This window comes from Arachis hypogaea, chromosome 14 (assembly GCF_003086295.3).
Source record: "Arachis hypogaea cultivar Tifrunner chromosome 14, arahy.Tifrunner.gnm2.J5K5, whole genome shotgun sequence".
In the NCBI taxonomy this organism is placed as follows: Eukaryota; Viridiplantae; Streptophyta; class Magnoliopsida; order Fabales; family Fabaceae; genus Arachis; species Arachis hypogaea.
Genome location: NC_092049.1, coordinates 12,639,596 through 12,711,684, shown reverse-complemented (window position 1 = coordinate 12,711,684; position 72,089 = coordinate 12,639,596). Strand labels below are relative to the sequence as shown.

General features: G+C 34.4%; 2 protein-coding genes and 1 long non-coding RNA gene across 3 annotated transcripts; 1 reads left to right on the top strand and 2 right to left on the bottom strand.

The window, feature by feature from the left end:
- The first annotated feature begins 16,919 nt into the window (after window positions 1-16,919).
- Window positions 16,920-18,443, top strand: LOC112741563 (uncharacterized). Its single transcript, XR_011871749.1, has 3 exons — window positions 16,920-17,481; window positions 17,596-17,662; window positions 18,203-18,443. It is a non-coding gene; the product is annotated as an uncharacterized lncRNA (long non-coding RNA).
- A 25,449-nt stretch (window positions 18,444-43,892) lies between these two features.
- LOC112741556 (stilbene synthase 3-like) lies at window positions 43,893-45,926 on the bottom strand. Its single transcript, XM_025790576.2, has 2 exons — window positions 45,648-45,926; window positions 43,893-45,084 (listed from the first exon to the last, which is right to left on the bottom strand). The coding sequence occupies exons 1-2, from the start codon at window positions 45,823-45,825 to the stop codon at window positions 44,093-44,095; spliced, it is 1,170 nt and encodes a 389-aa protein (XP_025646361.1). The 5' UTR covers window positions 45,826-45,926; the 3' UTR covers window positions 43,893-44,092.
- Window positions 45,927-49,990: 4,064 nt separating this feature from the next.
- LOC112741558 (stilbene synthase 3-like) lies at window positions 49,991-51,725 on the bottom strand. The gene is made up of 2 exons (XM_025790577.2): window positions 51,472-51,725; window positions 49,991-51,110 (listed from the first exon to the last, which is right to left on the bottom strand). The coding sequence occupies exons 1-2, from the start codon at window positions 51,647-51,649 to the stop codon at window positions 50,119-50,121; spliced, it is 1,170 nt and encodes a 389-aa protein (XP_025646362.1). The 5' UTR covers window positions 51,650-51,725; the 3' UTR covers window positions 49,991-50,118.
- Window positions 51,726-72,089: the final 20,364 nt, after the last annotated feature.

Sequence of the window (72,089 nt, the reverse complement as noted above, 5' to 3'; positions counted from 1 at the left end):
ATAAGCTCAAAATCTCATAGGTTATGTGTTCTTAGCTATAATTCATGTTCCAATTTACAACTTCAAACAAGTTTAACACAAAAGTTTTGATTTAAATTAGTGAAATTTTTTTTCAAAAATAATAGTGTCTTAAAAAGTAACTTGTTACTTTAACCAAGCAGTGGTAAATATATGCACAAAATCAAGAAAACATGCAATCAAATATGCAGATGCAACAATGAACAAACAAAGAAAATAAAATATTGGTGTTGAGAAGAAAATAACTAACCCATGGAGATCGGTATCGACCTCCCCACACTTAAAGATTGCACCGTCCTCGGTGCATGCTAAGATGTACAAGTGGACGGGTGGCTCCGCAGCTAGTGCTCTTTTTGTTCCTTTCCTTGCCGGTGATTTGGGAGTAGCTTTCTCTTTTCCCTTCTTGGTGGCCATCCTGAAAAGGGAAGAGGTAAGTACATGTACAGCTAAGGGTTCGAGCAAGGGAGAGGATAGTACAAGTGATAATCAATGCACGGTAAAGAAGGATGTCGTTAACACATGGTCATGACTACATGTGAAAAGTTCATCAATGGAAATATAACAAGTGCATGTGATGACAATTAAATGCAAGATGTTTATTGGCATGCTGGCAAAGGCATGAGTAGCATAGATCAAGCATTAAATGCCTATTTAGATTATCATCTCTTTCAAACTAACAATCTGTTTGTATTGACAATTATATTTAATCAATAAAATATAAAAGGGATTTTGTGAAAAACAGGCATTAAAGTCGTAGAATAGAATATTTTTTTTTAAATAATGCACAATTTCATACAGGCTTTTTCACAAACACATAGCATGCATGGTAAATATGTTGTGGAAAATATAAGATAGAACATGCAAGCAACCCTTTAAGGAAGTAATATTAATTGTCAAACAATATAAAAATCCACAAGTAGAATATAGAAATAAATAATGACCCAAATAAATTTCCAACACCAATTAAAGGAATAAAAAGAAGGAAAGAGAAAATATGCATAATGAAAGTAATAAGAAAACATGAATAAAAGAAAAGGAATAATAATGAAGAAGTAGAGAGGGGAGAAGAAAAGAACCTTGAAAATGGATGTAAAAAGAAAAGAAAAAGGGAAAAGTAAAAAGTAAAAAGTGAGAAAGAATAGAGAAGGAAAAAGAGAGAAGAAAGGAATAATAATAAGGGAAAACAAAAATAAGGATTTGGGGGAAGAAAAGATAAGATATTTTGGCTAATTTGGATATGCTGTGCGCCGCAAGTGACGCGGACGCGTGAGTGACGCGGTCGCGTGGTACGCGATAAGGTTAGGTGATGCGGACGCGTGGGTCACGCGATCGCGTGGCCTGATTTGTGCGATTGGCGCGAGTGCAGACTCGCGTGCGCGCAACTCTCTGTTGTAAATGCATCTTGTCAAAAATATGGGTGACGCGTTCGCGTGGGTGACGCGATCGCGTGAAATGGCCATTTTTGAAAAACGACGCGAACGCATCGAGCACACGTTCGCGTGAGAGGGCTTGGGCTTCCATCACGAGTCCAACCCCATTCCAGCCTAACATACTGCCATACACCCCTTTACGTCGATTTTACAGAGCCACGCGTTCGCGTGGGTGACGCGGACGCGTGGGGAAGCTATTTTTCAAATGACGCGGCCGCGTCAGCGACGCGGTCGCGTGGGCATATTTGTGCCTAAGGCACGCCTCCAACCACGCTCTCGCATGACTCTCTGTTCATTTTTCTTTTCTTCCTAATGCACTTGTGACGCAGACGCGTCAGCGACGCTTCCGCGTCGCGTGCGTGCTTCTTTCTTTTTTTTTATATATGCAAAATGCAGAATGTAGTATGCAGATGTTGATGCAGATGTTATGAATAATTCCAAGTTCAATAAGATGGAATAAAATAAAACTTAAAAACAAAACGAAATAAAATTAAAACTGAAAAAAGTAATGATTATACCATGGTGGATTGTCTCCCACCTAGCACTTTTAGTTAAAGTCCTTAAGTTGGACATGTGCTGAGCTCCTTGTCATGGCGGCTTGTGCTTGAACTCGTCTTGAAATTTCCACCAATGCTTGGACTTCCAATAAGCTCTATCAATACTAAGTAAATTCCTCAAGCTTTGATGGGGTTCTTCACAAGCTTTGAGCTCCCAAAGTTGATCCTCATATATTCCTGGATCCCAAATCTTGTTTCTACACCCGTCTTCAAGTTGATTATCATGATTCCATCCGGGTGGTTCAGCTTTAGAATTCTCACTGAAGTGTCCAAACAACTTCCTAGACCCATTTAATTGAGCTCTACACCAACCTTTGCGTTTAAACTTAAAGCTTCCAACCATAATGAACCTTGCAGGACAATTCTTACCACTGACCATCTTCCTCTTACTCTTAATGCCATAAAGAGCTCTAAGTTGACCATCCGTCTCTAGTAGCACATATTCAAGTGGGAAAGTAAAGGTCAAGGATAAGAATTTTACCCACTTGAACATTGTGTTGGACGGTAATGGCCTTGGGAGAGGTATTTCTAACGAATTTGCAAGCTCCACTCCCTTGTGCTCTTCTCTGACAACTTCCACCTCTTTGCAAGTTTCTTCAATATCAACCTCTTCCTCTTGGTAGCTTTCTTCCAATTCAATCTCTTCTTCATTGCTCACCAAGGGCATGAGAGGCTGTGCTTCTTCTTCTTCTTTAATCTCTATCTCTTGACCAACCTCTTCCAAGTCTTCAACTATGATATGCCTTGGAGGTTGTACACCCTCCTCAGCATCAATTTCAATCGCCTTGGAAGGAGGCTCTATAACCTGACTTTCCCATGGAGGATCTGCATCTCCTAAGTCTGCAACTACTTCTTCCTCTTTAACGATCACGGCTTCCTCCAATTGTTTCAATACAAAGTCGTGCTGTTCACTGTCCACCGGAGTTTCTAGTGTCTCCTTCATGCTACGTTCTTCAGTAGATTCTCCACATGAAACCATGGGGGTTCCTTGAGTGTTCAGATGTTGGGAAGCTAATTGATTTACTACCTCGGTTAAGGCAGTCACTAATTCCAGTACATTGTTTTTCATCTTCGCTTGCCCTTGAAGAAGACCACGAAGGATGTCATCCATTGGAGATTGGGGGTGGATATGAGGGTTCATTATTTTGGAGAAAGGGTTCATAATAGGAAGGTGGTTCTTCTTGATAAGGATATGGAGATGGTGAATATTGAGGTGGTGGTTCTGGGTGTGGTTCATATGGTGGTTGGTGTGGTGGATATATGTTAGGGTCATATGGTGGTGTTTGGTGGTAAGGGGCTTGTAAGTATGGTGGTTCAAAATTACGTGGGGGAGGAGGTTCATAGGTATTTTGTGGTGGGTGTTGATTGCCACGAAGAGGTCCACCATAACCATTGTCTTGGTACGCATCAAAGAATGGTTGTTGATAGTGCCTTGGAGGTGGTTGTCGCCAAGAGGGTTGATCAAATCCTTATGACTCCTCCCATCTTTGATTGTCCCATCCATGACCCAGGTATTCATTGTAATCTCCTCTTCCTATAACATGATTGTAACCAAATTCATAGCCAAAGGGGTGAGAATTCATAGTAGCTAATAAAAAATTAAAAACAAAAATAAAAACAAATTTAAATTAAAAGGTTATTGAAATTTAAATTTTTGAATTTGAAAATAAAATTTTGAATTTTGAATTTTAAATTTTAAAATTTGAAATTTAAAATTTAAATTTTAAATTTTGAATTTTGATTTTTGAATTTTAAATTTTGAATTTTGAATTTTGAAAAAGTCAACAATATAAGATAAAGATTTGAAAAAGATTTAAATTTTGAAAAGGTTTGATTTTTAAAATTTTAAATTTAAATTTTGAATTTTGAATTTTGAATTTTGAATTTTGAATTTTTGGAATTTAAATATTGAAATTTGAAATTTGATTTTTTTGAAATAAGATAAAATAAGATTTTGAAAAAGGTATGATTTTTGAAAAAGATTTGAATTTTGAAATTTAAAACTAAGATAAGATAAGAAAAAAAATTTTAAAATAAAAATCTGAATTTTATTTTATTATATATATATATTTTTAAAATAAAAATAAATAAACAAGCAAAAAGCGAATATTTACAATAACCAATAATAAGGCACACGTTTGCAATTCCCCGGCAACGGCGCCATTTTTGGAAGAGCAAAACTCTCGCGCGATCTAGAACTTTCACAAATAAGTTTCCGTTGTATGTATAGCTTCTAGACCGACAAGAATTCCTTCCTTACAAAAGTTTTGGTTGTCACAAGTAACAAACCCAATAAAATTTATAAACCGAAGTATTCAAACCTCGGGTCGTCTTCTCAAGGAATTGCAGGGAAGTATGATTTATTATTGGTTATGAAAAACAGTATTTTTGGGTTTTTGAAAAAGGGTTTGAATGAGAAAAATAGGTTGCATGGACTAATAAATCAATAGCTAATAAAACTCTAGGCAAGGTATGAGAATTTGGAAGTCCTATCCTAGTTATCCTTATCGATAGTAATGAGAATTGAGTTTTATACCCACTTAGTTAACCTTTACTAAAGCAAAAGAAAGTCAAGTGGACTAATTAGTTTGATCTTCAGGTCCTAGCCAATTCCTAAGAAAGGACTAGAGTTATTGGAATTCAATTCAATTAGCAAAAATAACAATTATCAATCACGGTGAGTTTGATAACTCAAGAGTATCCAATCAATCAACGAAAGCCAAGATTATAAAGAGCTAAATAAAAATCATAATCTGAAATACCTCAATTGCATTAATAAAAGAAAATCAATTTGAACATAAAGAGTTCATAAGCCAAGTTGGCAACGTAAGTCGGATACGAATAAAAGCATTAGAATAAATAAAAATATAAAAGAAATATTGAAACTAATAAAGAGTTGAAATCATAAATCCTTTAAGAGGAATCCTAATCCTAAAACCTAAGAGAGAAAAGAGAACCTCTCTCTCTAAAAACTACATCTAAATTATAAAAAAGTGAATAATGGAAGACATTTTTAATGAATGGATGCATTCCCCCACTTTATAGCCTCTAATCTGTGTTTTCTGGGCCGAAAACTGGGTCAAAAAATAGCCCAGAAATTGCCCCCAGCGTATTCTGGTAAGTACAGGTCGCGGGAAAGTGACGCGGAAGCGTCGTCCACGCGTTTGCGTGGATTGCGTTTCTGCTAGGTCACACGTCCACGTGATCCACGCGTTTGCGTCATCTGGCTTCGAAGCAGCTATAACAAATTATAGATCATTACGAAGCCCCGGACGTTAGCTTTCCAACGCAACTGAAACCATCTCATTTGGATCTCTGTAACTCAAGTTATGACCGTTTGAGTGCGAAGAGGTCAGGCTGGACAACTTAGCAATTTCTTGTATTCCTTCCACTTTTGCATGCTTTCTTTCCATCCTCTGAGCCATTCCTGCCCTGTAATCTTGAAATCACTTAACACACATATCAAGGCATCAAATGGTAATAAGAGAGGATTAATATTAGCAAATTTAAAGGCTAAAGAAGCATGTTTTCAATCATAGCACCAAATCCGGAAGGAAAACGTAAAACATGCGAATAGTATGAATAAGTGGGTAAAGAGTTGATAAAAACTACTCAATTGAGCATAAGATAAACCATGAAATAGTGGTTTATCAGTCGTATTTAAAAATTGTGATTTAAAAGTGTCTACTATGGTTTTCAAGTTTCAATTTTTTATCTTACGATTTAGTTTTGGATTTGTGTTCCTTGAAAGTGGAAGTCTAGAAAGTACTTACTACTTTGATAATTCGGTTTTTTGAATACCAAAGAAAATGACAAGAGTTAAAGTTGTTCATGCATGATTCTCGTTAGTAAATAGCTGTAATTAGCATTAGCTATAGTGTGTTGACATAGGGCTATAGTGGAGGATAATATTTCTGTTATCGCAAATGTTAACCAATCACCGATGATTCATAAACAAAGTCACAAAATGTAATTGATTCTATGACTTGTTTACACTTATATATAGAGAGTTTAAACTGATGTTGTAGCAGTTATTAGTTACAAGTGTATCAATATCTTGGTTTGTGTGATACAGGGAAACTCAAGTATACTGTGTTCCCAGTCTGAAAATGATTTTATCAATTGAATTTCTCTATTCCCCAAGAAAGCAATGCAAGAACTTCTTCAGTCGCCAGCCAAAGGATCGGACGATGATATAATTAAAGAATCCTACTTTAGATACATTATTCTGGGTTATATGTTAGTTGCAATTACTTAATTAATATTTTGGTATCATTAGGATTTTTTGTTAGAGGTTTTTCCTATAAACATTGTGATAATATATATAATATAACTAGAAGAGCTTATTTCTTTTCTATTAGACGATATTTCTGTATTATTTTAGTATTAATGTTCCCTCGCCTTTAACTTTACAAGTTTTGTAAGAGGGATAGGATTTTGATATGAGATGCTTGTAAACTAATATATATATATATATATATATATATATATATATATATATATATATATATATATATATATATATATATATATATGTATATGTATATGTATGTACGTATTTCCTGTGAGTATGGTACTTTATATTATGAGTATGAATGTATGTTAATTAAAAATTCGGTCTAAGTTTTAAACAGGCTCATACTTTAGTATTAAATATTATAAGAGTCGTCGTAATACCTGAACTATCGGAGTGGCGCAGCCGGAAGCGTGACATTTTTATAGTTAGGGTGTTACAAGACCCTTATTGAATTATTAGATAACTTTTTATTCACAAAAATTTAGTAGATCTTTGTGGGGCGGATACCTATATCCCATCCCGGTAGATATTTCGAGAGTTCTCAATTAGTTTCTTGTCACAAATAATATCTATAGATACTGATTTTAGTAGATTTTTTTTGCCATCCTAACAGAGAAATTATTGCTTAAAGAAATATTGACAGTTCCTTCTCGTATCGATGTAAATGGTATTTTCTTTCTATTCATTTATAAAATTGTTGGTACTAAAAATAGATTTTTTTTACCAGAAGACATTTTGACTACCAATTGTTTCGACTACAGAAGCAGAGACGAGCAAGCTGAAGTCGAAGAAAGATAGTGCAAAGAATGTCAAAGTCGAAAAGCAGTTACTTGAAGACCAAGGTAAGAGAATACGTGGAATGTCAAAATTTGGGAGTCAAGATTCTTTATAGTCAAGGCAGGGTCGTGGCCTGAGAAAAAGGAGGAAGCGAGATCGTGGGCAAAATTATTCATGGTCAAGTCTATTCTCATAGTCTATAAATAGGAGAAGTTCACAAGAGTTCAGGGACTTCAATAAAAAATACTTCACCATCACACCAAACTCTGCAAAAATTTTCAATCCCAGTGACGCAACGGAAGATCATGGAGTGCAAGTGCATGTGAGTGCCAGAAGTTCATTTTTATTTTATTTTCCTTTGTTTTCTTTCTTTTTCATTTTAATTTATTTCTTTTTATTTCTTTGCTTTCAATATTTTATTGTTATTTTACTTTCTTTCAATTTTAATTTTACTCTTTCATTTATTTAAAGCTTACATTTTTTTGTACTTCCTTTTATTTGCTACAATTTGCTACCAGTATTTCGACGTAGTTTGTTTTGAGACAAACGCTTAATAATTCCTGCGTCGAGCCCACTTTTTTTTAGAAGAGTCGTATTTATTTCTCGAATTGAAATCTTGATACAAGCTTGATTTGACACCCTGTCGAAGTTACCAAAAATCAAGTGAAACAAAAATATACTTTATTCCTTTCTTATAAGATTAAAATAATATAAATTTTAATCTACTTATCTATCAATAATTATTATAATTTTATATATGAATGGAGACAGATATAACAATTTTGCACTAATATTCCCAATGCAATTGACGGACCAATACATGGATCCCCTGACTTAATTTATTTTTGGCAAATCAGAACCCAAAACAGAACTTATAATCCTAAAAATAAGAAACAATATAGATTCAGAAGAAAAAATTCCCAATTAAAAATCCTAAAATCAAAACCCAAAACCCGCCAAATTTCACAGAACCAACTGAAAATTGATACATACTTTCTCTGTCTTCACTAGACATTGTTGTTCACCATCATCATCATTAGGCGCTTACCTCGCTCATTAGGGATTGATGCTTCGCCTCATCGAAAACCTTGACTCTTCAATAGATTCATCGGAGCAGCGGATCAACCTTCAAAAGGTGGTTTACATGCTTACTCGTTAAAATAGGAGGGGTCGCAAGAGAGCAGAGTGTGCACACACTTTTTTCGACACTGAACAGGGAGGGGGAGTTAGAGAATGAGCGAGAAGAGAGAATGGAGAATGAGATAGAGAATGCTTACCTGGTGAGCGCGGTGATGATCAGTGACGGTGAAGAAGAGATGATGAGACGAAGGTGAAAACGAAAGAAAACGGCAAAAGAACACTCTCTTAGCTTTCTGCGAAGGAGAAGGGCTTGGGTGTGAAAAGAAAATAAAATTCATTGTTATTATAGCGCGCTTATATTATGAAATGTTTATGAAGCGTACCCAAAACATAACAATTACACTACTCTTGAAAAGCGTCTTTTTTGGTAAAAAAAAAAAGTATATTCATAGACATTAAATTAAGGCTACGATTTATAAGTGATCTTTTTAATATTTAAGGAGACACTTTTTAAGTGATGTGATAACTGTTTTTTCTATTCTTCTAAAAAAAGACCACAGAGAATAAATCGTAGCCTATCTACTCTTAATATATAAAAGTAGATACAGAAGTTTACCCACATTACTTTTAAGACATGTTTCTCCTCCTACTAATGCCATGTCAGCAACATCGCTTACTTGGCAAAATTTTAGAATCAACAACTCAATTTTTGCCAAATCACTTATTATTTCCAAATCAGCAAAAAAAATAAACTATACAAAAAAAATAACTCATTAAATGTAACAAACTATACAATAACTTTATCGGAGCCACTCAGATAAAGACGCTTAAAACGTCTTTTTTTAAAGATGTTTTTCAGTAATTAAAATTTAACATATATAATCAATTGAATTATATTATTTTTGTCAAAATTAGGCTAAACAAATTGATTTAGCCAGAAAAATGGTGAATCAAATCTTGAACTGATCTAAATTAATATTATCTTTTTATAAAAAACGACTACAATATCCTTATTATAGAGAATGATTAAAATACTCTTATTTTATATATATATATATATTAATTTTTAAAATTCTAAATCCTAACCTACGATAGAAAAATAAAGGACTAATATTTAGGATTCTCAAAATTAATATGTATAATAGAAGTATTTTAGTCATTTTTTATAATAGGGTATTGTAGTCATTTTCTATAAAAAATAATATTAATTTAGACCAGTTCAAGATTTGATTCACTATTTTTCGGTCAGATCAATTTGTCTAGCCTAATTTTGACAAAAATAACACGATTTAATCGATTATATATGTTAAATTTTAATTATTAAAAAACATCTTTATAAAAAGACGTTTTTAGCGTCTTTATCTGAGTGGCTCCCTAAGTTTATAACCCCCGATAATTAATTTCTATAAATAACTCATTAAATATAATAAACATCTATATTATAAATGTCATAATAATATTATTAATCATAATAAATTTTACGTTACAAATATTCAAATTTCATACTATTTGACCTATTTATATAAGTCTCTTATCAGTTATCACTATCACTACAAAAAAAAGAGTTTAAAATGGCATTGACATTATGGCGGTTTTAAAGAACCGCCGTAATACCCGGTTATTATGGCATTTTTGGTTGCTGCCATAATTAACTTTGTGTTTGCTGGCGGTTCTGGGTGATTATGGCGGTTTTGAACCGCCGTTTTCACACATATATAAAACAAAAGAATTGCAACCCTAGCCTTAAACGAAACACAGTATAACGGTGCTCTCGATCTTTCTTCTCTCTCCATTCGCTCTCGATCTCTGACAACGCCGTTCTTCCCTCTCGGCTTCTCCTCTCTCCACCGGTTACGATTTCTCTAGGTACTTCTCCCTCTCCGCCAGTTACTAATTTGTTTCTCTGCAGCTCCCTCTCAAGTTCTCTAGGTACCTCTCCCTCTCCGCCAGTTACTGATTTCTTCGTTTTTGGGAGTTTTTGTTTCTCTGCAGCTCCGCGATCGGAGCTTGTGTTGAAGTATTCCATTGACGTTGGTGTGGGGGTGATTGACGCCGATTGGGTCTTGTGTTCAACTAGTCGACGATATCAGATCTTGGATTGACGGTAACTTCACTTTCTCTTTCCATATGTATTTACTTCGATGCATGTGTCAATGGTTCAATTGCTGCCACTCTTATTATTGTTTTGGATTTTGCTAGTTAATTCATCCTTCTATTTCTTAATATAGTGAATTGATGAATGAGTTCAGACTGAATAAGCTTAGTGAAGTAGGGCTCTGTTCTGTGATTCTGTTCATAATATCTATCACTTTAGTTAATTATTTCCTGAGATTATCCTGAATAAGCTTAGTGAAGTAGGGCTCTGCGTTCTTATTGCTTGAGATTATCCTGAAAAAATAGATCATTAACTCTTCTTCTTGAATGATGTTGGGGCTGGAGTTTTTCTTTATTTGGTTTTTGGTTTCCTCTGCTCCTATACTTTGTTCCTGGCATTCTGCTTGGGGAATTTATGAGCAACTTATTGGTCAGGGTTATGATATTTGGTAAATATGCTTCTTAAGTTTTTTTCCTTATTTTCCTGATGATGGATAGTTTATGTGCTAAGTTTATTCCTGGTTGATTTAAGTGGTTCTTACTTCGTGTGCCTGGTTATTGCCATGTTCTTTTGTTTCATTGTGATTTCTCTTGGGATATTGTGGAGTATTGTGCAGATTTCTCATTGTTGTGTTGGTTTTAAACTTCAACTCCTTTATGATTTGGGTCAATTTGCTGGGTTAGATTCTTTGGATTAATCATGTGTTACCATTGTGATTTTTAATTGGGTTATGGCCAAAATTGATGAAATTGTAATTTCTGATGGTCATTTCCTGCTCCTTGATTGTGCCTGTCATATTGTTTCTGGACTTTCCTTGCCTCTAAATGTTAGTAGAGCTGTTTAAATATATGCTGGAACATCAATGTCATCCTAATTTGTTGCTGCATATACTGATGGATTGCTGTGTTGCTGGAACTTATTTGTTTATTTGTGTCAATGTCCAAATTAGATTTTTCATGTACCTGCCAGTAGTATAATTGCAGCTTCAATTTTATGTTTTAAGCTGTGTAGCCCACCTAGGTCCCATCATGCTGTGGATTACTAATTTTTAGTATTATAGTTCAACCAGTTCTTGATTTGGATTTGTTTATGTAACATTTAACTTTTTTGAACCGGCTGATTTGTTACAAGTTGGATTCTTTTTATCCTCTTAGTTCTATTGAAAATGTGAATTTTTTCTATCTGCTCCACACTGCTGTGTCTTCAATTTCAATCAGGTATGGTTTGTGTTGCAGAAGGTTATGGTTGAAGAGCCTCCAAGACATGATCATTCATTAGTTGAGACTTGAGTGCTAAAACAAGAAAGAAACAATTAGGCTTTGATTTTTTCATTTTTTCCCCTCTTTCAGTGTCATCTTCTCTCACTGAACTCTTGTAGCTTACTCTGAGTCAAATTATTTTCGGATTGCTCAGATTAATCAGAAGAGTATGTCTGAATTCAAATTCCAGACAATATATTCATTTTCAGTAGTCAATGTGCAAAATATAAAGTAGTGAAACTGAGTATCATGCTACAACTGACTAAACTGTTAAGTACTTCAATTTTTTGTCTCTTGAAATTTTTTTGGTAGAGAAATTCAGTTTTGAAATTTGGGAATTATACTTTTTTTACAAAAGTTTCTCTATTAAATTGTATAGGAGCTCATTGATTTAAAGATTGTATAATGGAGCTTGTTAACTGGTAATTTCAACTATAAGATGAAAGATCACCTTATTACCAAGTTATAATTTTTGGTGTATGGATTTTACCCACAAAAGAGCCTCTTTCCCTCATCTCTTCAGGCTTTGCTTTTGCTTTTAGGTTTGAAGTTTCCTTATATGATCCTTCTCTACTTTGCAGTTTGCTGAACTGATACAGCCTATTGAGGAAAGGATACACAATGTTAAAACTTTCATAAAGGTACAAAGGCAATGTTTTCCTTATGTTCTTACACATAATTTATCAAAAATAATCTCCTCTTTTTCATGTACTTTTCTTACACAAATAAACAAATAAGTTACTAGGTACATGAAAAATCTAATCTGTGTTGCAGTTTTTAAGCTTATTAACTAGTCAAAATTTGACATTGATTATAGTTGTTGCTGTTGCACTCAATTGCAAACTGATTTTAATAACTCACTACAACTTGAATGCTTTCAAATGACATATTGTAAAAAGAAAAAAAGAAAAATGAAATAACTAACTTATTTTAATAACTAGTCAATTTTAAAGTGCATTCTATTTATTTTGCCCTCTGTTTTATGACTTTTTTTCTACCTTTAGTTATTAGCTTATTACTCTCTATCTCTATTTTGTTTAAGAATTTCTAGCTTTATCTTTTCTTTACCCTCTTCTTTTTAAAGAAAAAAAAATCTTTTCTTTTGTTCTTTATTCGCCGCTTGTTAGTAGTGGTGAGCGAATCTTCAATCTTCAATCTATTTCTTTTGTCTTTTCATTTATATATGGTGTATTATTTTGATATTTTTTAATATAAATTGGAATTTATGTAGCATACGTTCATGCTATATTTTATTCAATAATAAAAAAGGTATTTTATTCATTTGAATTCTTAATTTAAATTGGAAGCAGGTTGTGAGTTAGAGTTTTAGAGACAAATGAAGTGCTTGAAGAGTTCCCCTCCTTCTTGGCTCTTATATCATTGCAGCTGAAAACCATAATCCAGGAAAAGGCAAGAGAGTTAATGATATTTTGTAATGTTTCAAGTACTACTAGTGTTGTAATAATTTCTTCTTCGTTGTTTCTGCTATGATGTTCTAAATATGTACTAGTCTGGTACTGAAATGATTGTTTTTTATTTTTATGTTCTCTTTTTCTTCCCCACTTTTAAATCAACACAATCATGTTATATATATATATATGGAGTTGTTGGGGGATATTAATTATTAATTATCAGATGGAACAGTGATCACATGCGAATTTTTTGTTACAGAGGTTTTTCTCTCTCTAACCATATAGTCATTGGAAATAGATATTTAATAAGCCATTTTATATATTAGAGATAATCACAACATTTTGCCTAGCAGATTAACTAAACAAAAGGAGAATTATAAATTGTTTTATATATTTACATTAACTTAATTATTTGATCAATTGTTTAATTTTTCAGTTTATTTGCATTAACTGAATAGAATAAATGGATTGCATTGCATGAAGAAAAGTTAGTCACATAAAGTATGGGCCATGTAATTATGATAAGATAAAGACCAAATCTAGCGGCAATGACAATATTCATATTTAAAATGCTTGAAACGGCTTTAATTTGCTTTAAATTATTTCACCAACTTAGCTACAGGGTCTATTCTTTTAATCTTGATGCACATTTTAGATTATATTTATTAATTATTGATTTAATATATTATGCAGATATGCCAAAGCAAAAGAGGTACAAGAATTTACTTAAAGCAGCAGCAGCTGCAAATTCTTCACAAGACAAGTCGGCAGCTTCAAATGCATCACAAGTCAAGTCCGCAGCAGCTGCAAATTCCTCTCGAGACACATTGGCAGCTACAAATTTCTCCCGAGACAAGTCGGCAGCAGCTGCAAACTCCTCTCGAGACAAGTCGGCAGCAGCTGCAAATTCCTCCCGAGATAAGTCGGCAGCTTCAAATTCCTCCCGGGACAAGTCGGCAGCTTCAAATTCTTCCCGGAATAAGTCGGCAGCAGCTGCAAGTTCCTCCCGAGACAAGTCCGCAGCAGCTGTAAGTTCCTCCCGAGACAAGTCGGCAGCTTCAAATTCTTCTGAGCCATCATCAGTTGCTCCAACTATATCTGAGCATCCATCCGAACCTAAACGTAAATGTGGACGTGAATCTAAACATTATTGGATTGTTGATGCCATAGGTATGTATAGATGTTCTATTAGTATTTTTAGATGTATGGATGTTATATATGAATTAGTTTGAAAGGATTGAAAATAGAAATTGAATTCTGTGATACCCTTAGCTAGTTATTGGCAGGCTGGTTCCTTGAAATTATTAGAAGCAGTTTATATTATATATGATGAAGAAAAGAAGGTTGCTGTCCACTTTATATATGTTGCCTTATCTACTTATGTTGCTGTCCAACATACAACGTGAATTTTATTTATTTTATTCTTTAGTCGCTCATTTACTCATTTATATATACTCATTTGTCTATTTTAGATGAATACGAAGATAGTACACGCCTTCATTTATTAGCGAAGGATGTGCATAATTTGCGAGAAGGTTTGCGCATAGTTGTCAATTTTGATAAACATCATGCAGCAAAAGGAAGAAAAATGTTATTGAAAAATGTTACTTTGATACTTTGTTTTTGGATTATGACATTTCAATTATGACTTGGATTATGATTTTTGGATTATGTATGAATTAAAAATCATCTTATGATGTTTGATTTATGATTATGCCTTCTGGTTATTACGAGATTTTTAAGTAAGTTTCGAAAATATCACAAAAGATGATATTATAACCTGGTAAAAACAGAAACTGCCATTTTAAACACAAAAGATGATATTATAACCTGGTAAAAATGGCAGATAGAAACTGCCATTTTAAACACAAAAGATGCCATTATAACCTGGTAAAAACGGCGGCTAGAAACTGCCATTTTAACACAAAAGATGCCATTATAACCTGGTAAAAATGGCGGTTATAATGGTAAAAACGGCGGTTTCCAACCGCCATTTTAAACAGAAGTGATGTCACAACATCCTGGTAAAAACGGCGGTTACAGCCGCCATTTTAAACAGTATAAAAAACCGCCATTTTATCCGAAAATAATGGCGGTTACAAACCGCCATTTTAACCCTCTAAAAACCGCCGTATTATCCACAGGTTATTACGGCGGTTTTCTGAAAACCGCCGTAATAACCAGAATGGCACCCAGAATAATGGCGTTTCTTGGAGGCGCCAGTTTTGGCCATAATGGCGGTTCTAACCGCCATAATTCCCCAAAATAACCGCCGTTTTAACCCTGTTTTTTTGTAGTGTATTCCTTCAAATAACATCAAATTTAGCACAACAAATTTATTTCCAAACTACATAACATCTCAAACTTACTTAATAAAGTATTGTTCCTTGGACAATATTACCAAACAAACAGACAATTGGTTTATCAAAATTTGCGTGATTCGTCTGTAAAAAACATTAACAACCACAAACGAAGAGGAACCTCTTTGCTTAGAAATGATTATATTAGATGAAAATGAGACAACTACATTTATGGCACATGTAATCAAACACCACAATATCCAATAATAAGGTAACCTTGTATACTTTTCATAATCTCATCTATCAAATTATTAGTTACCAACCCAATACTTATTTCATATCAAAGTGCTACAACAATTTTTGTACTATTTGATGGCGAAGAAAAAAAAGTGTTGGGCACAACTGCTTCAAATCTAATGACACTCCAGAAAAATAATGACATTGAAACAACATCCCAATTGAAAAACTTGTGCAACCTTACACTTATATTTGAAGTCAAAGTAAATGATTTTAATCTCAAAAAAGATTTTCAACAATACACTGAACCTCAACACCCATTACAACAAATAAAACAGGTAATACTCCAGAAAAAATTCACTTATTCAAGACATCATTTTTATTTCTAATTTAAATTATTCATTGATTATAGGAACCAACTTCGCCAACACTAATATCATCAGACGAAGATCACATACCCATCAAGAGATTAAGGAGAAAGAAAATCATAGAAATTCAAGACACATCTTTGGAAGAAGAACATAAATGCAAAGATGGAACAAATAACACAATAGAAAGTGCATACAATTCAACAATTCATAAAGAATATGCCTTCACAAGAATCTACGACAGAAAGAAGAAAGCAACAACTCTAACAACAACCAATAAAAAAAAAGAGGACGAGCACTACATAAGAAGACTAAGTCCATCAACAAAAGCAAATGCAAAAATCAAACCACCAAATAAAAATATTAATTTGTACAATTCTAACATCCAAATCTTTTGTACTACAAATTATTTTAAATAAAACACCTTTCAAATTTAACTTTAGTTTACACATATTTAATTTAATTCTATAAAACATAGCAATTTCTAATATTTATTATATACTATCATTAATTTACTGTCCCGCGCAACGCGTGGGTCTTATTCTAGTTCTATGAATAGGCTACTCTTTTTAAATGTAGCTTAAAAGAGTGTTGTTGAATGAGTGATTTTCTTGTAATGAAATAATAATACTAATAGTATAAAATATATATTTATTATTACTTTGCAGAAGAGCAGTGGACCTGAACAACCATTAGAGGATGAAGGTGAAAGCAAGGGTTGCTACCACTACAAGAAAAACACCCATTCAGCTACACTTTTTTTAAGCTACATTTGAAAAGCGTAGCCTATTCGCATGGTGCCCTTTTATAAGAGAAAAGGAAACACTATTGAGGCATCACTTCAAAAGCGTCTCCTTAGATATTTTAAATATCACTTATAAAGTGTAGCCAAATCTAAAAAGCTACGGGTACACTTTTTAAACCAAAGGGAGTGCTTTTAAAATGTAACTCATTTATTAAGTTTTGGGTGCGCTTCAGAAGTGTCTCCCAATATTAAAATACCAAATAAACACTTAGTGAAATTTTGTTTGCCCTCAATCGATCACCCTCAGTCCCTTATCCCCACTCAACACACACCATCATCCTCACTCAACAGACACACGAAAGAGTGAAGAAATCAGAAAGCTAAGGGGGAGAACGGGAAGAAGAAGAGATGAGAGGGAAGGAAGGAGAGAACGACGGCGGCTAACTGGCTAGGGCTCTGCCGTCGTCGTCGTCGAATGCCAGTGAGAGAGAGAGAGCTCGAGGAAGAGAGAAAACGCAATGGAGGAAAGAAGAAAAGGGTGCTCTATCGCCGCTGAAGCTCAACCGCCGCTGCTAGTGCTTGTTGTCGTCGCCGTTCTGCCACCGCCAGGCTGATGTACCGCTGTCGAGGATCTTGAAGGGATGTCTCGCCGCCGTTGTGCTCTGTCGCCGCGCTATCGTCGACTGGAGCTCGCTGCTGAGCTGCTGCACCATCTCCAAGCCGTTGCGTCACCGCTCATCTCTTCTTCACCGTCGCCGCTCATCACCGTTGTTGATGAACATGCATGGTTCAACTTGAATACCCCTTTTTTTTCCTAATTCTCGCTAAACCCCGTTACCCAGTTTTCGTATGCACCTGCTACCCTCTACGGTGTTGGAGTTCCTTCAAGCTGAGCTCGAGCTTCAGGTAGCGGCTTTGCTTTCCATTCTTAGTGGAATTTGCTTTTTATTTGTTTATTTGTTTATTTTTTCGAATTGTTACTGATTCTACTTTGCGTGGTGATGTTATTTTGGAATAAAGAGGGAAGAGAAGAATTGTTTGTAGTGTTACCGAGCCACATTCAGATCCTGAGGGTGACAATGAGGAGGTACTTTCAGTTTTCTTTGGTACTATATCTGTTGAAGAATTTGTGAGTTGGTTAATTTGTTGTAATTGTCAGGTTAGTTAGAAATCAGAAGTTAGTTTGTTTGTTTCAATTTTTGACAATTTGCTGCACTATATCTATTAGACTAGCATCTGTTATAACAGTTATTTTAGTTTCAAAAGTTAGTGTCGATTAGTTTCAAAATCTTATCATTATAGAACTTGACAGGAAGGAATTTGATTCAAGAGCTGTAATCTTGCATGTTTCTAAATTCTAAGTGGTCGGTTCAGTCCCCTATTGCAGCTCAATTGTGTTTCCTGAATTTTGATATCAATTAAAAAGCAAAATAGAAGATTTGCTAATGACTTTCAATATGATGCTACAATTTACATTTTACAAAACACCATATATGAATGAGTTGCTGATCCTTTTCTATGTTCTCAGAAGTTATATTATTTTAAACACCAACTACCAATGCACATTCAGCTGATTTACTCGGATCAGTGTCACATTGGAACTAACCTTCTTTCTTTGTTTTTTCAGTCTAACTCAACTGTGTCATCATTTGGATTATGAAACAGATCTTGTGGATGTGAAGTGTTGGAGTTGGCACAATGAGGTTGTTGGAGTTTGGGTGCCTGGTTGCAGTTCTATGTGGTCTTCTTGTGTCTGTGAAAACTGAGATTTACATCGTAACTATTGAAGGTGAACCTGTTACTAGTTATGGAGGTGGAATTGATGGTTTTAAAGCTACTGTTGTTGAATCTGATGAGAAGATTAATACCAATAGGTAGGTAATTGCAATTACATTTTCCTATGAATTTTCCATTTTTTTTTTCCAATGACATGTAAATATGATTTGAGGAGGCTAGTTAATATGATGAATTCTCTTTTGATGAAATTAACCTTCCAAATCTAGTTAATATGATGAATTCCTTGAACATAGTGGTTGCTTTCAATTTCTAGCTTCAAGCTATATTCCTCTCTGATGCTTTTTTTGGTTATGTTTTCTTTGCTTTGGGTGTTTTACATGGAAATTTGATTACCAATTTAAATTCTCCTTAATCACATAAACCCGGAATTCATCTGAAAACTAAAGAATTAAGCTGTGTTTTTCTGTAGGCAAACAAGATTTAATCTGTTATTTATCTGATTAATTATTATTTTTATTTTTATGTTGGTTATGGTGTACAAATATAAAATCAGGACATGGATTTGTTGTTGGAGATGAAGGGTACAGGCAGGACTGTGACATTCAGAAAGTTAAGCTTTCAAGGGAGGCATTGACACAGCTCTCCAAGTTAGTTGAGTCCAGAGTTAGTACAGGGTGAGTATCTTTTTTTGTGTGCAGCTTATGAGAATTTCTTTCATCTTAATTGATGTTGGAACCTGGAAGTGCTCATTCAGTTGTGTAGGTGATGATGATATTTGGATTGATAACATCAGATAAATGTGTGAAGCTCTAAACAATTGAGTGAATTTATAACTAATACCTTATGAACTATGTTCTGTTTCCTCTGGTTGAGATTATTTACTGAATTTTGATTCTATCATTTTAGCAGATCCAGAACTTGAAACATCAGTTCTTTCAGTTTGGTAAGTTTTATAACATAGCATAACTTTTCTTGTTAGAAATCTAAGTCAGATTTTTCTTGTGCAGTCTCGATACGATCTTAACACTATTCTATTCCTTTTGGAATTGGGGCTGCTGCCAGGTTAGATTAAACACTATCTACCATAAATCTTCTGTTTGCATATCTAGAGGCTGTGGATGGCAGCACTTTGGGCCTTTCATAAATCTAGGAGCATTCTACCGATGTGGGATTTCACTTGCTGCAACATTGGAATTTTGGGTCAAATTAAGAGGTAGAGAACTTTGGATTGGTATGACCATCTTTTCTAAGTTCAAACAGCATCCTCCCCCTCTCCCTGTAACTCATATTTGTCAATTTGCACCAGGTTCCATTTTTTCTGATCTTGTAGCTGATGAAGTCTCTAGGTTAATTTTAATTTTGTTGTTTGGATTTTGTTTGAATTTAATTAGACTTGAATTTTTAGGTTTAACTTAGTTTGAATTAGGATTTCAAATTAGAATTAGCTTTAGTTAGTGAACTTTGAACATGTTATTCTAGTTCTTGAGTGTTGTATTATTGATGGTTTGGATAATAATTCTTGACTTATTTTATGTGAAAGATGATTAGATTCTTTATTCCATTGGGTGATGTATGTAAAAGCAATGTCGGCATTTTGAATTTCGAAGAAGCAAATTTAGAGAAAAAGAAAACATGTGGATATGTATCTTTACTTTTGGGGCTGTGAACTGATTTTCATGCATTAATTAAAAAGATGGTTTGATGCTTTATCTTTTTGTTAATAAGATTCATATTCATTTTGCAGCTTCTATTTACACCAATCCTGAATGGAAAAGCACTTTTGTATTCAGTGGTATCAACTCTTGAGGTGAGAATAGGAATCGCCTTTGGAAGCGGTGGAAGCCAGTCACTTCCCGCCACTGAATGGCCCAGTGTTTCTTCTTGTCTGGTGTGTTTCTACTACGCTTGATTTAATATAATTGTTCCAAGAAAAATAATAAAATTCGAGTTGTGCTGTTTTTCGTAAAAGACTTCTATTTGCGGTACTGTTGCAGAAAGAATATGAGCTTCGATTTTGATGCAACTCTTAGAAATTGTAATGCATTATGGATTATGAAGCTGATTCTATGTAAATGGATATCATCTTGAAGCCTTTCATGTAATCATGCTTATTTTGAATTTAAATTTTTGTAGGAAAAGCTTTTTACTGACACTTTGGTTAAGACCATGGTGGAAGAAGCTTTTTACTTTGCTTGCTAGTTATTTGATGAAGAAGGTTGTTGGTGGCAGTATATATATTAGAGTGATTTTGGCTAGTAAACTTTCAAGGAGTTGCTTCAAGGGGGTGGGGGGATCTAGGAGGCCTCAAAATGGTACAACCAATTTCTCGGTGGACAATTTTGATGACAAGGACCTACAAACATTTGTCGAGGTAGAAGTTGGGGACTTAATCAGGAGAACAGATGTCAGACTTGGATCAACCCCTCGATGGAATGCACCATTTAATATGGTTTTACATGTTGGAAACCTTCGTTTCAATCTTTATGAGTCTCATCCCAACAATATCAAGTGTGACTACCTAGCAAGTTATGAAAACAAGGTACCAAAATAATTACCATGTCAGGTCAAATAGTAGTTACGTTCTTTAGTCTTTATTATGTTTTGGAAACTACTTCAACTTTTATACAGCAACCGAAACTTGATGCAAAAAATTCATTGATTGATTCATTGTTTCTTGTGTATTATGCTTCATTCCTTCATTGTGCAAACCAAGCTTGAAGCAGCTAAGTTGAAATGAACTGCACTGCTGTTGCATTTGTTAAGCATACACAGATATCTCATCTCTATTCATGGACTACGAGAGGATTCACAAACCTCATGTCATTTAGTTCCATTTCAATTTACCTTTTGCATTGTCTTCTTCATTATGGAGTTCAAATTAGTCAGCCACCGTTGATGCCTTCCTTCTAATTTGTTAATTAAGTTGTTTGTTATGCAGACTGGAATAATTTCCCCAAGTAAACTGAGGATGAAGCTTATAGGTCACAGAAAGAAGGATGGATCCAACAGTAACTCATCCAGAACTTTTCCTTCCAGAATTGATAATGCTGAATTTGTCAACAGTTTACTACCCTCTAACAATGGCAACCCTGACGATGAAAGTCTGCATTTCATTTCTTTCTATTTCTTGTGTGTATATGATGGATGGCAATGACTTCATTAATTCCTTAATTCCAGTTACATCTCCCAGCTTAGAAGTTCCCTCGTTAAAGACTCAGTATGAACCAAAGGGAAACGGTGACACCGGCCTTACCAAGATACAACATCTTCAAAAGGCTGATGGTGGAAGTTCAAGCACTATTCACCCGGTGAGAACAATAGAAAAGGAGAATCTTGATTATGATAGTAATGCTAGCTCATCCAGCTTGATTTTTAATAGTCCCTCCTAGAAAAATGCTCTTTAGGCCAAATTTTGAGATGGATAATTGATTTAGAATATGTTTAATTTAGTGGGTATGTTTAATTTAGTGTGAGATGTATAAATATTGAAAATTATGTTCATTCTAATACTTTTGGTTCGTTATAAATATATTTTTTGTTGAAAGATCATTTTTATTCTTTAAAGAAATTATTTATTATTATGTATTTATTTTTATTTATAATATTTAACTCATTTAATTAAGAATGTAAAATGATACATGTAATCATATTACTAAATATTATGTTGTACAAAAAATTATTAGAATATTATATATATATATATATATATATATATATATATATATATATATATATACAGAATATTAAAAAAAAAGAGGGACCTAAGGCTACACTTATAAATGGTAGCCATGGTATACAATGTGGCTACGCTTTACAGATGATGCAGTAGTGTTGAAAAGCGTAGCTTATTCTGGCAAAAATGGAAGCTGAAAAGCGTAGCCTTTGGTCCTAGACAGCATCACTTGAAAAGCGCACCCTATTTCCAAACGCCAAAAGCGTAGCCCTTGGTGCAGAAAAGTGTAGCCTTTGAGAATAGGCAACGGCCGAATAGGAATCAATCCAAAAAGCGTAGTCGTAGGCCAGAAAGTGTAGCCGAAGCCTAAGGCATCATTTTTTTCACTTTTGGCTACACTTTTCAAGTGTACCTGAATGGGTGTTTTTCTTGTAGTGTACTGTGAGTAAGCAATAATCGTGGGAGAGAGATGCGACAGCGAGGAGAAGATCTCCGAGGAGACCTTCACGATGGTAATTAAGGAGAAGAGCTCCGAGCGCAACGGCGAGAAGAGGACCGATCTATAGAGACCACTTCTGGTTGCGATGGCACAATGACAGAGACACAACTTCAGAGCGGCCACCGCCGAAGAAGGCAAAGACGACGACGCCAACAGCAGCCTCGAGCAGACCTGGCAACGCGAGGAGACCCTTGAAGAGGAGACGGCGGGGTTAGCGGCATTGTAACTCAGCTTGAGGTTTTTTTTAATTAAAATTATAAAAAGCGTTAAAAAACTGATCAATTCACCGGTTTATTGCCGGTTTGACCATTTTTTCACTAGTTTTTTGTCTAGTGGTTTTTTGTGTCAATCGGATAGACTAGAGAATCGGTTCCTGATTAATCTGATCAAACCGGTCAGTCTGGTTTGATTTTTAGAACACTAGTCTATAGTCATAATTTTTTATTTATAGTAACAATTTTGAATAGTGCTTTTGTAACACCCTAATACTTTTAAACTGAGTTAAGCTTTATTTGGATTATATTTAGTAGCTGATATTCAAAACCTTGCGAAATTTTTCTTTTAAAACAAATGTGAAATATTTATATAAAATAATTTATAGATAAAAAAGTTGGGATGTTACATTCTCATCCCCTTAAAAAAGAATTTTGTCCTCAAAATTCGCGTCTTCTAAGAACATACTAATCAACCTCATCTTATCCTAGTAAGTTTTATCTACCTTTTATCTACCCTTTTTTTTTCTTTTTACAGGAATATATGATAGTTCCTAACATACATAAGTTCAATCAATCCATATATTTAATCAAATCAAGTAAAGTTACAAAATAGTTCTATTCTCTATTCTCATCATGAACTAACTAAGTGCACTAAATGTGAATTAAACGTTTAAGTTTAATATGATTATATAAAATATATTCACATAATAGATAATTTCATTCTTTTTTTTATTCAAATACCAAAGAGGAAGAAAAGAAAAAAATAATCAAGGAAGCTAATGTCAAATCAAGCTAAGCAAAAACATGATAAATAGGGTTCAAAAAAGTAAAGATAATTTGTCTCATGCAAGTCAATTGCTTCACATTCTCTTCTTTCCTCTGATCAAAAAGGTAATAATAGTAACATAAAGAGCATACACATAAAAAAAATTGTGTAGGGTCACATGTATAAGAGAATTTTATAATAATAGGACATACTAAATAATCACATAGAGTTCATAAAAATGCATGTACTCTTAGCTTAAATGGCTTGCGAGATAGTAGTGATAATTATCAAAATAGAATTTATAAAAAAAACATAAGGATATGCATGTACTCTCGATTACAAAGACTTAAAGATGATAGATTTTACACATAGAAGAATTTGAATGATTAAAATGTATGAGTATAAAATAAGAAAAGAAAGAATAAAGTATAAAACAATAATCATGATAACAAAGGCATCATACAACAACATGAAAATGAGAGGATAAATAAAACACATGCTAAGCATATAAAGTGACAAAAACATAATTTCCTAACCCTTTTTTTTAACGTCTCATGTGTATTTGGATATATCTTTAACTATGAGCGGGGTGTTCCTAGATGATCTATGTTTTGACATTAACACATACACATTTTGATCATAAAATTACGGCAATAAGTCTCAAACAAAACATTCAAGAGCACAATAACTTTTACTATTAGATGATCAAATATTTCTAATCTAAATTCATCACATAGAAAAGATTTCACGATATAATACTATTTATAACTAAATGATAACAAATTAATCTTGCAAGTGTCCTATGGGATCAAATTGCTCTGATACCAAAATTGTAACACCCTAATACTTTTAAACTGAGTTAAGCTTTATTTGGATTATATTTAGTAGCTGATATTCAAAACCTTGCGAAAATTTTCTTTTAAAACAAATGTGAAATATTTATATAAAATAATTTATAGATAAAAATATTAAATAATTAGTTTTTATTAGAATAGTTACTAGTTAAAAAATATAAGTGGATTTGAAAATACTAACATGAAAAACCGGTGTGCTAAACTATGAAGGCACAACAATGACAAGCTTTACTCATACCAAATAAAAAAGAAAACATAATATTTACAATTGTAATCAGTCAAAAAGGATAAAACAAGACACATAGGAAATCCTAATTCTCTTAATTTGTTTAACTATGGCTAAAATAATCGCATATTCTTCCTTCTTAAGGTAAATGTTTAATGTTTTGTATCTACGTCCTCGATAGCTTGCTCCCACTAGTGCACCTGTCTTTTCACCTCAACTGTATTGCTTCGTACTGCATCGTTCCTGAAGATGGTACGGAGAGAGGGGTGAGAAATAAAAGTTTCTCAGTAGTTTATCTATATGGTGTCATCGTATCCATCCCCAGCCACTCCGAGTTTTAAAATAAAAACAGTGATAATGCAATGTTATTCAATTATTATTTTCAAAAGTCTTGATTAGTCGGAGTAGTGTGACTTTTAGATGCTTCTCATTTACTTATGTTATGACATGTGTAATGCATACAAAATGCCTATAGCGTTAAAACATATAAAGGTAACTCATAAACCTTGGTATGATGTTCTCATAGGCCATAAAGCAAGACAAAATAAATAATAAATAAGAGAAGAATAGTAACATTGCCATAGATAAGTCAAACAGAATAAATCTGAATAAAATAAAGATCTTAAACAATATCATACATCATACAAAAAGGAACTTTGGAAAAAAGAAGGATCTTTGAATGCAATAATAAACATAATCACAAATAAAAAAAAAAAGATAAAAGAAGAACAATCATGATCACTCTTTTCATTGCACTTTTCATTACTTTTTCTCGTAGCTTTTTTGGAAGGTATTGGGCTCAAACCGGTATAAAAGGTGGGAGTCCCATTCCCTTACCGAAGGTTCTTATCCCAAACGTTTTGGCAATCACCTTCCCTTATCGAAGGATCATATCGATATCTTGTCTTTAGGGGTCACCTTCCCTTACCGAAGGATCATTCCCTCAGTTCAATTTACAATCAAGGTTATTTAGACATACACAAGAAGAGAGTCATATCAACAAAGATATATTATTATATAAAATTGATGGGATAGTCCCCTTCCCTTACCGAAGGTTCTTATCCCAAAGGTTTGCCGATCACCTTCCCTTACCGAAGGATCATCTCGATTATCTTGTCTTTGGGGGTCACCTTCCCTTACCGAAGGATCATTCCCTCAGTTCTTTAATGCATATAAGATTGTTATTATAATACATAATGCATATGAAGGAAAGAGACATTATATCATGATGTGCAATGCTAACATATATGTTCAAAAACATTTAAGATATGACATATAAAAATTAGCACAAAACCCCTACCTCGAGTGAAGTTCCGCTAGGTATTCTGATGTAAATAGATACGGTTTGTTAGTGAAGAGAGACTTGTTTCATGGCTAGACTTTGTGTATACTATAATGTTTTGTATAGAAAAAGGGAATAGAATGAGAAAGGAAGGATCAAATAGCTCTCAGGTATGTGCAGATTATGTTATGAGGCATTTAGGTGAAATCTTCAATCTGGATCGTCACTTTTTGAGCCCTATAACTTTTTCTACGTTTGGAATTTGGAATTAGCTATTAGAGACAAATTTATAGATAATTGAATTAGCTTTAAAAAGAATCTTAAACAAAGTAAATCGGATAACCACAGCTTGAGATATTCTCGAAATATTGTTAGTATATTAGGCTGGCTGATAAGTGCGCGATTTTCTACTCTAAACTCGTAACCGATTTATCTACATAATTTAATTTGAATTTGATTTTATACTGAACTTAAGGGATAGAGCTAGTATTCTTATCTTTTTATATAACTAAATATCATTCAAATCTAATAAATGTAGAATTAATTATGACTATATTTTAAAAGGTTATTTATTGTCGGTTAGAGATTTACTACTACTAGTACTCTCATATGTTTAAATTTGAAATTCAAATCTTAAATCATTACTATTTTAATTAATTAATTAGTTATTAAATAATAATTTGATTCAAAAAGTTGGGATGTTACAGCTTTTAGAAAATAGATTTTTGTCACATAATTTAAAAAAAACGTAACAATAGATGTCAAAGATCAAGGTTTTGAATGTTCACCTTTTCTAATAGAATTATTTCAGACTTTAGATCAATTTTTGTTATGTCGTATTTAAAAATTGTGATTTAAAAATGTCTACTAAGGTTTTCAAGTTTCAATTTTTTATCTTACGATTTAGTTTTGGATTTGTGTTCCTTGAAAGTGGAAGTCTGGAAAGTACTTACTACTTTGATAATTCGGTTTTTTGAATACCAAAGAAAATGACAAGAGTTAAAGTTGTCCATGCATGATTCTCGTTAGTAAATAGCTGTAATTAGCATTAGCTATAGTGTGTTGACATAGGGCTATAGTGGAAGATAATATTTCTGCTATCATAAGTGTTAACCAATCACCGATGATTCATAAAAAAGTCACAAAATGTAATTGATTCTATGACTTGTTTACACTTATATATATAGAGTTTAAACTGATGTTGTAGCAGTTATTAGTTACAAGTGTATCAATATCTTAGTTTGTGTGATACAGGGAAACTCAAGTATACTGTGTTCCCAGTCTGAAAATGATTTTATCAATTGAATTTCTCTATTCCCCAAGAAAGCAATGCAAGAACTTCTTCAGTCGCCAGCCAAAGGATCGAACGATGATATAATTAAAGAATCCTACTTTAGATACATTATTCTGGGTTATATGTTAGTTGCAATTACTTAATTAATATTTTGGTATCATTAGGATTTTTTGTTAGAGGTTTTTCCTATAAACATTGTGATAATATATATATATAATATAACTAAAAGAGCTTATTTCTTTTCTGTTAAACGATATTTCTGTATTGTTTTAGTATTTATGTTCCCTCGTCTTTAACTTTACAAGTTTTGTAAGAGGGATAGGATTTTGATATGATATATATATATATATATATATATATATATATATATATATATATATATTTCCTGTGAGTATGGTACTTTATATTGTGAGTATGAATGTATGTTAATTAAAAATTCGGTCTAAGTTTTAAACAGGCTCATACTTTTGTATTAAATATTATAAGAGTCGTCATAATACCTGAACTATCAGAGTGGCGCAGCCGGAAGCGTGACATTTTGATAGTTAGGGTGTTACAAGACCCTTATTGAATTATTAGATAACTTTCTATTCACAAAAATTGAGTAGATCTTTGTGGGGTGGATACCTATATCCCATAACGGTAGATATTTCGAGAGTTCGCAATTAGTTTCTTGTCACAAATAATATCTACAGATACTGATTTTAGTAGATTTTTTTGCCATCCTAACAGAGAAATTATTGCTTAAAGAAATATTGATAGTTCCTTCTCGTATCGATGTAAATGGTATTTTCTTTCTATTCATTTATAAAATTGTTGGTACTAAAAATAGATTTTTTTTACCAGAAGACATTTTGACTACCAATTGTTTCGACTACAGAAGCAGAGACGAGCAAGCTGAAGTCGAAGAAAGATAGTGCAAAGAATGTCAAAGTCGAAAAGCAGTTACTTGAAGACCAAGGTAAGAGAATACGTGGAATGTCAAAATTTGGGAGTCAAGATTCTTTATAGTCAAGGCAGGGTCGTGGCCTGAGAAAAAGGAGGAAGCGAGATCGTGGGCAAAATTATTCATGGTCAAGTCTATTCTCATAGTCTATAAATAGGAGAAGTTCACAAGAGTTCAGGGACTTCAATAAAAAATACTTCACCATCACACCTGTAAGACCCGGTTAATTAACAGCTAATTAACCCATAAATGAGAATTTATTCTAGAAAGCCAAAAATGTTATTTTTATGGCTAAATGTGATAGAGGAGATTGAGACGAGAATTTCGGTACCAATTTTATAGAAATCGGACCAAGATTGGACCGAACAGGCCAAACCAGTCCAACCGGACCCAAAGTGGGCCCTTGGCCCAACTAAACTAAACCAAAACCCTAGTTTTCAGCACTCTCTCTTCTCACAACACACTCAAACATGCTGAAATTGGTATGGAGGGGGGAAGAACACTCTCTCAAGTTCTCTCCCTTGGTTGATCTTCAAACCACCATAACTTTTGATCTAGAGCTCCGATTGCCGCTCCGTTTGCGGCCACGCGTTCACCGCGGAGAGCTCTACAAAACCCATACAATTAATCTTGAGCTAAGCCACGTTTTACTGTTCGAAATTCCAGCCCTTGATTTCGAGTTTCATGAGCAAAAATGTTGAGATTTTGGGTTCTTTGATGTTATAGGACCCAACTCTCTTGAAGAAGAAGGTTAATCTTGTCTCTTTGGACCTTGGGTGTGGTAAGATTCTCAACCTTAGTGTAATTTGTTGTTCTATGAGATTTGGGCATTGAGATGTTGTGTATGGGTATGATGATTGTGGCTTAGGTTGTGTATATGTGAATATTGGAGCTTGATTGGTGATTTTGGAAAGCTTAGAAGAGGGTTTTGTGTGACAAAATCTGTTCTTGGAGGTGTTGAGACCTTGAGACCTTGAGAAAAAGTGGTTTGGAAGTGCTCCGGTTGAGCTTGGGAAATCGGCTAAGGTATGGTTTCGGTTTCCCGTATCTAATATGTAATGTGGTAGGAAATACTTAGGCTAGAGGCCCTAAGATAGGCATTGAATTGTTGGTGTTGTTGAATGGTTGAGATATATGATGTTTTCATATATGTGATTATGAATATTGATGCCTTGATTGTGTGATATATAAGAAATGCATGTTGTGATATATGCTTGATGGATGATTAAGGTTGATTTGGTGGGTGGTACCATGTTGATGGTGAGTATGATGTTGATTATGTATAGTGATTGCTGATTGGAAATGGTATTTTTGGAAATTGGGATGAGAAAGGATGTATGACATGATATTGTGTTTGTCCTTTAGCCATTTGATAGAGAAGTGTTAAAATGGTTGGATGTGGTTTTGGAAATTTTGGTAAAATGTCAATGTGTGAGTTGAGGATGGCTTGTTGTTGATTTTGGTATATTTTGAATGATTTCAAAGAGAATGGTTGAAATTGGCATGTTTTGATTGATTTTGAAAAGAGTTGAAAGTGGCTTGTTTTGAAAATGGCACTTTGTGGTTTTGAATGAAAACATGGTTTTTGGGCATACTTTGACGGGACATAACTTGGACTACGGATCTCTGATTTGTGCCAAATCTGTTTAAAAATGAAATTGGATCCGGGATGTCCATGCCGTTCGAAGAACGGGTGAAAAATGATTTAAAATGAGAGAGTTATGACCGTCGGAAGATTGGAGGTTGAGTCTGTGAATTCTGCAGTTTTTAACTTAGAAAATTTTTAGCAGAATGACCCCCTGCGCGTAGGCGCACTTGGCGCGTACGTGCCGTTCTTCCAGGAAGCGCCATCCACGCATGCGCGTGATATGCGCGGGCGCGCCGAATGTGCTGCACCCAATGCCCAGCCATTTTCCCGAGAGTTGTGCCAAAGTTGTGCCAGTTTTGTGCCTGGGGCGCAAGAGTACCCACGCGTACGTGTGGCTGACGCGTACGCGCCGTTTGGCTAATTTTCAACCCACGCGTTCGCGCGTATGACGCTTGCGCGTCGATGAGTTTTAAGGCCATCCACGCGTGCGCGTGGAGTGCGCGTACGCGTGGAGTGCGCGTACGCGTGGCCCTGTTTTCATCCCAAAGTTGATTTTTGAGTTTTAAAAGCCAAATTTCATACTTCTAAGCCTCCGATCTCACCACTTATATCTTAAATCATTGTGATATGCCTAGCATGAGGAAAAAGGGCTAGTGAATGTGGTAACTTGCGAGTGAAGCAAGGGGAAAAATGAATGATCATTGAGGATCAAAGATGAAAATGTGAGATGCGGAGAATGGCGGTGGAAGTGCTTGTTATGCCATGGGCCGAAAGGCCATAATTGTTAATGAATTGGCTGGTTATGGATTTAACCGTGAGCCGGATGGCTAGATTATTGCCGTGTTACGGCGGAGCCATGTTTATGGCCAAGTATAAATGCATATATGCTGTTGATTGAATTGTGAATGTTTGCACTTCCACCATTGGAGATGACGGTTTCCCTGGGTAGTAGCAATGACTAGCCACCATGTGCTCCAGGTTGAGACTCGAAGCTCTGTTAACCCAATGTCGTAAGTGTGGCCGGGCACTGTGAAAGGCCCGGATGAGCTCGCCCCCATAAATATTCACCAGTGATGGTGATGGATAAATATTCACCAGTGATGGTGATGGATAAATATTCACCAGTGAGAGTGATGGATATGGATCATGATTATGATCAAGTTTATGATGAGTATAACTCGAGTTGGGGATGCACGACAGAGGGACAGTCCAATGGTTAGCTACCAGGACTTGTCGGGTTGGCTCTATAACCGACAGATGATATCATCAGCCACTAGGGACAGGCATGCATCATAAGCATACTACATGAATTGTTTGAGATTGCCTATTGACTGCATATTACTTGCTAATTGCCTAAATGCCTTATTTGTTCCTATTTGTAAATCTCTTGTCTGATATAATTGTGTTTGCTATATTATACTCCTGCTGGTGGTTGGGAGGTCTGAAGGAATTGGAAAGGGAAGTATTAGTTAGACTGAAGGATCTTTAGTCAGTTGCCACTTACGGTTTAGCTTGTTTATAAGCTTTGATATTACCTGGAGGAAGTTCTAGGATTGCCTTCGGCTTTCCTCTATTATTATGTATTATATATGTGGAAGCTGTTACCGTACTGGGGACCTCTGGTTCTCACCCATGCGGATTTTGTGGTTTTCAGATGCAGGACGCGAGGCTTCTCGTTGAGGCATGCTGGAGACTTCTGGACTAGCGAAGATCCTTTGTTCTCGGGACTCTGTTTTGGTTTATATATCTTGTTTAGATACTTTTATCTCCATTAAATAATACAAACTGTGATGACTCCTTCTAGAGGGGATTTTGGAGAATAGGTTTTATGTATTTGTGTCCCTTTGGGTTTTCTTTGGGGTTTCCTTATTTTATTATATGTATATATTATTATGCTCGGACCGGTTATCTTCGCAGCCGGATTTTGAGTCTTGATATTCCCGTTTTTGACACTCCTTATATATATGATCTTGCGTTAGCTTTTCTTTGCTCGTTACGTTATCGATCAGAGTGTTGCGCGTTCGAGTTACGGTTTTTGTTTACCCCTTTTTTTGCAAAGGCTCCTAGTTATAATCAATCATTCATACTACTATTCGTACTAGATTTTTGTTTTAGAGGTCGTAATACCTTGCCATCTCTGAATTATGACTTAAGCATAAGACTTTGTATGGTAGGGTGTTACATTATGGTATCAGAGCAGTTCGTTCCTGTAGAGCCTGAGGAATGGACTGACTATGCTTCTGTGCATTCTCTGTATGTGTGTTATGTGCTGTTAGTATATCTACTTGATATGGTTGGCATAAACGTTCATGAGCATGCATTTGGGACTTTGAAGCACTAAACTTCCGATATTGAGACTGATCAACTTAATATCGATTGTTTGGTGTGTATAGGAACCAGATGGCGCCTCGTGGACGCGGTAGAGGCCGTGGGAGAGGACATACGAATGCTCGTGCACCGGAGACTAACCCTAATGACCCGGTGAACTTTATGACTGCGTTGGAGAACATGGCTGCTGCTATGCAAGCCACTGCTGAGGCTCTTGGTCAACAGATGAACAACCATGGTAATGATGGAGGTGGAGTTCAGGGCCCGATGACACTGGCAAACTTTTTGAAGGTTAATCCACCAAATTTCAAGGGAACTACTAGCCCGACTGAAGCCGATACATGGTTTCAGGCCATGGAACGAGCACTGCAAGCGCAGGTGGTACCTGAAGGGCAGCATGTAGAGTTCGCTACCTATTTGCTCACTGGGGAAGCATCGCATTGGTGGCAAGGAATCCGATGCCTCCTGCAGCAGGGTGATGATTATATCACCTGAGATGTCTTCCAAGAGGAGTTCTATAAGAAGTACTTTCCGACTTCTGCTAGGACGGCCAAGGAGCTTGAATTGTTGCAGCTGAAGCAGGGTACTATGTCCGTATCTGAGTATACTGACAAGTTTGAGGAGCTGTTCAGATTCTCTCGTATGTGTCAAGGGACTCCGGTGGAATATGAGGAGTGGAAGTGTGTTAAGTACGAAGGAGGACTCCGGAGTGATATTTTCGGTTCGGTGGGGCCAATGGAGATTAGGACTTTCTCCGAATTGGTGAACAAGTGTAGGGTTGCTGAAGAGTGTGTGAAGAGGGCAGCCGCTGAGAAAGGAAGTCACAAAGGATCATTTCCACAGAACCGAGGGAAGAGCTTTGCACCTAGAGGTCCGTCTTTCAAGAGGGGAGGTTCTTTTAGGAGGCCCAACAACAACTACTCCCAAGGGAAAAGGTTTGGGAAGCAGCCTCAGAATGATCAAGCTTGTACTAGGTGTGGAAGTCACCATCCGGGAGTACCATGCAAGGCCGGATGGGGTTTGTGCTACAATTGTGGAAAAGCGGGGCATAAAGCCACAAGTTGTCCGGAGAAGCAAAAGCAAGGTGCTGGGAAAGCACAACAGACTGGTCGGGTGTTCACCACCTCAGCTGTGGGTGCAGAGGGATCCGAGACACTCATTCGATGTAACTGTGAAATGGCTGGTCAAACTTTAAATGCTTTATTTGATTCGGGAGCATCGCATTCATTTATTGCATTTGAGAAAGCCCATGAGTTAGGATTGAAGATCGTAACCTTAGGTTATGACTTAAAAGTGTATAATGCTACCCATGAGGCCATGGTAACTAGGCTAGGATGCCCGAAAGTTTCGTTTAGGTTCAAGCAGCGTGATTTTGTCCATAATTTAATCTGCTTACCGATGATCGATCTTGATCTTATCTTGGGATTGGAATGGTTATCTGAGAACCATGTCCTGCTTGATTGTTCTACAAAGTCGGTGTACTTTATGCCGGAGGATACAGAAGGGCCGGTCGTGGTGAATAATTATTACTTGAATTCGATGATGGTGAACTGTTCTGGAATCGAATGTCAGGGTATCCTGTTGTTAACCGCTGGTGTTTCGGGTGATGATCAAAAGTTGGATCAGATTCCGGTAGTGTGTGAGTTTCCGGAAGTGTTTCCCGATGATATTGAGGAATTTCCACCTAACCGAGAGGTCGAGTTTGCTATTGAGTTGGTGCCTGGGGCGGGACCAATCTCAAGTGCTCCTTATAGGATGTCACCGTTAGAGATGGCCGAGCTAAAGTCTCAGTTAGAGGAATTGTTGGGTAAGAACTTTATCCGACTAAGTGTTTCCCCGTGGGGTGCTCCAGTGTTACTGGTAAAGAAGAAAGATGGAAGTATGCGGCTCTGTGTGGATTACAGGCAGCTGAACAAGGTCACCATAAAGAATAAGTACCCATTGCCGAGGATTGATGATCTCATGGATCAGTTACAAGGAGCTGGGGTTTTCTCTAAGATCGATTTGCGATCCGGTTATCACCAGATAAGGGTGAGGGGTGAGGATATCCCTAAGACCGCTTTCAGGACTCGTTATGGTCATTACGAGTATACTGTGATGTCTTTTGGGTTGACGAACGCTCTTGCAGTGTTTATGGATTACATGAATAGAGTATTCCGTCCGTTTCTGGATAAATTCGTTGTTGTCTTCATTGACGACATACTGATTTACTCCAAGACTGAAGAAGAGCATGTGGAACACTTGCGGACCGTGTTGCAGATTTTAAAGGAGAAGAAACTCTATGCGAAACTGTCTAAGTGTGAGTTTTGGAAGAGTGAGGTGAAGTTTTTGGGTCACGTGGTGAGTAAGCAGGGAATAGCCGTAGATCCAACTAAGGTGGAAGCTGTGATGGATTGGAGGCAACCAACCACAGTAACTGAGATAAGGAGTTTTCTGGGTTTAGCTGGCTATTACTGAAGGTTTATCAAAGGCTTTTCGCAATTAGCCTTGCCGTTGACAAAGTTAACCCGCAAAGACACTCCGTTTGTTTGGACTCCTGAGTGCGAGGAGAACTTTCAGACATTGAAGAAAAAGTTGACCACTGCACCTGTGTTAGTGTTACCTGAGCCGAACGAGCCTTTTGAGGTGTACTGTGATGCATCGTTAAAGGGTCTAGGGTGCGTGCTGATGCAGCATCATAATGTGGTGGCGTATGCCTCACGACAGTTAAGACCTCATGAAGTTAGTTACCCTACGCACGATCTGGAACTCGCTGCGGTCGTGTTTGCCTTGAAGGTGTGGAGGCATTATCTCTATGGGGTTAAGTTCCAAGTCTTCTCTGATCACAAGAGCTTGAAATATCTCTTTGATCAGAAAGAGCTTAATATGAGGCAAAGGAGGTGGATGGAATTGTTGAAGGACTACGACTTTGAGCTAAATTACCATCCTGGAAAGGCGAATATAGTGGCGGATGCGTTAAGTCGGAAGTCGTTATATGCGGCTTGGATGATGCTTCAAGAGGAGAAGTTGCTCAACGGATTCGAGAGTCTAAAAATTGGTGCTCGAGAAGTATCTGGAACCTTGTGTTTGAGCCGATTAGAAATCTCGAGTGACTTTAAGTCCGAACTCCTAAAGGCTCATGAAAATGATGAAGCGTTATGGAAGGTGTTACCAGCTATCGAGCAAGGAAAACAGTGGAGAGTGTCGGAAGAAAAAGATGGGTTATGGAGATTCAAGGGTAGGATCATTGTGCCGGATATTGGCACTTTGAGGCAAGATATCTTAAAGGAGGCACACAAAAGCGGATTCTCTATTCACTCGGGAAGTACTAAGATGTACCATGATTTAAAGGCGATGTTTTGGTGGCCGGGTATGAAGAATGATGTGGCGGAATATGTTTCAAAGTGCTTAACTTGTCAAAAGGTAAAGATTGAACATCAAAGACCTTCCGGGATGTTGCAACCTTTAGAGATTCCGCAATGGAAGTGGGAAAGTATTGCAATGGACTTTGTGTCAGGATTGCCAAGGACTAGAACTGGTTTTGATGCTATCTGGGTGATTGTGGACCGACTGACGAAGTCAGCTCACTTTTTGCCCATTCGGATGACTTACACCCTTGAGGAGCTAGCACGGTTATACATAAAGGAGATTGTGAGACTTCATGGTGTACCTGCTACTATAATCTCTGATAGAGATCCTCGTTTCACTTCGAGGTTCTGGGGTGCATTTCAAAAAGCTTTTGGAACCCGATTAAGCTTGAGTACAGCTTACCATCCTTAAACAGATGGTCAATCCGAGAGGACGATCCAAACACTAGAGGATATGTTGAGAGCTTGTGTTTTGGACCAACCGGTGAGTTGGGATCGGTATATGCCGTTAGTGGAGTTTGCATACAATAATAGTTACCATGCGAGCATCGGAATGGCTCCGTATGAGGCATTGTATGGGAGGAAATGTCAATCTCCGCTATGTTGGTATGAAGCTGGAGAGAAAGGCTTGTTGGGGCTGGAGATGATAGCTAAGACCACTGAACAAGTGAAGAAAATCCGAGATAGGATGCTTACGACGCAGAGTCGCCAAAAGAGTTACGCCGATCAGAGGCGGAAGCCCTTGGAATTTGAGGAAGGAGATCATGTTTTCCTTAAGGTTACTCCGACCACAGGAATAGGTAGAGCGATTAAAGCGAAGAAGTTGAATCCTCGATACATTGGTCCATTTCAGATCCTGGAGAGGATTGGACCGGTGGCATATCGGATGGCTCTACCACCTCATCTTTCGAACCTGCACGACGTGTTTCACGTGTCGCAGCTTCGGAAGTACACCCCTGATGCTAGCCATGTGTTAGAACCCGAATCGGTTCAGTTAAGGGAAGATTTGACGCTTCCAGTGGCTCCAGTCAGAATTGATGATACTAGTATCAAACGGTTGCGTGGAAAGGAGGTTTCATTAGTCAAAGTGGCTTGGAGTCGAGGCGGTGTTGAGGAACATACTTGGGAACTTGAGTCGGAGATGCGAACGGATTATCCGCACTTATTCTCAGGTAATTGCATTTGAATTTTGTGGGCAAAATTCCCAATTAGGTGAGTAGAATGTAAGACCCGGTTAATTAACAGCTAATTAACCCATAAATGAGAATTTATTCTAGAAAGCCAAAAATGTTATTTTTATGGCTAAATGTGATAGAGGAGATTGAGACGAGAATTTCGGTACCAATTTTATAGAAATCGGACCAAGATTGGACCGAACAGGCCAAACCGGTCCAACCGGACCCAAAGTGGGCCCTTGGCCCAACTAAACTAAACCAAAACCCTAGTTTTCAGCACTCTCTCTCCTCACAACACACTCAAACATGCTGAAATTGGTATGGAGGGGGGAAGAACACTCTCTCAAGTTCTCTCCCTTGGTTGATCTTCAAACCACCATAACTTTTGATCTAGAGCTCCGATTGCCGCTCCGTTTGCGGCCACGCGTTCACCGCGGAGAGCTCTACAAAACCCATACAATTAATCTTGAGGTAAGCCACGTTTTACTATTCGAAATTCCAGCCCTTGATTTCGAGTTTCATGAGCAAAAATGTTGAGATTTTGGGTTCTTTGATGTTATAGGACCCAACTCTCTTGAAGAAGAAGGTTAATCTTGTCTTTTTGGACCTTGGGTGTGGTAAGATTCTCAACCTTAGTGTAATTTGTTGTTCTATGAGATTTGGGCATTGAGATGTTGTGTATGGGTATGATGATTGTGGCTTAGGTTGTGTATATGTGAATATTGGAGCTTGATTGGTGATTTTGGAAAGCTTAGAAGAGGGTTTTGTGTGACAAAATCTGTTCTTGGAGGTGTTGAGACCTTGAGACCTTGAGAAAAAGTGGTTTGGAAGTGCTCCGGTTGAGCTTGGGAAATCGGCTAAGGTATGGTTTCGGTTTCCCGTATCTAATATGTAATGTGGTAGGAAATACTTAGGCTAGAGGCCCTAAGATAGGCATTGAATTGTTGGTGTTGTTGAATGGTTGAGATATATGATGTTTTCATATATGTGATTATGAATATTGATGCCTTGATTGTGTGATATATAAGAAATGCATGTTGTGATATATGCTTGATGGATGATTAAGGTTGATTTGGTGGGTGGTACCATGTTGATGGTGAGTATGATGTTGATTATGTATAGTGATTGCTGATTGGAAATGGTATTTTTGGAAATTGGGATGAGAAAGGATGTATGACATGATATTGTGTTTGTCCTTTAGCCATTTGATAGAGAAGTGTTAAAATGGTTGGATGTGGTTTTGGAAATTTTGGTAAAATGTCAATGTGTGAGTTGAGGATGGCTTGTTGTTGATTTTGGTATATTTTGAATGATTTCAAAGAGAATGGTTGAAATTGGCATGTTTTGATTGATTTTGAAAAGAGTTGAAAGTGGCTTGTTTTGAAAATGGCACTTTGTGGTTTTGAATGAAAACATGGTTTTTGGGCATACTTTGATGGGACATAACTTGGACTACGGATCTCTGATTTGTGCCAAATCTGTTTAAAAATGAAATTGGATCCGGGATGTCCATGCCGTTCGAAGAACGGGTGAAAAATGATTTAAAATGAGAGAGTTATGACCGTCGGAAGATTGGAGGTTGAGTCTGTGAATTCTGCAGTTTTTAACTTAGAAAATTTTTAGCAGAATGACCCCCTGCGCGTAGGCGCACTTGGCGCGTACGCGCCGTTCTTCCAGGAAGCGCCATCCACACATGCGCGTGATATGCGCGGGCGCGCCGAATGTGCTGCACCCAATGCCCAGCCATTTTCCCGAGAGTTGTGCCAAAGTTGTGCCAGTTTTGTGCCTGGGGCGCAAGAGTACCCACGCGTACGTGTGGCTGACGCGTACGCGCCGTTTGGCTAATTTTCAACCCACGCGTTCGCGCGTATGACGCTTGCGCGTCGATGAGTTTTAAGGCCATCCACGCGTGCGCGTGGAGTGCGCGTACGCGTGGAGTGCGCGTACGCGTGGCCCTGTTTTCATCCCAAAGTTGATTTTTGAGTTTTAAAAGCCAAATTTCATACTTCTAAGCCTCCGATCTCACCACTTATATCTTAAATCATTGTGATATGCCTAGCATGAGGAAAAAGGGCTAGTGAATGTGGTAACTTGCGAGTGAAGCAAGGGGAAAAATGAATGATCATTGAGGATCAAAGATGAAAATGTGAGATGCGGAGAATGGCGGTGGAAGTGCTTGTTATGCCATGGGCCGAAAGGCCATAATTGTTAATGAATTGGCTGGTTATGGATTTAACCGTGAGCCGGATGGCTAGATTATTGCCGTGTTACGGCGGAGCCATGTTTATGGCCAAGTATAAATGCATATATGCTGTTGATTGAATTGTGAATGTTTGCACTTCCACCATTGGAGATGACGGTTTCCCTGGGTAGTAGCAATGGCTAGCCACCATGTGCTCCAGGTTGAGACTCGAAGCTCTGTTAACCCAATGTCGTAAGTGTGGCCGGGCACTGTGAAAGGCCCGGATGAGCTCGCCCCCATAAATATTCACCAGTGATGGTGATGGATAAATATTCACCAGTGATGGTGATGGATAAATATTCACCAGTGAGAGTGATGGATATGGATCATGATTATGATCAAGTTTATGATGAGTATAACTCGAGTTGGGGATGCACGACAGAGGGACAGTCCAATGGTTAGCTACCAGGACTTGTCGGGTTGGCTCTATAACCGACAGATGATATCATCAGCCACTAGGGACAGGCATGCATCATAAGCATACTACATGAATTGTTTGAGATTGCCTATTGACTGCATATTACTTGCTAATTGCCTAAATGCCTTATCTGTTCCTATTTGTAAATCTCTTGTCTGATATAATTGTGTTTGCTATATTATACTCCTGCTGGTGGTTGGGAGGTCTGAAGGAATTGGAAAGGGAAGTATTAGTTAGACTGAAGGATCTTTAGTCAGTTGCCACTTACGGTTTAGCTTGTTTATAAGCTTTGATATTACCTGGAGGAAGTTCTAGGATTGCCTTCGGCTTTCCTCTATTATTATGTATTATATATGTGGAAGCTGTTACCGTACTGGGGACCTCTGGTTCTCACCCATGCGGATTTTGTGGTTTTCAGATGCAGGACGCGAGGCTTCTCGTTGAGGCATGCTGGAGACTTCTGGACTAGCGAAGATCCTTTGTTCTCGGGACTCTGTTTTGGTTTATATATCTTGTTTAGATACTTTTATCTCCATTAAATAATACAAACTGTGATGACTCCTTCTAGAGGGGATTTTGGAGAATAGGTTTTATGTATTTGTGTCCCTTTGGGTTTTCTTTGGGGTTTCCTTATTTTATTATATGTATATATTATTATGCTCGGACCGGTTATCTTCGCAGCCGGATTTTGAGTCTTGATATTCCCGTTTTTGACACTCCTTATATATATGATCTTGCGTTAGCTTTTCTTTGCTCGTTACGTTATCGATCAGAGTGTTGCGCGTTCGAGTTACGGTTTTTGTTTACCCCTTTTTTTGCAAAGGCTCCTAGTTATAATCAATCATTCATACTACTATTCGTACTAGATTTTTGTTTTAGAGGTCGTAATACATTGCCATCTCTGAATTATGACTTAAGCATAAGACTTTGTATGGTAGGGTGTTACAACACCAAACTCTGCAAAAATTTTCAATCCCAGTGACGCAACGGAAGATCATGGAGTGCAAGTGCATGTGAGTGCCAGAAGTTCATTTTTATTTTATTTTCCTTTGTTTTCTTTCTTTTTCATTTTAATTTATTTCTTTTTATTTCTTTGCTTTCAATATTTTATTGTTATTTTACTTTCTTTCAATTTTAATTTTACTCTTTCATTTATTTAAAGCTTACATTTTTTTGTACTTCCTTTTATTTGCTACAATTTGCTACCAGTATTTCGACGTAGTTTGTTTTGAGACAAACGCTTAATAATTCCTGCGTCGAGCCCACTTTTTTTTAGAAGAGTCGTATTTATTTCTCGAATTGAAATCTTGATACAAGCTTGATTTGACACCCTGTCGAAGTTACCAAAAATCAAGTGAAACAAAAATATACTTTATTCATTTCTTATAAGATTAAAATAATATAAATTTTAATCTACTTATCTATCAATAATTATTATAATTTTATATATGAATGGAGACAGATATATCAATTTTGCACTAATATTCCCAATGCAATTGACGGACCAATACATGGATCCCCTGACTTAATTTATTTTTGGCAAATCAGAACCCAAAACAGAACTTATAATCCTAAAAATAAGAAACAATATAGATTCAGAAGCAAAAATTCTCAATTAAAAATCCTAAAATCAAAACCCAAAACCCCCCAAATTTCACAGAACCAACTGAAAATTGATACATACTTTCTCTGTCTTCACTAGCCATTGTTGTTCACCATCATCATCATCAGGCGCTTACCTCGCTCGTTAGGGATTGATGCTTTGCCTCATCGAAAACCTTGACTCTTCAATAGATTCATCGGAGCAACGGATCAACCTTCAAAAGGTGGTTTACGTGCTTACTCGTTAAAATAGGAGGGGTCGCGAGAGAGCAGAGCGTGCACACACTTTTTTCGACACTGAACAGGGAGGGGGAGTTAGAGAATGAGCGAGAAGAGAGAATGGAGAATGAGATAGAGAATGCTTACCTGGTGAGCGCGGTGATGAGCAGTGACGGTGAAGAAGAGATGATGAGATGAAGGTGAAAACGAAAGAAAACGGCAAAAGAACACTCTCTTAGCTTTCTGCGAAGGAGAAGGGCATGGGTGTGAAAAGAAAATAAAATCCATTGTTATTATAGCGCGCTTATATTATGAAACGTTTATGAAGCGTACCTAAAACATAACAATTAGACTACTCTTGAAAAGCGTCTTTTTTGGTAAAAAAAAAGTATATTCATAGACATTAAATTAAGGCTACGCTTTATAAGTGATCTTTTTAATATTTAAGGAGACACTCTTTAAGAGATGTGATAACTGTGTTTTCTATTCTTCTAAAAAAAGACCACAGAGAATAAAGCGTAGCCTATCTATTCTTAATATATAAAAGTAGATACATAAGTTTACCCACATTACTTTTAAGACATGTTTCTCCTCCTACTAATGCCATGTCAGCAACATCGCTTACTTGGCAAAATTTTAGAATCAACAACTCAATTTTTGCCAAATCACTTATTATTTCCAAATCAGCAAAAAAAAAATAAACTATACAAAAAAAATAACTCATTAAATGTAACAATCTATACAATAACTTTATCGGAGCCACTCAGATAAAAACGCTTAAAACGTCTTTTTTTAAAGATGTTTTTCAGTAATTAAAATTTAACATATATAATCGATTGAATTATATTATTTTTTTCAAAATTAGGCTAAACAAATTGATTTAACCAAAAAAATGGTGAATCAAATCTTGAACTGATCTAAATTAATATTATGTTTTTTTATAAAAAATGACTACAATATCCTTATTATAGAGAATGATTAAAATACTCTTATTTTATATATATATTAATTTTAAAAATTGTAAATCCTAACCCTACGATAGAAAAATAAAGGACTAATATGTAGGATTCTCAAAATTAATATGTATAATAGAAGTATTTTAGTTATTTTTTATAATAGGGTATTGTAGTCATTTTCTATAAAAAATAATATTAATTTAGACCAGTTCAATATTTGATTCACTATTTTTCGGTCAGATCAATTTTTCTAGCCTAATTTTGACAAAAATAACACGATTTAATCGATTATATATGTTAAATTTTAATTATTAAAAAACATCTTTATAAAAAGACGTTTTTAGCGTCTTTATCTGAGTGGCTCCCTAAGTTTATAACCCCCGATAATTAATTTCTATAAATAACTCATTAAATATAATAAACATCTATATTATAAATGTCATAATAATATTATTAATCATAATAAATTTTACGTTACAAATATTCAAATTTCATATTATTTGACCTACTTATATAAGTCTCTTATCAGTTATCACTATACATTCAAATAACATCAAATTTAGCACAACAAATTTATTTCCAAACTACATAACATCTCAAACTTACTTAATGAAGTATCATTCCTTGGACAATATTACCAAACAAATAGACAATTGGTTTATCAAAATTTGCGTGATTCGTCTGTAAAAAACATTAACAACCACAAATGAAGAGAGGAACCTCTTAGCTTAGAAATGATTATATTAGATGAAGATCACATACCCATCAAGATATTAAGGAGAAAGAAAATCATACAAATTCAAGACACATCTTCGGAAGAAGAACATACATGCAAAGATGGAACAAATAACACAATAGAAAGTGCATACAATTCAACAATTTATAATGAATATGCCTTCACAAGAATCTACGACAGAAAGAAGAAAGTAACAACTCTAACAACAACCAATAAAAAAAGAGGACGAGCACTACATAAGAAGACTAAGTCCATCAACAAAAGCAAATGCAAAAATCAAACCACCAAATAAAAATATTAATTTGTACAATTCTAACATCCAAATCTTTTGTACTACAAATTATTTTAAATAAAACACCTTTCAAATTTAACTTTAGTTTACACATATTTAATTTAATTCTATAAAACATAGCAATTTCTAATATTTATTATATACTATCATTAATTTACCGTCCCGCGCATCGTGCGGGTCTTATTCTAGTTCTATGAATAGGCTACTCTTTTTAAATGTAGCTTAAAAAAGTGTTGTTGAATGAGTGATTTTCTTGTAATGAAATAATAATACTAATAGTATAAAATATATATTTATTATTACTGTCTATTTTTCTTGATGAGTGGAGACTTTTCTGAAGTTTAAAGATGGTTAAGGTACACTATATCTTACGAAAAAAAGTGAATATTTACCCATAAAACACATTTCACCATTTCTTTTATATTACCACACAAACTAGCAACGTGTTTTTTTAGAAATTAACGTCTCACGTTTTTTTTTTCTCATATATTTAGAATACAAAAATCCCTAAAAATCAGTATATTTAAATTAGAATCAAAATTCTCTAAATAAAAAATAAAACACGAACAAATTAATCTAACAAATCAAAATCAACTATATATCAATAAAAGATAACATGAGTATACAAGATAACATGAGTATTCTTTTTCAATAAAATTAATTTTGTTATATTCAATCTTGTATGACAAGTGACAACATATTAAAAATTAGACAATAAAAGTAACATTATTAGATAATTATATGAGAGGCATCAAACACACGATAATATAAAAACTTACAAACATAATACAACATCAAGCCTTGTACTATCATACCTAATACTTTAAACTTTATCTTAATGGAACCTCATACAAAGGTGTTTATAGTTGTTTTTAGATAAAATTACAACCCAAATATTGGTATGTGTCATGCTGCTCATCAATTGAAAAGAATTTGATATATTTTTTAATAACAATTACAAATTTTGATACTGAATCTTCGCATAACGAATTAACTTTAGACACCTTTGTCTAATTTTTCACTCATCTAAGAATATGAGCCATTAGAACCTTATTTTAGAGTAAAAAAAATTATTAAAAAATAACATAATTGCATATATGCAGAGATATATAATTAAGCGCATTATATGGACATGCTGCGGAGAACAACGGTTTCAATAGTGAGACCAGGACCAAAACCAAAAAGCACACCCCAATCAAGTCCTTCTCCGGTGGTTTTAAGTCCAGCTTCAAGTGACTTCTTTCTCATCAAATCCATAATGAAGAACACACACGCACTTGACATGTTACCATAATTGCTAAGCACATCTCTAGTGGCTTTCATCTTCTCTGGCTTCAAGTTCACCTTCTCTTCAACCTGGTCCAAAATTGCACGTCCACCAGGATGTGCAATCCAAAATATTGAGTTATAATCAGATATACCCAGTGGATCAAAAGCTTTACTGAGTGCATCATTGATATTTTGTGAAATAATATCCGGAACACTCTTGTTAAGATAGAATGTAAGTCCAACTTCACGAAGGAGACCACCGATGGCTCCATGGCTGCCAGGGACAAGTTGTTGATCAGTTGAAACAATCTCAAAGAGAGGATTCTCAACCTCTGGAACAGGATCAGAACCAATGATAATTGCAGCAGCTCCATCGGCAAACAATGCTTGCCCTACAAGACTATCCATGTCTGTCTCACTAGGACCACGAAAAGTGACTGAAGTATTTTCAGAACAAACAATAAGCACACGAGCATCCTTGTTGTTTTCAGCTAAATCCTTAGCCAAACGAAGGACAGTGCCACCAGCGAAGCAGCCTTGGTGGTACATCATGTACCTCTTGACGCTTGGGTCGAGCCCTAAGAGTACGATGAGTTCGTAATCAACGCCAGGCAACGCAACACCGCTGGTGGTGCAGAAAATCAAATGTGTGATCTTAGACATTGGCTGACCCCATTCCTTGATGGCCTTGGTTGCAGCCTCTTTTCCAACTCTTGGTACCTCTCTGATCATCATGTCTTCCCTTGCATCCAACGACGGTGCCTTGTATGCGCACATATTGGGGTTCTCCTTCAGTATCTCTTCTGTTAAATACATATGTCTGTTCTTGATCTGTGTTCTCTCACCTGTAATAATATGTAATTCACATCTATCAATATCCTTGATGAAGTTTCAAAAATGGTAAATATATGTACTGAACAAGTTATTATTTCTAATTATGAAAATTTAAATGGTGACCGTAAAATATGTAAATTTTCATTTGTATATAATTTTGTTAAACTAACCCAATTTTTATAGGATATAAGTTGGTTTATATTTTTCATTGTTTTAATTATCAGTGTTTAAATTTATGAAAATATTTGACGATGGACAAAATTTTTTCTTTACGTTTACCTTGTATTTGAATAGCTAATAATTCTCATTTCTCCCTAAATCCTTTATGGTGAAATAATAAAATGAGAGTTTAAAATATTATTAGAGTTTACCCAATACGTTGTACAAGTTTATTGATATTTTTAATGAAACTAATATGCATGACAATTTCACTTTTTTATCTTTACTAAAATTTTTTTTTTACTGTTTGGTATGATATGTTATATATTGTGTATTAATTAATATAATAATAAAATAATAAATTTTACTTTGATAAATATTAAATAAAACAAAAGTAAAAATAAAAAATACATACAAATACGTTGAAACTTCTTCTTAAGATCGGTCATGTGTTCGCTGTTGGTGACTCTAAAATAATAATTTGCATATGTACTCTGATCAACACAGTTTGATGGATTTGCTGTGCCAATTGCCAGTACCGTTGCAGGGCCTTCTGCCCTTTGAGCCTTGCGGATCTCACTAACAGCGACCATCTTTTCCTAGCTGTGTTCTTTGGGACAACAAAGCTTAGCTATGTTGTTTGGGAGAGCAAACTTTAGCTATGTGCTTTGTATTTTGGTGAAGACTTAGGCAGGGAGAAGGGGAATATTTATATGCATGAGTAGGGGCATATGTGGAATTAAATGGGTGAATTGGAACTTTCAATTGAAAACGTGCTAACTCAAAGTGTCGTAATGGTGACAATGATTATTATTTAATTAGTTAACTTCAAAAACGAAGTATTCTTTTGCTTTGACTTTGATTGATTAATTGTGCATGTAACATGTTACTTACATATTGTGTAGTTTTAGTGTTATTTAATTCATGATATTGTGTGGATGGCGGACCAGATTGGCGGCATATTTGTTTAGAGATCTTTCCGTCTTTAGTAATTGATGTATGGGTTCATTTTTTTGTGGTTGGTAGAATAAAGTATTTATTTCTCTCTCTCTCTCTCTCTCTTTCTTTTCAGTCAACTTTAATTTGGTTGGTTAAAAATATCTTAATTTTTGAAAGCTTGCATTTAACATGAAAATATTATTAAAGAATTTTTTAAAAAAATTTACATAAAAAAAATAAAATTTTGTGGTATTTAACGTGTTTTATTTGTTGTAAGAATATAGATATTTTATCTTTTTTTTATTATTTTTTGTAAAAGATTTCCTTTCTTTTATTTCATGCATCCAATTATATAATAAAAATTTTTTATTTAATGTGTGGCGGCTCTGTTTATTTAATCAAAGTTGGATAGGGTGTACTGTGCTGCAGAATTGTTAGGGGAAGACAAGGGTGCGGGTTTGATTTCCGTTTTTATTTTTTCGTTTTATTTTTAGTATTTTGTTTTTTAAATTTTATAAAACAAAAAAGTAAAAATATTAAAAATAAAAATAAAAAATAAAAATTTATTATTTTTACTATTTTTACTTTTTTGTTTTATAAAATTTAAAAAACAAAATAAAAACTTAAGTGTAATTGATTTTACGTAAAGTTGATACCTGAAAGCCGTTAAATGATTTGACTGATTTGACTAAATTTTCATCTAACGACTCTCAAATATCAACTTCATGTGAAGTCGACTTCACCTGAGTTTTTACCTAATATTTTATATATTTGCATCCAATTACGAAGGATATGAATAGGTGCATCCAGTAGGTAGTTGGGCACACATGCATATTATTTCCATTACATCTATCATGATACTATTGGTGCCAAAACATTACGTTGACAACAAAAGATAAATGAATTAATAATTATATTTTTGATACTTTAATTTTTTTTAAGTAAATTTTTTTTGAATTTACTTAATTTTTGTATAATTTTATTTTTTTCTTTTAGAATTTATCAAGAGTTGAATTTTAAATTTTTGGATATAAAATTTTGATATCATATCATGATATATACCATTCATTCTAAAAATTTAAACTAATAAAAAAAGATAATATAGATAGATATATCTCTAACATTATCCAAGTCATGTTGAAATTAAAGTTGCACACACGTGCTTATTATTTCCATTACATCCAAGTCTTGTTGAAATTAAATCTCTTAGAAGCAAAAATATTTGTGTCTGATTTATTAACTAGTGGTACTTAAGTATATTTATAATTAAGGCGATCTTGTCATTTTATATAAATTTCAATATTCAAAGACAATGTATTTGACTGGATGTGTGAGGAGTTTGGTGGGTGGATGACAATAATGGAGTCTACCACCATATATGATTCCGGTCTTTAATTAAGCAGTAGTCTTGCTTGAACAAATAAATTAATAATATAATTGACTATATTATTTTATACTACTAGAATTTTTATTACTAGTCACTCTCTCGCTCATCATTTTACCAATGGAAAATATATTTTCATAAAAAAATAGTGCAATTCACAACTTACAAACTTGTAAAACTGTAGAATCCCAAATCAACAACACATGCATCATTAGAACACAATCAACAATTATATCTAGAAATTCAGAAGATAAATTCAGAAGTCAAAATCCATTACAATTAGACAATAAAATCAGAAATCAACAAAAAAAAATTAAAAGTACCTTCAGCAATCAACAAAATTATTTCAGAAAAATTAACTCAAAGTCAGAAGAGCAGTGGACTTGAACAACCGTTGGAGGATGAAGGCGAAAGCAAGGGTTGCTACTGTGAGTAAGCAATAATCGTGGGTGAGAGACGTGACAGCGAGGAGAAGACCTCTGAGGAGACCTTAACGATGGTAATTAAGGAGAAGAGCTCCGAGCACGACGGCGAGAAGAGGACCGATCTGTAGAGACCACTTCTGTTTGCGATGGCACAATGACAGAGACACAACTTTAGAGCGGCCACCGCCGACGAAGACAGAGGCGGGCTTGATGACGAGGGCAAAGACGGCGACGCCAACATCAGCCCCGAGCAGACTTGGCAACGCGAGGAGACCCTTGAAGAGGAGACGGCGGGGCTAGCGGCATTGTAACTTAGAGAGAGAGGGGTATTTAGTGTTGGGTTCTTTCTTTTATGAGTGAGAGAGAAAGAAAGAGGGCTAGCGGATATACTTGACCGCTTGAGGTTTTTTTTTAAAAATTAAAATTCTAAAAAACGTTAAAAAACTGATCAATTCACCAGTTTATTGCCGGTTCGACCATTTTTTTACTAGTTTTTTGTCAAGTGATTTTTTGTGTTAATCGGCTAGACTAGAGAATCAGTTCCTGATTAATCTGATCAAACCGGTCAGTTCGGTTCGATTTTCAGAACACTGGTCTATAGTCATAATTTTTTATTTATAGTAACAGTTTTGAATAGTGATTTTAGACAATAGATTTTTGTCACATAATTAAAAAAAAAAAACGTAACAATAGATGTCAAAGATCAAGGTTTTGAATGTTCACCTTTTTTAATAGAATTATTTCAGACTTTAGATCAAATTTTTTTATGTCGTATTTAAAAATTGTGATTTAAAAGTGTCTAAGGTTTTCAAGTTTCAATTTTTTTTATCTTATTACGATTTAGTTTTGGATTTGTGTTCCTTGAAAGTGGAAGTCTGGAAAGTACTTACTACTTTGATAATTCGGTTTTTTGAATACCAAAGAAAATGACAAGAGTTAAAGTTGTCCATGCATGATTCTCGTTAGTAAATAGCTGTAATTAGCATTAGTTAGTTATTAGTTACAAGTGTATCAATATCTTGGTTTGTGTGATACAGGGAAACTCAAGTATACTGTGTTCCCAGTCTCAAAATGATTTTATCAATTGAATTTCTCTATTCCCCAAGAAAGCAATGCAAGAACTTCTTCAGTCGCCAGCCAAAGGATCGGACGATGATATAATTAAAGAATACTAGTTTAGATACATTATTCTTGGTTATATGTTAGTTGCAACTACTTAATTAATATTTTGGTATCATTAGGATTTTTTGTTAGAGGTTTTTCCTATAAACATTGTGATAATATATATAATGTAACTAGACTTATATAATTTGAGACCTATTTGGTATCTAAATAATTGTTAAATAAATAATATGAAGGTCAAAAAGGGGAAATTTTGTCAAAATAGACGATCCCCTTGTACATATTGTTATATGGTTATAGTAGATATAGAACACACTTAAAATTATTTTTTTTTAAACTTTTTTTTTATCTCTTTTATCGGTATTTTGTCGACTTTTATTTATCTTTGTTATCACCTATTTCTAGATTAATAGTGTGCCTAAAATTGGGTTTTTATTTAAATAAAAATTCATTAATTTATATTTTTATATATTATTAGTCAATTTTGTGGACAAAACAATTTCACATATACATTTCGCGAAATTAAAAAAGAAAAATCTATTAAAAGGTAGAAACCATGAAATGTAGTTGATTTGGCAATATTATTTCATTCGAGTTCATGCAAAAAAGACTTATCTTACTTTTGGTGACCCTATGGTATATGTCTAAAGGAATAACGCATATTTTACAAAGGGAAAGTATGAGGAGCCAATGGAATATTTGTACAATGTGTACAATGGAGGTTTAGGGAGTATTAGAGATATAATCATTAGTGTTATCTTTTTCCATTAGCTGAAGCTTTTGGGATGAGTGGTATCATGACATGATATTAGAACTCTAGATTCGAAATGTCAAGAGTTTAATCCTTGGTGAATCCGAAAATCAGTTTAAATTTTTGGGAAGAAAAAATTTAAATATAAATTTTGTAATGTATTTCACTAACAATTACAAACTTTGACATTGAATCTTCAGATAAAGAAATAACTTTGGACATCTTTGTCTAAATTTTCACGACGAGCAAAATATAATTAAGGGTATTATATTGTCACGCTACGGAGGACAACGGTTTCAATAGTGAGACCAGGACCAAAGCCAAAAAGCACACCCCAATCAAATCCTTCTCCAGTAGTTTTAAGTTTGTCTTCAAGAGATCTCTTCCTCATCAAATCCATGATGAAAAGCACACATGCACTTGACATGTTACCATAATTGCTAAGCACATCTCTGGTGGCTTTCATCTTCTCTGGCTTCAAGTTTACCTTTTGTTCAACCTGGTCCAGAATTGCACGTCCACCAGGGTGTGCAATCCAAAATATTGAGTTATAATCAGATATACCCAATGGATCAAAAGCTTTACTGAGTGCGTCGTTGATGTTTTGTGAAATAATATCAGGAACACTCTTGTTAAGATAGAATGTAAGCCCAACTTCACGAAGGAGACCACCGATGGCTCCATGGCTGCCAGAGACAAGTTTTTGATCGGTCGAAACAATCTCAAAGATAGGATTCTCAACCTCTGGTATAGGATCAGAACCAATGATAATCGCAGCAGCTCCATCGGCAAACAATGCTTGCCCTACAAGACTATCCATATCTGTCTCACTAGGACCACGGAAAGTGACTGCAGTATTCTCAGAACAAACAATAAGCACACGAGCATCTTTGTTGTTCTCTGCCAAGTCCTTAGCCAAACGAAGGACAGTGCCACCAGCGAAGCAGCCTTGGTGGTACATCATGTACCTCTTAACACATGGGTCGAGCCCTAAGAGTACGATGAGTTCGTAATCAACGCCGGGCAACGCAACGCCGCTGGTAGTGCAGAAGATCAAATGTGTGATCTTAGACATTGGCTGGCCCCATTCCTTGATGGCCTTGGTTGCAGCCTCTTTTCCAACCCTTGGTACCTCCCTGATCATCATGTCTTCTCTTGCATCCAACGACGGTGCCTTGTATGCGCATATGTTAGGGTTCTCTTTTAGTATCTCTTCTGTTAAGTACATATGTCTGTTCTTGATCTGTGTTCTCTCACCTGAAATAATAATATGAAATTCACATCCATCAATACCCTTGATGACATTTAGAAAACGACATACACATACACACATCAATAATAATGTTATTTTTGAGTTATTTTTATAGTGACTTGAACGTTCATGTCTCATTATTTTAATAGTTTATCCAAATTTATAACTATTGAAATAATTTATTTTATAACTATTGAAATAATTTATTATTAAGTAATTATTATTGTTAATATTAAGCAGCAAATATGATATGTTGTATAATATGTTAAATTATTGCGTATTAATTAATATAAAAATAAAAGAATGAATTTTACTTTGATAAATATTAAATAAAACAAATATAGAATGCTTAATAAAAATACATACAGATGCGCTGAAATTTCTTCTTGAGATCAGTCATGTGTTCGCTATTGGTTACTCTAAAATAATAATCTGCATATGTACTCTGATCAATACAGTTCGGTGGATTTGCTGTTCCAATTGCCAATACAGTTGCTGGACCTTCTGCCCTTTGAACCTTGCGAATTCCATTCACAGACACCATCTTTTCTTAGCTGTGTTTTTTGGGATAGAAAAGCTTAGATATGTTCTTTGGAATAAGAAAGGTATTTTGATTTGATGAAGACTTGGGCAGGGAGAGGGGATATTTATATGCATGAGAGTCGGGGCATATGTGGAATTAAATGGTCAATATTGGATATATAGAAAACGTGCTCATCTTAAAAGTGTAGTGATGATAGTGACAAAATGACAATGATTATTATTTAATTAGTTAACTTCAAAGACGATGTTCTCAATCATATAGTATAGTAGACTCCGAATAATGTCCCTGTTCAGCAATAATGTCCCCGCTGCAATTCTTGACCAATAATGTCCCTGGTCATTTGGAGGCACGGGAGGAAATTTATTGTTATCTTCTATTTTTATTTTTAGATATACATTATTTATGCTTTTAATTATTTATTATCTGTTACCTATTTTTTATTATATATAATAAATTTTTATTAAAATAAATTTGTACTTTCTACGATTTCTTTGTGATAACGTGACGTTACTAGCTTAACTAATTCCAAATTTGTTAATTACGATATAAATTTAATTTAATAAATAAATAACGAATTGCAATATATATATATATATATATATATATATATATAGGTGCTGTCTGTGGTGGCCACTCCAGTGTGGTGGCTATGATGGCTAGTGCGTGACTTTTATGAGAGTTTGACACCTGGAGGAGTGTTGTCTTATTGACCGTATTTATGACCCTATTACACTGAAGTAAATGTGTTAATTGAATTGGGTAAATATGTTAATTCTTTTTTTTTTGGTAATTAATGTGTTAATTCTATGCAATCTAAAAATGTGCATTTCTACAATGAGGGATATGTATTAATTTAAAATTAATTTTTTTTAAACAATTGAATCTTGATTCGAATTTTTAATTATAATATTAGTATTTTTTAGTAATAAATATTTAAAATAAAAAAATTAAAATATAAATTAAAAAAATAACTAGTAAAAATTTAAAAATAAATAAAAATTTAAAAAATATATATATAATAATAATAATTTTTATTTAAATTATATTATTTTGTTAATTTTATTTTTTATAGAACAGAAAAGTAGAACAAATAGCGAATGAGAGAAAATAGAGAAAAAGATAAAAATAAAAAATAAGAGTGAGAATTTTTTAATTTTAGAAAAAAAAATTATTTTAATTGTAATAAAAAATATCGGATGACATATTTTGATTTGTCAAATTATTAATATAAAATATAAATTATATATTGAATGAAAATGGTAGAGAGAAATAGAAAAATGGAGAGAGATAGATGAGAGAATTTAGGAAGGGGGTATATTAATTTTGGAGAAAAATATTTTCTCTCAATTTTAGTAAGAGGGTATCATGTGACACATTTGGTTATTAAATTAGATAGTAATATATGAGATAGTAATATATGATACATAATATAGGTATATTTCAATTTCAATTTTAATATTTTAATTTTAATTTAAATGCAATTAAAAAATGTCATGTTGCACATTTTGATTGTCAAATTCGTAATTAGTCATTGATAATGATATAGATAAAGTAGTTGAAGGAATGAGAGAGATAGAAAAAGGAAAAAAAAGAAAGAGAAAACTCTTTAATTTTGGAAAAAAAATTTTGATTTCAACTGTAATGAAGGAATAACATATGACACATTTTAGTTGTAAAATTAATAAGAAAAATGTGAGAATTTTTTAATTTAAAAAATTGATTTAATTTTATTTTTTATTTTTTTTTACCAAAGATAGGAGACTCGAACCCGTAACCTCTTAATTGAGTATGAAGAGACTATGCCATTTGAACTATTACTCATTGGCAAATTGATTTAATTTTAATTACAATAAAAAAATAACATCTAATATTTTTGGTTAAAATTAATAAGATATAATAAATTTTCAAACGGCCATAGGTTAATATATCGAGATTGTCACAATATCATACTTAACCATTTTTATATCTCATTTAATCACTCTAATAGATAATGCCACATGTCAACTCTCAATTGAAGAGTCAACATATAGTCACCAATAGCCACCTTAAATGGAAGTACCAGAGACGTGGCCATATATATATATATATAAGGGTTTTTTACTTAAATAAATTAAATGCATTTCAAAATTACCCAATTTCCCTGAATCAGATTCTGCAACGTGATTGTCCTTTTTGTATTATTATATAAATCGTCCCAGGGTGCAAAGGATTATATTAAACGTAAATCATCTCACCCTAGGACGATTAATGAATGAATTTGTGATGCAAAATAAGAGTAAATCGTGGCAGGGCTTCTTGGGTTAGGAGTTGAGCATAAATCGTCCCAGGGTAGTAGGTTTTACGAGTTAATGGGCTAAACCAAACTGGGCTGGCACGATTTACTTGTTTTTTCAGACCCTCAGGACCCTGAGACGATTTATGTGTTACTCTGTAACACTCAAAGGGGTGGGACGATTTATGGCCAAGTGATAACCCTAAGGACTCAACCACGAGTCATCTTTGTTGTTGCTGCGGCGTAAACGGTTGAGGGAGGTATTGGAGCCACCATTGTTGACCGGAGAGAGTTTGGGTGGAGAAGTGGTTTTGGGTGTGGGACCAGCCGGTGGCGGAGGTGCAACTGGTGGTGGGCAGAGGCGTCTGAGTGGCACCGGGGGTGGTGGCAGCGGGCCGCAGGTGGTCGGCAGGAGGAGTTGGGGGATCTCTCCGGCGGTGGTAATGGCCGCGAACCAAGGAGATATGTACCGCCTGAACGGCGTTGCGCATGTTGCCGGATTTATCGATCAAGAGGTAATCTTATAAATTTTGTAATGGTTTTAAATTTTGGATGATATTAGTATGTTGGATGATATTGTATAGGGTGAATATGCATCTTAGAATATTTTTTTATTAAGACGTTGCCGGATATCATGTATAGTGATTTAGTTAGTTTTTGGTTTAGTATAAGATGTTAGAAATCAGTGGTCTTAAAAGATCATGGAATTCACTCATCATAGGGTGATGGTTCTGACGGTAGAATCCCATGGAATTTGCTGATTTTACTATGGAGTTCGGACCGGCTCGAACCGGACTGAACCGGACCGGAACGAACCGGACCGGTTCGAACCGAACCGGAACGAAGCGGTCGGAGGGTTAAACCGGCCAATGGGATCCTGAACCGGGCCAGTCTGATGATATGACCGGATGAGGGAAAGAACCGGTTCGGTGTGGTCAAACCCGGAATGAAATGGTTTAAACTGATATCAGTTAGTAAGACCGGGTCGACCGAACCGCCTGAGTTTCAAAATTTTTTTAAAAAAGTTGTAGAGATATTAATGGTGAAAATATGTATTTAAATTTAAGTTTTGAAAATTATTAATATGTTTTATTTTTTAAATATATAGGACGAGGTCAATCTGTTCAACCGGTGAATTTCCGGTTGAACCGTTAACTTGTTGAAATGATCGGTTCGGTTGTGACTTTTATGGTTCTTACATTGTATTGGTAATGTCGATTTGAACATGAGATGTTATTATGAACATATCCATTTTGATGGCATCTGTGAGTTGGATATCTGTCATGGCATAAGTTATTTTCTATGTGTGTGTGTATAAGTACCCGAAATAATGATGTGGTTATTCTTGCGTATTTTCAGCCTACACGGTGCGTTAGGAGCGTGCATCGGCAACAGAAGATGATACTGCATGATCGTATACTCCCGTACTTAGATCGTGCGAACCTATTACATGTTGCTCGGTTGAATGATTACTGGTTCAAGCTTGATGAGCCACTGATCAGTGCTTTTGTGGAGAGATGGCGTCCCGAAACACATACCTTCCACATGCCATTTGGTTGGGTTGGGGTGGTCGAGATGGTTGGGGAGGAGGAGGTGGTGGGGGTTCTGGTTGGGGAGGGGGTGCGAGTGGATCTGGGTTGGGTGGCGGTGGTGGTGGGGGTGCTAGCGGAGCTGTTTGGGGTTGGGGTGGTGGCAGTGGGGGAGGAGACAGTGGAGGAGGAGGTGGGTCAGCACGGGGAGGTGGTAGTACCTCCGGAGGGCATGTTACTGGGCATCAAGTTGATGCAGGTGTTGTAGGGGTTGAGGGCACTTTATTCCATTGTACTACTGAGGGTGGGAGTGGGGGTGTCCAGGCCGATGCGGCCACGCTGTTCTCCGACTTCGGCAGCCCGAACCAGATGGAGCAGGTATTTGGTGCTGGTTCAGAGTTCTTTGCAGATTTTGCCCAGTTTGGGAGCCCAGCTGGTGATTACAGGCCACAGTTTGATGGTGTTACCGTGGACCTCAACGTCGACTTGAATGAGGTGCCGACTGGTTATCACGGAGGCGAATTTGCCTTGGGAGGCACTCCGGCATCCGCCATTGGGGTTCTGAGACAACACCCACCGCCTGTTGAGCCGGAGCCTGCAGATGCCGCTGATAGCAGGCCCCCAGATGCATTTGTCCCAGTCACACAGCGGAGGAAGCGCGTGATCAAGCCGGCAAAGTGTGGCACTGGTTCACACATGTGTTAGTTATTGGAGTTTTGTTGTTTTTAGAGTTGTTATTTTTATTTCGTCTATGTTGATGCTTGTTCATTGTTATTTATCTTTACGTTTGGGGACATGTTTGTGCTTGGTACATGTTTATGCTACTTTATGGTTTTGTATCTTTCCATTCGGTATATGTTTATGTTCCTTCAATTCGTATATATAAAGTTCGCGTATCACTAGCATGAGGTAATAACAACTCTAAGTATAAGTCCAAACAAAAAGCAAAGTCAACGCAAATTAAAAACAACCGAATTGAAATACATATATATCACGTTAACAAAGGTTTACCACGAATGTGAACTTAAAAAATAGACGACAAACTATAAAGAGGCATGAGGTATAGTAAACATTCCTAAGCCAACCGTGCCTACGCATTGCTACCTTCGTGCGATTCAGAAGCCCCCGGGCGCTGTGGACAGTTTCTTCTGGTATGACCAGGGGTCCTGCACAGTCCGCATCTCTTGGGTCTATCTGGATCCGCCTCATCCATACTATTCCTTATCCTAGTGCTCCGAGGTCTTCCAACTGCAGCCCGCATCATGCCAGGATCGAGGATGACACGAGGTCCCTCATACACGGGTAAGAGATCATCGTGGATAGGCGGAGAGAAACCCATCTTGTAAACATTGAACACGGTCTTCATGCGGTATACATCATCAACGTATGTCCTCCAATCCAGTCTGCAAAATGAGCATGCGGCAAGCACATGACGACACGGATAGTGGAGTGCTTGAAAGTTCCCACAGTCGCATGTGCGGGCGGATAGAGACACCCGACACACACTCATTGCAATCCTACCCGCGGTCGGCGCAAGTTCCTCAACGACAAACTCGGAGTTTCCCCTGTCATATAGATCCACCCGCATATTCCTTGAGGCTTGTAGATTCCTCTCGATCGCCTTCACAAGGGTCTGACAGAATTCTTGATTTGCTCCGACTTGAGACTCGGCCTCCTTTCCTTTCCTCACAAAGAGTTCGGCCAACCGCCCATATGTTGACTTAACTAATGAACCCACCGGGAGGTTGCGTGTGCCTTTAAACACGGCATTGATACACTCAGAGATGTTTGTCGTCATATGACCATATCGACGACCACCATCCCGATATTGGGTCCACAACTCCAACCCAATCCTGTCGCACCATGCAACCATCGCAGGATCTTCCTTCCTCAAAATATCCATGTAATACCGGTGATCCTCCTCAGTCTTTGCGTATGCGGCATTCACTAGAATCCTCCGGGCTTCCTTAGACTTGTATGACAGTGCGAAGTTAGACGCGATGTGTCGCACACAAAATGCCCGGTATGCCGACGGTGGGAGCCATCCACCGTCCTCTGCCAGCAAGGCAGCCTTGATGGCATTGTGCCGATCAGAGATGACTAAAATGCCGGGCTGAGGGGTGACATGCTGGCGGAGATTAGTGAGGAAAAACTTCCATGAATCCGTGTTTTCGCCTTCAACTAACCCGAAAGCCACTGGAAGAATGTTCGAGTTTCCATCTTGGGCAATAGCCATTAGCAGAGTGCCGCCATACTTCCCATACAAATGGGTCCCATCAATGGATATAAGTGGCTTGCAATACTTAAATGCCTCAATGCATGGAGGAAACGTCCAAAATAGTCGATGAAAGAAAACCGTTGACGCATCAACGGTATTACCTATCCTCACTGGCGAAGTACGCAAAAGCGCAATTGTACCTGGCATATACAACTGAACCCCCATGATCCACTGTGGTATGTGGTTATAAGACTCCTCCCAATCTCCATATATCTGCGCAATTGCCTTCTGCTTGCCCATCCAAACCTTCCTGTAGCTTGGCTTGAACCCAAACTTCGATGACACCGCATTCTGTAACACCTTAACCGACACCGATGCATCAGCCATCACCAATGATAAAATCGAGGCACATATGACATGGTAATCGAGCTGCCTGTGATCCATTGATATCTCCGTTGCTAGACACGTGTGTGGTCCATTGTACTTTCTAACTTCCCAGTAGCCTTTTCTCTGTCTCATAGTGACACGGATCAGCCAATTACAACCATTCCCGAACTGGACACACTTCCCATGATACTTCAACTGGTCGGACTCAAACACTTTATACTCGACTCCCCGCCGAATATTATAACTCTTTATTGTCAGTACAGCTTCCTCTTTTGTTTCAAACCTTTGCCCAACCTCAAACTCGTCCGTGCCAATCACGCTAGGCCTTTCTCCGTGAATCACCGGGTGATGCTGATCTAAGTTTGCGGCCGGGTTCATTGCTTCAAGGTTCAATGTGGTAAAGTGTCGAGGGTACTGCTGCGTTCCACTGCTACCATGGGTTTGAGCTCCCACGGCAACTGCGGTGTCATCGTCAGCGTCGCTCTCGTCACCAATAATTGGTGGCTCCGAATCTGACCCATCATCACCTATAGCCTCCACAAACGGATCTCTCTCTCTTACCTCCATGAATGTGGGTGCACCGTCCCCTACAGGATCAGCTCCCATCGCAGCTGCAACCTGGCCGAAGCTACGCCCATCACCCAAGTCATCACCCGAGACAGGCAAATCAGCAGCAAAAGATGGGGACAAAACAAGTGGAGTCGCCGGTTGCCTTGTTGGAACGGCGGTGGAAGTTCCTTCTATGATGCCAGTGGGCAGATTCGGAGCAGTCCCCCCGCTACTGCCCTCCACGTCAACCATTCTGACAAACAACTCCAGCGCGCCTAAGTCGGGAAATTTTGATTGACTATGAAATATAACTCGCATGTCGTCATCACCCAACATCGCGTACTTCCCAAACTTAACATAACCTGGCTTCAACGATATCGGAATACGAAAAAATAATTGCTTCACGCGCTTCTTGCCACAATTTCCAGCCTTCTCTAATATACTACTATGCAGATCCATCAACGTCGTCGACGGAGTAATAAACACTCCTATCTGCTTTTTGCTAGAAAAAGTTACACCCTCACTTGTGTTTTCATCTATTTTTCCCCGGTGATGCACTAACAAGAAAATACTCTCTGCCATCTCTCACAACCTCAACATATGTTTTGTGTGTATCGTCTGTTTGAAACTCGTTTATTTATAGAGTTTCTGGCTGCATAAATCGTGGTTGAGTCCTTAGGGTTATCACTTGGCCATAAATCGTCCCACCCCTTTGAGTGTTACAGAGTAACACATAAATCGTCCCAGGGTCCTGAGGGTCTGAAAAAACAAGTAAATCGTGCCAGCCCAGTTTGGTTTAGCCCATTAACTCGTAAAACCTACTACCCTGGGACGATTTATGCTCAACTCCTAACCCAAGAAGCCCTACCACGATTTACTCTTATTTTGCATCACAAATTTATTCATTAATCGTCCTAGGGTGAGATGATTTACGTTTAATATAATCCTTTGCACCCTGGGACGATTTATATAATAATACAAAAAGGATAATCACGTTGCAGAATCTGATTCAGGGGAATTAAGTAATTTTGAAATGCATTTAATTTATTTAAGTAAAAAACCCTATATATAATGGGAGTAGGAAGAATTCCGTGTATAAATTTTATTTTTTAAAATATCTTTTATCATATATAATTTATTTTGGTGGTATTATATCAAATTGTAAAACTTTTTTTACACAGATTTAAAAGAGAAATGTTAGGGATCAGCAAATTTTTTTATTTATAGCCATCAATTAGTTATTATTAATGTTTTTAATGGTGTGAGATTTTATCCGATTAGCCAAATGTGAAATGGAAAGGAAATTTAGTGATACATTTTCTTTACCATACTAAGTACAGTGTAGGTGGAAGAAGAAGCACCAATAAAAATTGTAATTTGACCTTTTGTAATATTTTGGACCTTGTAATTAATTAAATACCTATTTCTACTTAAAAAAAAAAAAGATAGCTGGCCATCACGTGCTTCATAGTACCATTATTATATCCATGTCATTTTGAAATCTCGTCAAAGCAAAAATGTTTGTGTATTATTATAATTAGTGATACTTATTGTATATTTTTATATAAATTTCAATATTAAAATTAAACATGATGTAGTTTGACTGGGTGTGTGAGGATGGAGTTTGGTGGATGACAATGGAGTCTACCACCATATATGAGTCTGCTGGTCTTATTTAATTAGTCTTGCTTGACCAAATTAAACAATAATATAATTGACTATTATTTTATATAATTAAAGAATTGGTTTTATGACAATGTGCACAGAATCCATTTAATTGTGCATCACTTTTAAACAATATATAATAACATTTTATGCCAGTTGTATGTATTAATAATATTATGGTGTAGATAAATATTAAAAAATTATTAGAAATTATTATTCATATATAGTCATCAGTTAATTATTAATATCTAAAAATATAAAATAATATACGCTGTTAAATTACTAAACTAAAAAAATTAAACCTAAAAAACTGAATTAATAATTAAATAATAAATAAAAATTATAAATCCTGTAATGAACTCTATCATTTCTGTTACGATATATTTAAGAAAAGAAAAACACTACATTCTATTATGCAGTTTTGATTTGCATCAAGGGTAGATGAATGTATTAACTGTTAGCGTCGTAAGTGTGAGGAGTGTTGAAGTTAGTCCTACATTAAAAAAAGTAAGAAAGAGTAAGGAGTTTATAAGAAGAGAAACCCATTAATTTAATATTTTAATGTTTTGAGTTGGATGTGTTGTCTTCTCATCTTATGTTCTCTTACTTGATTCCTTCCCGAAGTCTCTTCGATAGTCGAAAACTCTCCACGGTTGGCCCAACAGGAACATGGCGGCAACCATGTTGATATTGGCATATAAAACGTTCGGCAAAACATATCATATTTGTTTAAGATATTTCACTATTTATGTCCACATCAGCATGCAATAATACATCTCCTCTAGTGTATGTATAGTATGAGGCATATATCGTTATCATATTCTTCTTTGGCAACTATGTAAATATTATTATGTTGTTCTTTTCTTATTTATATAATATACTTTCTTGTTAGGAATTACAGGCAAACGAAAAAAACATAATTGAATAAAAAATTAATATTCCTTTTTTGTTAATTTTAAAAGATCTAAAATACTCTTTTCAGGATTAAGGTTCTGTATTCAAAATTAAAATTTGAGTATAAAAGATTAAAATATTTTTTTGTTAATTTTAAAAAGACAAAATCTTTTAAAATTAATTATAAAAAGAATAAAATATATACCATGCAAGTTATTTTCCATCAACGGCAAAATATGAACACCAAATATATGCTCGAACATTTCTATCCTCAAATTTTTAGTGATTTTGTTCCAAGTAAACTTTTTGTAGAAAACTGAAAAAACAAATTTAAAAAACTGAAAAGAAATCTTGTGATCAAATTTTGTTTTGATTTTTGCATGCAGATTCTAAATACTTATCCAAATATTTCTACAAAAATTTAGATTAAATATATAAGTATTATTTTAAATACAAAATTAATTTATTACTTATTAAAAGAAAATATTTTTGTTGTTTTTAATTTTTTTCAAAATCTTATTTGCTTTTCGTAATTTTTTAGATTATTTTTATAAACTAAATTAATTTTTGAATATTATTTTGATAATTTATCCCAATAAAAAGATTAAAATATCTTTCTTGAATTAAAGTTGTTTAATTGAATTAAAACTAAAAATTTGAATTTCATTTCAAAAGTTGTAGATACCGGCGTTGCAAAAAATGCCGCTATTTTCTCAACATATTCTGCTCATAGAGGTACAAAATCAGATAACCTCATGCTGGATATATTTCAACTACTATATATGCTACTTCAATGTGTGTAACTCAAGCTATGGAACAATACACAATACTATATAAAATTGAAGGGGCCTTATAGTGTACAGATGTGGGTGTACAGATTTTTGTCTTTTTGTGGCTGAAAAGCGTGTCACTAAAAGTGTTGCTTAAAGAAAAAGTGTTACCCTTAATCGTTAACTTGGCTCTGATACCAAATTTTACCATTTCTATCCAATTTTTTACTAGTCCTTGATTTATAATTCTGATTTATATAGTTTTTCAATCTTGTTTTAGTTTATAATATTCTTTTTTGCATGGATTATTGTATATAAAATCTTTTATCTGTTTGTCTTTTTCTTTAATATAATTTCTTAAATCCTCAAGAACTTCTTTTATTTCTACACTTTCTGTTGTTTCTAAATATCTTTTTAATTTTTCAACTTCATTCTCCATTTTTTCTTTCAATAGTTTTAATTCTTTTAAGTCATAATATGGTTTTCCAGGCATTTATAAATTTTTTAAGTTTAATTCCAACTTGTTTATATTTATTCTTATTTCTATCCTTTTTATTATAAGGTCATCAATTTCGATCTGAAGATTATTTAATTCCCTTTTATATTCCTTTATTTTACTTTTTAATTTTTCCGTCCTTTTTCTTTTTATTTTATTTTCTGGTTTTTCAATCTTTTTATGCTTCATTATTTATTTTAGAATTTCTGCGAACTCTATCATCGATTCATCACTATTTTCCAGAGATTCTATTAATTTCTCTAGCTCTTCAACTTCTCTTTTCAACTTGTCATAAATTATTTTTAGAGCTTCAAATGCCCTTTGATTTATTCCAGAAAACTATAAATAATTTAAACGATTTTCTCTTTCAAAGAGCTCTTGTTTCTTGTCTTGATAAGTTATATATATTTCTTCTTTATTTATTGTCATAATTTAGTGTTTAGGGTTTCATTTAACTTTTCGACCTTTTTTGTTAATTCTTTTATTTCAGAATTTTCTTCTTTAATTTTTAACTTAGATAGACTTAAAGGGCTATTAATTTTAGATTCTCTTATTTGGAAATTCGATGAAACTAATTTTCCTGATGGTTCTTTTAATAATAGAACTGGGTTTTCAATAGCTTTATATTTTGGTATTTCTGTTTTTACAATTTTCTGAAATAATTCATCGACATAAATTCTTTCTCTGTTTTTAAATATTATACTATGATGGCTATTTGTTAAAGCATAATTTATTGCATATGTAATCGAAAATGGTTCATCGTCTTGTTCCATTAGATTCTTTCTGTGAAATTTATAAGCTAAACTTATAGATCTTCCAAGATTTTCAGTTGATAAAGGTATAGCATATCCAAGATGAGCATTGAATTTAACATTTACGTTTGCCAAGTTTCCATGAACAATTCCAATTATTTGATCTATTGGATCATCAGTAATTCTTTTGTCACAGATTGCTAAGCTTATTGGTGAATTAATTCCTTTCATATATGTAGATTTGATTAAGACTTGTATAGTACTAATATGAATCCATCCAATTTTAGATCTTTTTTGTTGATCCTTAATTTTCTCAATCTGCTTACTTAATTCTTCATCATTTATCAAAGCTATTTCAAGTTCTCCATTGGCGGATTTTATCTTTATAGGGGCTTCAAGTTGAATTTTTCTATAGTATATTATATTTTTTCTATTAAAAACTTCTTTTAAGAGATTTTGTTTATTAAAGTTTTCATTTGATTTGAGATTTAATTCTGTTTTTAGAACAGCCTGTTTTTCATTATCTAATAAAGCAGTTAATCTATAATAATCAGATTCTTCTGTTAATTCTAAACTTTCTAAATAATTCATAATTTAAAGATTAAGATGAAGATGTACCTTTCTGGAGAAAAACTTCCTTTATTTAGTATATTTTACATAAGGGGTTTTTATCTCCAGAGGGGAGATTGTAGATACTAACTCCAGAGGGGAGTTTAGAATTATTTTCCCTAAGGGAATTCTTCTTCAGACTATAGAATCGCCTTGGCAGCTTCCTCCTTGCTCTCCTAGCATATGAGTACTCTTAGCCTCCTGCTTTCTATTGTCTGATGCCTCTACAATTGCCTAAGCAACCTATTTATAATAGTTGGATTTGATGGACAATTCCCATCCTTACCCTTCTTATGACGTCATTGCTTACGTCATTGTTTGTTCTTTTGCACCAGCTACATTGTTGGTGCTCTATGACCTAAGTGCTTACGTCACTATGCAATAATGTTGAGAGATGCTTCAGATGCACTGTCCTCCTCTTTTATCATGTGACCCTCAGATGCATTATCTCCTTCTTTCATCATGTGAGTTGATTCCGTTTCATTATTGCTTTCTTCAGATATCTCTGAGGCACATAGCTGGCACTTATGGTCTTCTCTGTCTTTTATCAAATAGCAGAGATTCCTCTTTATCCCTTCAAGGAGCTTTTCTAAAAGTCCAGATAAGTTATAGAATGCTGATTCAAATTCTACCAAGAGTCTCATCTCTCTTTCTTCAATTTCATTTCTTTTACTGGACACAAGCAGAGTATTTCTACTTTTATAATTAATCCTTGTGTGAGATTCCTTCGTTATTTTTTGAGTTCTTTCAAAGACCCTTGCTAATGTGCTGGCTAACCTTCCTTCATGACTGTAAATTGTTAAATCTTGAATCTGATCAATTGGTTGAAAATTTCCTGGGAAGATGGACATGAATATTACTTGGTGTGCTGGAACCAAGCATTCTTCTTCTTCATTAAAAATAGGTTGACTGTTTGTAAATTTTAGGGATATATCCCTTGGATTTACATTATCAATCATATTTTTAAATCTCTTTACTGCATCAACGAATCCTGCAGGAAACTCACTAATAATTTTTAGATCATTAAAAATTAAAATTGTATCAATTAATCCATATTGGAAAAACTGATAGGTGTCAGATGGGGAAGCATCTGGGAATATAACCAGCTTTGTTAGCTGTTCTTTGGCAATAGGATAATATCCCAAAATTGTCCTTTTTTCTTCAGTCCAATTCAGGACTATGTTAAGGGTTTCTCTGAGATTTGATCTACAGACCCTTTTCTTTTCCTTGATTTCAGCCCTTGTAGGAATGTTTCTTATTATCCCTGTTCTCTGGGTTTGAATTGGAGCTTTATCTGCTCTTTTTAAGGTTTGCTCTGGATGGAGAGCTTCATATTCCCTGAAGGATTCCTTTGCCTCTTCCAGTGTTAGAAACCCTCCTTTATGAATTATCCTTGATTGATGTGTGAATGGTGCTGCTTTTTCCCAGGCATCATATACTCCTTTCATGGGGCCATTATAAATTACATAATATTTTTTATCTTGGGTGGATTTTTTAATGATTTCAGCAATTGTTTTATTTTCTGAAATTTTTTCTTCACCTGATTTGTCCACCACGCTTAGCTGGCTGAACTCTGATGGTTTTGCTTGTTGTGTTGATTTCATTGTTTCGATGGCCTTCTTGAGAGATTGGATCTGTGTCCTTATTTGCTGACAATGCTTGCATTTTTCAAGTTCTTGCTCATATTTTTGAATTTCTTGATCTAATGCGTTGTAGACGAACTCCATTCTCTTATTAGTGTATCTGCAATAACATTTTTGTCACCCTTAATATATTCAATTTTTATTGGATATTGTAACAAAAATAATTGCCATCTTACCAATCGTCCATGATTATAATCAACTTTTAAATTATATCGTATGAAACCTGTTAGGTAACTTGAATCTGTCCTTAATGTAAATTCTCTGGGTAGTAAATCAATTTTCCATTTCTTAAGAGATTTAATTGCTGCTAGAGTTTCCTTTTCATGAGTGGTATATCTCTGTTCTGTTGGAGTAAAAGTCCCTGAAATATACCTACAAAGTAATTTCTTTGGGGAATCTTTAGAATCTAGTGATTCTTTTTCTTGTTCCAAACTTTTTATAGCTTTCTTAGCTTTTAGACATCCTGACCAGGTTATGTCTGAAGCATCTGTTTCTACTATTAAGTAGTCATTTTCTTCTGGAATATAAAGTTCTGGAAGTTTTTCACATAATTCTTTAATCCTTTGAATTTTCATACTATCTTTTTCATCCCATTTCCATTCTTTTTTAGTACTTATTTTTGGAAATAAGTTTTTAGTGTATTCTGTTATATTCTTTAAAAATCCTTGATCAGAAATATAATTTATACACCCTAAAAATCTTTGTAATTGTTTTCTATCTTCTATTTTATTAGGAAATAAATTTACCTTTTCTAGGACATTTGGCTGAAGTTTTAGCTTTCCTTGAGTGGATAGAATTAATCCAAGAAACTCTATTTCTTGTTTTGCTATTCTTGCTTTCTTTTTGCTAAGAACTAATCCTTTTTCTTTACATCTTTCTAAAACTATTAATAATTTTTGAAGATGATCTTCTCTATCCTGTTTTGTAAAAATTAGTATATCATCAATGTACACTAAAACAAATTCATTTAACTCTTTTAGATTTTCTTCCATAAATCTTTGATAAATACCTGGGACTTGTTTTAATCCGAATGGCAATACATTCCATTCATAGAGCAACACACTTGTTGATTCTTTTGTTGGGCAAGTAAAAGCAGTTAATTTCTTTGTTTCTTCGTCTAAACGAAGTTGCCAATATCCTGATTTTGCATCAAGAGATGAAAACCAAGTTGCTCCTTTGATTTTTTCTAAAATAGAATCTTTTCTTGGAAGTTTATGAGCATCACCAATAGTTGCTTCATTCATCTTCTTATAGTTAATAACCATTCTTCGTTTTCCCCTTTTAATTTCATTATTGTTTTCAACATAAAAGGCTGGAGCCGCATGAGGACTTTTACTTAATCTTATAATTCCTTTTTCCAAAAGATCTCTACATTCTAGTGAAAACTCTTCTCTATCTCTTGCGGAATAAGGAATTTTATTTGAAACATTTATCTCTTTTGTAGGATCTTTTAATTTAATACTTACTAATTCGTTATTTGTATTTTTAATATCTAAAGGATTTTTAGCACAAATTTCATCCAAAAGTTCTTCTATCTTTATTTCAAGATTATTTTTTGGGATATTTATCTGAAAGTATAAATTTAAATAACATGTTTCTAATATAGAAAATATTTTAAATTTTAAGATCTTATCTATAGTAGTAGTCGGTATTTTTATACGTTTTGATTTTTGATTTATTGAAGAATTGTGTGGAGCTTTTAAAACTATATATGTTAATTCTTGAATGAATGGATGATATAGCTTTAAAAAATTATTTCCTATAATAAAATCCATTCCAGAATCTAACATATATATAGATGGAACAATGAACCTATAATTTTGAATAAAGATTTCAACCATCTCTGCTTTTTGGTCAATTTTATGTATTGATTTGTCAGCTATTCTAACTCTTAATGGTTTCTTTAATTTTTTCCAATCAAGTTTTATATTTGAACTAGCAAAGCATTGTGTTGCTCCAGAATCTATGAAAGCATTTATAAACTTTTCTGTTATTTTTATAGTAATAAATGTAGCATTATTACTCAGTCTCTGAGTCTATTTCCGAGACATATTCAAAAATATAGTCTAAGTTATCATCAGATTCCTCTAAAGGTTCCATGAAACAAGACTTGGCAATTTCTATTTGTTTAGTAAGATCCTTTTTATCCTTCTTTTTCGGACATTCATTTGCATAGTGTCCTTCTTCTTGGCAATACCAACATTTACAATTTTCTTTTTTATTTGGGCAATATTTATTTCTTTGTCTTTTGTTTTTATTATTATTTTCCTTTCTAAAATATCTCTTTTTTCTCCAGTTTGGATAGTATTTTCTTTTTCTAAATTGATATTTTCTTTTTCTTTGAAAATTTTTATTAAGACCATATTTTTGAGGTATCTCTTCATTATCTTGACATCAAATTCTAATTATATTTGCAAATCTTTTTTGAGTTGCTTCTTGCATACAACGTTCTTTTATTTCCTCTCTTATTGCAGAGGTTGCTCCACCAAAGTTATTTTCAATTGTTCCTCTATTTATTTCTCTTATAAATCTTCCCATTATAAATTCATTAGCAGGATATGGAAGTTTTGTTATATACATACTAAGATAATGATTTTTATCTTCTTCTTTTAATTTGTAATAATGTATTCTATATTCACATATATAAGACTCCACATTACATAGATCATATATTTGAATATTAGCTAAATGGTTTTTTGCTTCTTGATATTCTTTATTATAAACTTCTTGTCTATGATCTATAATATTTTTACCAAAAAATTCTTTATATAGAATCATCATTATATATAATATCTTATCATAAGCTGTAGTTTTTGTTGCTAATTCTTCTATTATTTGGTTTTCTATTGATGTCATATAATCTCTTATAGTTCCTTTAGTATGAAACCCTATGTAATTCCAAATATCTCTTCCAGACAATTCACTAAGTTTTGGATTAGTAAAGGCTTCTAATAAAAAGGAATTCAACCAATTTTCGAAAATTTCTTTTTCGTTCTTTTTACAGTCTAAATCGAGCATTCTTTCTCCTTCCATTTCCTGGATTTTAGGAATATATTTTGAATCTTTATTTGTAAACCCTTTTTTAAAAGCATAATTATCAAAACCTGTTTCCCATTTAAATTGAGATTGATTATCCTTAGATGTTCCAGCTTCATTTTTTACTTGTATTGGAATTGCTGGTTCTTCGTCACTTGAATAATCTAGGATGTGTTCTTCATTGTCTATATTTTCAGAATTTACTAATTCTTCTTCTATTTGAAAACCTTGTTCCATAATATTATTTTCTTGAGCCATCTTTAATTGTTTAAAAAGCATTGTAACTTCTTCTAATTTTTCTTCAATATTCATAATTTTAGTGGTGGTTTTACTTTTAAATCTGTTATGTTGATTATATTGTGAAATTTTTCTTCTTTGGGATTCTCTTTTTCCTTATTTCTTTGAAATTTTATAGATACTAATATTTCTTCAAGCATGTCTATTATAGAATTTAATTGTGGGTTAAAGGTATGATGAAGATGTGGTGAATCATTTCCATGGTAACATTTTTTAGAAATTCCATGTGAAAAATAAGTTTTTTCAGGTTTTTGAAGTCCTTCAATAAAACTTATAGTAAAATAAAGATTTTGAGAAAAATCATTTTGTATTGATTTTAAGAATTCGGTGTCATTACAGTTAACATTAGTTAAAATCATTAATTTTTTATCTATTAATTTTGATAACTTAATTATTTCTTCTCTTAAATCTTCTAATTTACTTTTTTCCATTAGGTGACGCTTTTGTGAAGAGTTACGGTTTTAAGTGAAAAGTGTGGTTTTAGAATGTATGGTTTGGATTTTGCCACCTAAGCACATCTTTAAATTTTGCTCTTTACCTTATATTTTACCATTATTAATACGTATCTATAACAAAGTCACTTTAGTATATATGGCATAGTTAAATAATTGCGAGAGTAGAACATTTATACTCTTAGAGCTCCTAATAATTACTTTAATATTAGTTAATTTTTACTATCTTTATTTTATATTAAAATAGTCTATTGTACAATACATAATTTAATAATTATATATTTACTTTTCAAATTCAATAATTATTCATATACTTGTATAGGAATTTCAGTCAAATAATATTTTTAGAATATTTTACTTTGTCATTTTACTAAAACTTTTAATTATCGAAAATAACTTATCAAATTTGATTTTTAAAAAATTGTAACATTTATATTTAATTTGATAAATTAAACTAAAAATAAATTATTTTTAGTAAGCACAAAAAACTAAAATTTTTTTAGTAAAATAAATTTTAAAATTTAAAATATATGATAGACATAAATATAAAAATAAATTTAAATTTTATCAATATATAAGATTATGTTAAAATTTTTAATTTTAATAAGCATAAATTAGCTTTCAAAAATACCTTAACTTTTAAAAGTGTAAAACAACATACAAATGATTTTATTAAACTTATTAATTATAGTTTGTCTAATATATATATATATATATATATATATATATATATATATATATATATATATATATATATAATTGATTTGATTAGAATAAATATCAAACTATTTAAATTAATTTTTTGGTATTAATATAATAATTTATAACATAATTGATGTTCAATTGAATCATTTATTTATTATCATATTGAAAATAATATTGAGAATAAAATGCCAGTTAGCTAAAATAATCATTATCAGATTTATTTTCTTTCATAAAATTTTGAAAAATTTTAATTTTCAACCTATACGGGAATGTGTTTTATTTTGATCAAAACTCAAATTAGTGTATTTAGTATTTACAATATCTCAATAACTTTATAGCTTTTTTTATTGGTTTTTTTCTTTGACCTTCATGATGTCTTTTATTTTTGTTCCTCTACGACCAACTATATCTGTGACCTATCCATATTAGTATAGTATAGATACGGAACTAACTAATGTTATTTGACGGATAACACTAAAGACAAGAGTGAAATCTTGGTGAATAGTAAATATTTTTTTTTATAATAGAAAGATTTTATCAATAAAAATTTATTATGTGTAATACACATTTTCTTTCTAAATTTAATAAAAATTTTTACTTCTCACCTAATTCTACTATTCACTAGAAAAATTCTCTTATTTAACTTTGACCCTACAATGTGAAAGATTGAAGCTATGAAAAAGAGAAAAACATAAAACTATTTTTTTTTTCATATTCAACACCAAAATACAAAAAAAAATATTAATTTTTTTTCCTACCAGTTATGATACCTTATATTCATTAATTCATTGTTTTATTTTAAGTACGTGTTTATTATGTTATTATATTATTGACTTTTTTAAGCTAAACTAATTTTAACACTATTAGTGCACTCCTATTAATGGTCATCACTTTTATTACTTATACAAATTTTTTTTGACAACTTTCTTTCTTCTCAATCAGTAGTCACATTTGTTTATAGGCGAATTTTTTCCACTACAAAAAAAAAAGGTCTATGGTCACGGTAAAAAAACCATGATCATAGTTAGTAAAAAGGGTGATCATAGATCTATGGTCACGGTTTTGGATCTATAGTTACGATTTTTTACCGTGGTCTATTCTCTCGTGGCCATAGGTCTATGGTCATGATTTTTTTATCTATGGTCACGGTTTCAATTTTCAAAATCTGACACTTTAGGCCACGTTTTTTTACCGTGATCATAGCTTCTATGGTCACCTCGTTTAAAACCGTGACCATAGCCTTATCTATGGTCACGGTTTTTCGCCGTGACCATAGCCTTAAAACCGTGACCATAGCCTTATCTATTGTCACCCCACCTTAAAACCGTGACCATAGCCTTATCTATGGTCACCCCTCCTTAAAACCGTGACCATAGCCTTATCTATGGTCACGGTTTTTCGCCGTGACCATAGCCTTATCTATGGTCACCGTTTTCACCGTGGCCATAGCTTATCTATGGTCACCCTATTTTTAAATGGTGACCATAGCCTATTTTGTTTTATGAGATTTAATTTTTTTAAAAGCATAATCACATTCCAAAATGACGATAATCACAAAATAAATCTAAGAATGAGAAATTCAATAAAACTAAATCATAAAAGTTTCATTAAAAACTAGATATCCATTACAACACTAATCAAAATAAGGTGTAATTTATCCATTTCATGTAATATCAGATAAAGTCTCTTGTCAAAAAGTAAAGAACATTCAAAGTTGTTATAAACGGTGCCACAGCAACTAGTCAACTCCTGTTGTCTTTACCAGTACGAAAAAATTATCCTGTACACAAAACAAAGCCAAAACAAATTTCAAGAGAAGGTAAAGAACATTCGAGAGTAGGAAAACAAAATAATCAATTAACAAATACTAATCCTAAAAGAAACGAAAAGAAAAAGATAAAAGAAAAAAGCATTCCCTACATAGTTATCTCCATCAAGATACAAGAACTTAGAACCCAATTGCATGAAAGTAATTAAATTATCCCAACAGAAAAATGAAAAAGAAAGTCTGCATGAAGACTTTAATTTTTCTTCTCTTCTTAGTTGTACTTCAAATAATTATTAACACTAACACAACCAAATTCCATATAGCAGTCCTTGTTGTTTAATATGATTTCAATAAAATATAATAATTCGATGATGATAACTTTGTGTTGAACTATATAT

Excerpts from the sequence above, each read along its gene's own strand:
- LOC112741556 (XM_025790576.2), bottom strand. The coding sequence starts at position 45,825 with ATGGTCGCTGTTAGTGAGATCCGCAAGGCTCAAAGGGCAGAAGGCCCT. Across the intron at positions 45,085-45,647 it reads GAAGAAGTTTCAACGTATTT|GTGAGAGAACACAGATCAAG; the intron begins GTATGTATTTTT and ends ATATTATTACAG.
- LOC112741558 (XM_025790577.2), bottom strand. The coding sequence starts at position 51,649 with ATGGTGTCTGTGAATGGAATTCGCAAGGTTCAAAGGGCAGAAGGTCCA. Across the intron at positions 51,111-51,471 it reads GAAGAAATTTCAGCGCATCT|GTGAGAGAACACAGATCAAG; the intron begins GTATGTATTTTT and ends TTATTATTTCAG.